The sequence below is a fragment of the Battus philenor genome, unplaced genomic scaffold (assembly GCF_028537555.1).
Source record: "Battus philenor isolate CCGP_79_NKW_IND1 unplaced genomic scaffold, ilBatPhil1.0.hap1 SCAF_17, whole genome shotgun sequence".
Lineage (NCBI taxonomy): Eukaryota > Metazoa > Arthropoda > Insecta > Lepidoptera > Papilionidae > Battus > Battus philenor.
Window position 1 is genome coordinate 8,816,258 of NW_027181679.1, and position 72,089 is coordinate 8,888,346.

Genomic DNA, 72,089 nt, shown 5'->3' on the forward strand with positions numbered 1-72,089 from the left:
ATTTAATTTACAGCTCAAAATTTTCATTTTCTACGACATTTTTACCCATAATAAGCCGGGGGGTAACCGGAGGGTAACCGGTGAAATTTTTTTTTTCAAGAAACCAATGGATATGGTGGACACACCGTAGTACCACCATGACCTCAATTGTTCTGCCGAAACGATTTAAAACTTTTAACGCGCAAAAAAAAATTATGTTATTAGTTTTTATTATAACATTTGAATAGTAATATGTTACTTTTTACAATCCATAAGTAATGTTTGAGGACAGGATAAGGACAGAAAAGGGTTGGATTGGATAGGATAAGATAGGGAAGATATGGAGAGATGGGTAGGAATAGGTATTGGTAAGATAGGAGGGCATGGGATGGGCTCGTAGGGGATCGGAATGGCAGGTATGGGATTAGGATGGACCCGGATTGGATTGGTTAGAAGCGGTTGGGGTAGGTGAGGAGGAAAAATAGGACGAGGATTGGGATAAGTTAGGAAGGGAGAGACTGGAACTCGAGGTGCGGGTATGGGGCGAAAAGGGATAGGTTGGATGGCAGGAATAGGAGCGATGGCAGGGACAGGAGGGATGGCGGGGATAGGAGGTACAGCTGGGATTGGAGGGATAGCAGGGAAAGGAGAAATGGCAGGGATAGGAGGAATGGCAGGAAAAGGGGGATTGGCAGGGATAGGAGGTATGGCAGGGATAGGCGGGATGGCAGGAACAGGAGCGATGGCAGGAAAAGGAGCCATGGCAGAGACAGGAGGGACAAGACGGATTGGAGGAAATGCAGAAAAAGGTTGCAATGGTATAGGCGGTTGAAAAAAAAGAGGGGGCATAGGATAAGATGGGTAAGGATAGGACTTGAAAGGATAGAATGGGTTTAACGAAGACATCACGGGAGAAGAGCTTGAATCAGATGCAGTAGTAGTCGAAGGTACTTTTTTGCTTTGTAAATTGCTGAAGAAGTCGAAAATATTCTTAATTAACCCGCGGTTTTCTATTTCAGGGAGCAATTCATCTTTTTCTGTTTTCGATTCTCTTACAATTTCTTTTTGATTCTTTAAGGAAGACTTATTACGAGACAATTGCGATGAAGATTCTTTCTTGTGAGGCTTAGCGTCTTCTTCTTGTGTATACTCGCTTGAGCAGGAAATCTGTATGAATGTGACAAATAGAGATATAAACTTTGTACAAATTTTAACTATTAAAATGATTTATATTTCTTTATTCTTTCAAAAACACCCAAGTGCATCCGGCAGGTGCTCCGCGCTCTGTTCTAAATACTTACTTTGTAAATATAATGTTAGTAGCCAACATACTTAACGTATTTAGCTGAAATATGTTGAATTATTTTTTCTCCTTTTTAGGTACAGGGTCAGTATTTCTAATGATTCATTGTGAACTTACTTTAGGTTTACGGCGATAGCTACACGGATCAATGCTCATAAGACTTTGATTTGATGATTTATCACTGGTAAATAAAAGTATTGTTTGTATACATTCTGTCAAATCTAGAACAGAGTTATTACCTATTCCTGAAACAGTATTACATTTTTAGAAACTTGGTTATTGTAAGTGAGATTGTCAATCATAATGAGAATTAACTAACTTTGTAAAATAAAAAAAATTGGCTGGGACTATGTATATAAAAATAAGTATTTTCTGAAAGCCTAGTCTATCAACATCAAAATGTTTTTTTTTATTTTTAAAATTTATTTAGTAGATTTGAAATAGTCTATGGAGAAATAAAAATGCAACTAAAGGGAAGTAAAGATATGAAAGGTGGAAATCAGTTAAAAACTAAGAGAACAAGCTAATTTAAATATTTTTTGTCATTATAGCGAAGGAGCCAATGTACTGAAATCTCCTGTAAAATATACTATTCTCGATATAGAAGATTGACTCAGGTAAGTTAGCGATTTCTCACTGGCTAAGTCTTTGTAGCTTGAACTTGAGATCTTAACTTGAGAGGATGTAAACAGCGGAGTGCACCGCGCAACTAGCAACTTCTTCACTGTGTGAATTTTCGATGCTCACATGGATATAACAATATTTTAGAAACTACTGGGCCTGTTTAAATAATACTTTAAAATTTAAAACTTAAAAAAACTAGGCTTTCAGAAAATATACATTTTTACATACAGAGTCCCAACTAATTTTTTAAAAAAAGTGCTTTGTACATTACGCAGGCTTGAGTCGATTTAGTTACAAGCGTATGTAGATGGAGCATGTTATTTGGTTGCAGTTAATTTTAAGCAACTCCATTACACTTTTGGGTACCTTTTACCGAAAACTTTATTCAAAGGCTCGTTCTCGGCGAGGACGCATAACTATCACGTCAATGTGAATTTAAATTTCGTTGTAAACTATAGAGTGTCACTTATTATCTCTTTAAATCTCTTAGTTTATTTTTAATTTAGATAGTCTTGATTCCCGGGGAGGAATGCTAAGATTAGTATTTGATGTTGTCATTCAATCAAACAGACAGCATACATTAGGTAATAATTATTTTGGTGATAATTTCAAGCGGGAAAAAAATTTCAAACGTTTTACCGCATTGTGATAGTGGTGTATCCGAAGCCCGTTATCAATGGGATGTTCGTCTTGTTCTTTTGTGATGTTAATTAATTAAACCGAAGCCAAAAAAATAACAGGACGTTATTATATATAGTTACAAGTGTAAGCGCCTGCCTGGTTCACCCCTGAACACTTAGGTTATATCAGGTAAAGGCCTTCATTATTGTCTCCCTTCAGTGTCGTGTGAATTGAATTAGCTTTCAGTATGACACGTTCTCTGTTGAAGCGCTAGGCCAAAAAAAGACAGAAACTACCGAGGCATGTAGAAGCATACTCGTAGATTTTAAAAATGACGTGAAGTAAAATAGAGTTTTAACTTAAAACGGAGTTTTGACTAGAAGGAGAAAAAAATTGTAAGAAAACCCGTAGGCTCTAAAATATTTATACTTACTTAAACTGTCTGTGTAACCAATAAACAGGACCACAATCATGAAGATAAGAAACATTGTGGATGTTTATTAATATCGTCCGACCTTCACTATTGCAATTGTCAGTTTGCTTTTTAAATAATTTTCATATTGTAATATTAATGTTACTTATTTGGAAATTAAAAAAATTAATGATTTCATAAACATACGAACTTGTTTGCGTGTTCATATCGTTGGAAATACCAAATGTGCGGTAAAACCGATTAATATTTCCTATCGGCCATCATAAACATATTATCTTAATTAACATTAATATAACTTACGATTTGTTATGTTTTGTATGTTTGTTACAAATATTTTAAGAATTCATACTTTATCAAAGTTGTAATAGTATAAAACAGTAATTTCACTATGATAATTTGTTCAAAAGTCGTCATAACTATTTTTTTAAATACTCACATAGTCCATTTATACATTTATTACTTGATATACATATTTGAAATAAGAGCTACGGTACAAGCCGGAACAATTAATATAATTTTTATACTATTATAGTTATAATTGTAAATTAACCATATCTTGTGTTTGGCATGGATCTTCATCGATCAATGTCTTCAATTCAGAGCTTTTCAATGTTTAGGGCTTCCTACACGCGGACAGTTGCCAACATCGAAATCGTGTTTATAGCGTAAGTACCAATACAAAGCGAGTTGTTCACTTAGAACAGCATTTCAGCAACGCAGATATCCATAAGAATATGCGAGCTTTAAACTTGCTTCAGCATTATCATGCTTGAAAATCAATAAACATTTGCACCTAATAAATACTAATACATAATTTTACATATTAATACCTTGTGTCTTCGTTTTAGCCCATAGTTACCCACTGCAAGGCATGGGCCTTTCCGAAAGATAACTATGGAGAGATATACCATGTATTCTTACTATGTTTACTTATACGATGATATTTATGATATACCATGTATACTTATGTGTTCATTTAATTGTATCCTAGATGTGTTCACTCGGTGTTTAGCACTAATCTGTGTAACAACTCCTGAAGATGCCCCGTGGAGGGGTGAAACACGTGTTGAGTGAATTTACGGTGGCGGTTGTGTAGTTTGCATTGTCTGTCGCATGCGCATTTACGAGCGGGCTGGCGGGCGGTGCACTTTCATGCACGACAACCACTGCATGTGCGGAGGTGGCTAGATATTGGTCCTTTCTTATGTATCCTAGATATTGAACCCGCGACCTATGATTGCATGTCTCAGTCGTTTACAGCTGAGCTATCACTTCTCATATATTAATTCGAGACTATACGCAGGACCGATGCTTTTAATTGCTTCTCTTGTAAGTATAAGCATTCCGTGTGGAACCACTATTCGATTTACTCTAAACAAGTTTTATTTCAGTTAGGATATGTACGGTATTCCTAATGTAGAAAAAAAATTCGAAGGCGCGGGCATACTATCTTTTTTAAAAGATTTATAATTAGTGAACAGACTAGTTTCTCATGTTTAGTATATACTCGTAGATTTTCCGGTATAGAGAAATTTAAGAGAAAGCGATTTTCTATCCTAACTATAATGAAAGACTGTTGTGTGTAGTAAACCGCATTGCTGTTCCGGACGAGATGCTTTAAGTGAATACTTGAATTGGCAACAATACAGGGCCATTTATGCACCAGTTGGAATTAAACTGTAAAGGGTTCCTAAAGTCGCGTGGGGTATCAATGGTTCATTGTGGTGACGTCTGTCAGTCTCCTGTTAAACTGTAAAAGTTACTCGAAGTACGTCGTCATTGGTCTAGGTTCGTGGGTCAACAATTCAACGATTGAATGTATCTACAAGCGTGGCAGTTACAAACTGTTATGTGTAATTACGTAAATAAGAAAATTCAGTTTATAAAAAAAACAGTTTATTTTTATCAATTTTATTAAGTCATATTAAATCTAATAAAATATTTACTCAAGGCCTGATTGTGTCTAAAATCCATTTCATGTACCAAGAGACGTCGGTATACACTCCAGGGAAAGAGGAGCCACATTGTGATGGACCGTGGGATACGATGCCATGTTGGATGAAACGACTCGCGCCATTTACGTACTTCCCTTCCAGCATCAGCGGTCCACCGGAGTCGCCTTTGCATGAATCTTTACCTAGTTCCCCAGCGCAAAGTATAGTCTTCGTGAGGTCTTCGTTTGAATAACTGTAAGGTAATTACAGATATAGTAATATGATAGAGTCAAAAGAGTCAAAAACTTAACGGAGAGCATCTTTAATAGCTTTGCGAAAATATTAGCTATTTTATCTACATTTGCACAATAAAAAAAAATATTTGTTAATCATGTCTTTAAAGATTAAAAACCAGTTTTTTTAGTTACTATTTTAATGTAAAGCAACAAAATTGCAATTTTAAAATAAAAAAAACTAAAGCGAAGTACGATGGACATGCTATCTAAAAACATTTACTGGTTTATGGCATGAAATTTCAAACTGTGAATCGAAAATAAATTGCTGATGTAAAATAATCCTGTAACCAATATGGTTGCATGGCATACAGCTTTAGGGAAGTATTAGCGATTTCTATCTTAACATTATTCAAAGACTCTAAAATGGTATAATAGAAATTATTTTAAACGCGCCATGATTTATTATAAACACAGAGATCCACGAAGCAATGAACATAACTGTTAAGGAGGAGGTAAAAGTAGCATGTAATTAATATATACAGCGACTGGAAAATAAACCTAACGACTTAGCTACCACAAGAAACTGTTGTACTAAATGACAGATGGTGAATGTGAATGTGGGATGAGGTATTTCCAGCTGAGTGCGCCTAAAACGTTATAAAGGACAGAAACAAATCTGCTTACAGTTTGACACTGATTGCAAATAAACACAAAAAAAATGAAAATCATGGCTCAATGAATTCACGCATTTTTGATACTTAAAGAACCAAAAGCATTAATTTAATACTGAATTTAAAATGTCTCATGGAAATAAATTATATATGTAAGTTCGACAGAAACAAAAAGTTCCATCAAAATGCTTTTTTAAACACCATAACGCGTTGAAATAAGTATAGCTTTTATTTGCCAGATTGTAATTGCTAAGTTAATACCAGATATAATATACAATTAATTTCACATAATTAGTGACTAAAAATGGTCGCAATTTTGCCCAAGACCGTGAACGCAGGTTTTCCTGGTTTAAGGATTGCGTAAATTCACAAACCACCGGACTAATGAGTCATACGCGGTAGTTTGGCGAACGCAAAAGCGTTCATTACTTTTTTTATTAAATATCTCGGGTGATGGAATATTCTTGTCCGTATTTACTTATATGTTTAAATTGGGGACGCCAATCAAAAAACATTTAAAAGTTTTATGTAACATTATATAAATTTTTATATATGTTTGCCTATGTAAGCAGCCTTGACTATTATTGTGCTATTCTTTAACTATTATAAATTAAGAAACATAGATTTTAATTAAATGAAATAAATCATAAACAATGTAAATCAGTATAGCTTGTTAGCTGTTAAAATATCAATATAATATTGTAGAGGAATAGACTACAAAATTCGTAATATAAACGATCTTTAATAATCTTACTATATTGAATAGACGATATTATATTTTAGTTCCATAAATTGCGAAAAATCGCAAGAATTGTCAAACAACTTCTTGATGCCAAGAAGGTTTTTCACAATCACATTATCTTTGATCAACTATTCCAGTGTCTAGTTCTAGCACTTTTTCCTGCAGATATCTACTGTGCGTATCAAATGTACCACTATTCGAAGCTATTATCATAGAAGTGAAAGTTAGTTAAAAAATTCTTTATAACCTATTGAAAACAATGCTTCAGCTGCAATCTATGCATGTTAAAATGACACGTCTTAAGTTGTACCTTTGGTAATAATGTTTGCAACGTTCCCGGGTGCTGATAGGTATATCTACTTTACGTAGCACCGTTGCCGTGGTATAATTCTCAGTCAATCCCCAACCGGTGACCACCGCCCGTTCTCTCTCCAGGGTTCGTTCCCTCAATCCGCGAGTTATTGGTAAACATACTAAATCGATGTTTCCTGAAAAATAAAAAAAAATTGCAGATGTCAGATTTTATCATACCATGACTAATATATCTATATGTTAAATTAACGCAATCGTTATTAATATAAATGACTAGCTGAATATATTTTGTAGCCACTGATAGCTTTTTTGATTACCTTGGAGTTCATAATTCTAGACATAAAGATGAAAGAAAATATTTTCCATATTATTCCCACTATTAATTCCGTATTTTAATAATATATGTCATTATATTTTTATATAAAGATAAATTAAATAGAAAAAAATGAGGACAGGTAAATACGAAGACTTGCCTTCTTGCTTAGTGCTTTATATAGAAAATATTAATAAAAACGTAAAGTATTCCCTGTGCTCCTAAATATTCTAATGTACGTCGTGAAACGATGTAGAAAAAACCTAAGTTTAGTTATCCTCTTACAATTATTTGTAGTGATTACTTTTTTAAGTAATGAGAATAATGCCAGGAGTATTCGATTTAATATAAAATACACCTTTCAAACTTAAATCAACGAGGATTTCACCTTATCCCTAATACATGAGTAGAGCAACCCATTCGCAAGCTGTATCATTAATTTAAAAGTCCTTCACATTGTAATAGAGTTTTTTAACAATATTTTTGTTAATAAATAACATGACATAACATGGACACACTTCTATATAATATCTCAAAGTAAAGCCATACAAGGTAAGAAACCCTGAAAAAACTTTAACAAGCTATTACCTATTTATATTATTCTAAAATTATTAAAAATATAGCGTTTCATGGAGTTAATTTATTTAATTAAGAGTTTCCAATTAGGGATTAAAATTTATTTATGTTGTAATTATAATGTTTACACATAAAAACTATACCAAGTCATCGAAGGCGCAGTCAAAATGTCATACTTGCAGATTACATAAAAAAGAACAATGCTTATTTGTCGCATATTATATAAAATAGATTATTTTTTTATAATGTATTGTAAACGATTTGTTGTATAGAACTTTAGATCGAATGAAAAACGGATGCCAATTTTCCATAGCGGAGTATGTTTGTTTTACTTACGCAGTGTAATGTCCGCTGGTGTCTTCAATCTGAGAAGAGCGATGTCATTTCGGACAATTGGTGGGCCGGAATAAGTTGGATAAATGATTGTTTCCGCTACACCCACGTCCTGTAAAACAATTAATTATTTTATCAAATATGCCGATGTGTTCAATATCTGATATGTGCAAAACTGTAACTTTGATGTATTAAATAAAAATGTTCTTAAACTTTCTAAATATAGTATACTAATTACCGTGGCATATTTTAACACACTGAAATTTATCATATAATTATTGAATTTGATGTAATTGATGTTGTGCTGCTAGCTTGTCTAGGCTTTGTACAGCTTCATCGAAATTGAGCCCGTGGAATACAGAGGTCCACGGACTAAAAATTTTACGTTGGGGATCGTACCTCAGTTACGACTAAGACGTCTACACGCGGAAAACTACAACCGTATAGATGTATAGTGTAACGAGTGGGGTGTTGAGTATGCAGCACGAAGCGAGGACTACTCGGCGGTCGGGAGAGACACGGGCCTCTCCGGACCGCCCTCGCTTGAACGCGGGTTAGGCGGACGCGGCCGCTGTGTCATGTGTAGATGTGTAGTGCATGACATGTGCATCGAGACCGCCGGGGCTCGATGTAAGGCGTGTGTCCTGACGTTGATAAAGGGGAGCGGATATTATTTAAATTCTGCTTTAAGGGCGACGAGAAGGCCCGAGTGCTCCGCAATACAGAGAAAGCGCTCCGAGGGACCGGAGGCTTTGCGAAGTTTTGCGGCGAGAATGCAGACCTCGTCGAGGTCTACATTGGCGAGGTTTGATTATTGAAAGGGACATCTTTTTATACAAAAACTTAGAGGGCTACAGAAATCGCTGTACTGCGTCTTAGATATCCGCGCGGCGAGACGTAATACACCTTTTTCGTTTCCTCTCTTTTTCCCCGGTGTCCTTTTTTCAGTACTATTATAGTAAATAAGTCAAAAGAGTAATAGCGTCGACATCTACAAATGTGTATTTAATAGATATTCATCGTCATCATGTCAACCAAAAGACGCTCACTGCAAGGCATAGACTTCCTTCCAAGACCGCTCTTGTGCTCCCCATATCCAGTGAATTCCGGTGACCTTGATTACAACATATAGCTCCACCTAGTGAGGGGTCTACTCATGCCGTGTCAACTTGCATGTGGTCGCTACTTGAGAACCTTTAAACTATAAGGATCGACCCTTGCACGAGCGATATGCCGCCACCACTGCCACTTTTGATCAGCAAGTCTTCGAGCAATGTCGTTGACTTTAGCTCGTCTGCAAATCTTCCCATTTCTATTTCTATCACGCAGCGAAGCTTCAAGCATAGACCTTTCAGTTGCTGAGTTGATATTGATCAGTTTAAATGTATTTAACAGTAATTCACCTTATGATTAGATTCACAAATGAACGTGTTTTTCTCGCAGTCCACATTCTCCTCCAAATCGTAATCTCCCAATCTAACTCCAGCAATGTTCTTCTCTTTGACACAATGAGCTGCTGTGAGCACGTATAAAGGAGTAATCAGACTGCCTCCACAAAGAAACTGTAGACCGATACCTGGAAAATAGACAGGAGACATATTATTGATGTTTCTCGTATTACAATAATTCATTTTAACATAACCGTTTATAAGTAAAATGAAAATAGCTGATCATCAATAATGTTTAAGCATATAAGGCATACTACTCGTAAATATAACAGGATTTGACTAAACCAAACTGGATTTAATCAAACAAAAAACGTCGTACCTACTATGTCAGTAAACGAGTTATTTATTTTTCACTGTGCGAAATAGAAAATATATTTTCAAAAGTAATAATTGATAATTATTAAGACATAAATAAATAAAGAAATGAATCGGAAAAGCATTCTACTGATTTATTTTTCTAATAAAACAGGCTTTTAATTTTGCACAGTACGAAGATTGTCGGAGGAGGTAAAACATAATAAAACAATGTGTACATACGTGTGTTGTATGAAATAAGCACCATCCATGGAAATTCGTAAAGCTTGGTTTCTTCTCCTCCAACGATCTGGCTGCCTTCAATGGCGCCACAGTCTTTTGGTAATAGTCGAATATTTGGATGATTTTCGATTTCCTCTGGCGCGGAAGGGAATTCCGAACAGCATACCTGGATGTTAAGTCAATATCTAATTATATCAATACGTTTAAGAGATTTCCTCCTACATAATGACCAGTAATAACATTCCTTTTACCGTCTAGAGGTCAACTAAGAACGAGGTTTACGAAATTCTTTCCGTAAGGGGGCTTCGAGTGGCGTTGCGAAACGGGCACGGAACATCTAATCATCCATATATTTTAAATTATATTATAATTGAAAATAAAAAGTTTTTACCTTTTCTTCTTCAGTAATTTTATAGTGACCTGTACACCGTTAAAACCAGTATCATATGTTTATTCATATAAATATTTATATTTTATTATCACTAGCAAATGGGTATTACTTAACCGAAGAATTTACAATGTGTGGAGCGTCGACAGAGGAAAAGTGCAGAGAATATGAACTTAATATGCTGTCGTCACAGAAAAATTCAAGTATTTTATATAGTAAATTTTTACGTCGAAACGATAGTTTTTTTATGAGATAAGAAGCGTGTTTACTCGAAATTGTACTACTGTACTGCTAGTTTTGAGCACTAATATTTCTAGTGTGAGCGTGTGTATTCCTCAAATCATCTTAGTTACACTTGAAATATTACACCTAATTAATTTAATAATTCAATAACTTCGACGCTACTAAATCGTAAACCATTATTTGCTGTTGGAGAATTTGTAATTGCGGTGGTGCCTGTCCAGAATGTTTTTAAAAGAAATTTATCATCAGTTATTTATAAACAACACTCGTACACATTTAACTACATAATTAAAAACGTGATGCGATGAACTATTAATATATGAGCTGAATTAAAAGTAACATTGATATAAATGGAAACATAAACAACATTAAGTCTTCTGTCCTTGGGGATGGACAGACGATTAGTTTCGGCAAGCGCTGCGTTAGAACTTTACTCCTGAATTAAGGCCCTGGTGGTCATCTGTTCTGTTCTATGTTGCCAACAGACTGCCAATTATGCCTATGTGGGTTATTTTCGTTCGTGTATAGATCTCATTTTTGATTCGATTTCGTAGATTACTAATATTAATAGACGTGCACACCTGCCAGTCTGTGGTCTCCACTTTAAAACTTTAGTGACCATAATTTTGCACGCTATGCGGTCTGCCAATTCCAGACTTGTGTTCGTCTTCGTATGGAAATAAAATATGTGTGCAATACCTTTGGAATTCCGTTCACGCGTTCTTGAGAACATATCGAATCTATGATGAGTTTCTCCGTGAGTGGATTTTTTTTGTTAACGGCTAGATATAATGCACCAGGACAAGTGTCAAGGAGTTTGCAATCCTTGCAGGTTTCTAGAAAAAAAGCGTACTTAATTAGAAGTTAAATTTATAGTTTTTATTACTAGAAGACGGTAAAAGATTTGTTATAATGTAAAACCTTGAAAGAAGTGAATGTGTAGCTGTGTAGCATTTGCTGTCAATTAATAGATAGTATATTAAGAAATTTATGGTTTTATGAAGATAAAAAATTTTCAAAATTTGGACTTTGAATTGGCCAAAGTGGCTTGTCACATGCCAATAGAAAAAAGTTATTAATGTGATGAGTAAATATCTTTCAGAGTGATCACTTTATACAGGGTTGATAAGAGAGAATTGAAGAAAAGAAAGAGATAAGAAGAGATTTTTACACGCCTTACTGTTTTTGTTGACTATTTAGCTATACATTTACCCCTTCAAAGCCCCTTCAAATCCCCATCAGTATTTATAACGATATAATATAAACAAATGTAATTTGCACGGAATGTGAAATACAAAATATATAGAAAAAAAAATGAAAACATAGGTTCCAGTCAGTATAATAATATTGCACTATTTATACATTAAAAAGTGTAAAGTTTTTACTTTTAAAAATACACATTCATAGAAAAGTAATTTCGAAGAAACATTAAAAAACATATCAATGAATTATCAAATAAACGCTGGCGTGGTCTTATAACGAAGAACTGAGAAGTTATTTGACTTAATTTAAATAATCGTAATATAGTTGATAATTGTTAATGTTTCCTTAACGTTTCATTATATGAGATCATAGCATGACGTTTATAAAAACTTGAGGCGGAAAAGATTTGCTTCAGCAAGCTTGGAATTTAAGCGACACAATCAAACATAGTGAATATGATTTGGCAGCCGCTGGCTCCTATACGACCACCACATTTTCATTCATAAGCTCTATTAATAGATCAAAGCCTCTTTCTACTTTTTCCCGATCTGTTAATGATCTAGTTAGATGTCTAAAAAGTTGAAGTATCTGTCCTTCTCACAGCGGTTTGTTTTATGTGAGCTGTAAACAAGTCACTCCGATAAATATCCCTCTAGAGTGACTTTTGCGAATATATTAAAATCTCTCCATAATCTATTGGACATCGCCGTTCTTTAACACTCTGGCAAACCTTAATTTTGAACTTTATTTTTCGGCAAAGATCAATCAATGCTTCGTAAGTTACATCATAGTATCTTCACAACCAATTATACTTTAGCATAACTATTATTAAACGATCATAATAAAGAATAAAAGTTATTCCATGACTGCCTTTTCATCACTATAAACTGATGACAAAGTAGATAGGGCATTATTAATCTTGTAATACAATGGCAAGTCCCCGTGATACACCCGATCGTTTATGTTGATAGAATTTAAGATAATAGCCGTGAAGAATCTCTTATAATAATCAGTGTATCTTCTTATTTTTCAGCTGATAGACGCCTACCGCAAGGCATATGTTTGTCCCAAAGATCGCCACGATGACCGATCTTAGGCTGCCCACATTCAGCGACGTCCACATTCGTCTACCAGCTCTTGGTCGCCACTATAGAACCTTTCGGGTTGCAGGAGCGGTGTGCCCCCTCCACTGCAGACGAGCAATTCTTCGAGTTACGTCGTTGATCTTGGTTCTTCTGTGGATATTCTCATTTCTGATTCGAACTCGTAACGAAAATCCTTGCATAGCCTTCTCCGTTGCTGCCTGGTTGACCTTGAGCTTAATCAGTGTATTTGCATATTTTTGTCAAAAACCATGTGTTTTTACACACATACTAAATAAATTATAATGAATGATAGAATGCAAGAAAGACCGATATTAATGTAATTCCATTTTAAAAGCTTAACTTAGTAATAATGTATAGTTATTAGTTATTTAATAATTATATCTGAACAAATTACGGGTGTATTTATTAAAAGATGTCCAATGTTGGCTTCTAACTTCGTCGTTTATGTATGTATATTTTTGCAAGATTTTCCTGCTTTGCCTTTGTTTATAAAACCGGTGTAGCATGTTGAGAGCACATTATCAATTATTATGTTGTTTTATCAGATTATCTTATGTTTAGTAGTTATCTTTTTTTAAAGGAAATAAGATTTTACGGTTTATATGTTATTTAATTGAAATAAAACAAACATTTACTTCGTACCGATTATCCTATTAAAACTATTTTAATTATAAACTATTTAAAATATTAGAATTAAGGAATCATGTGTTTTAATGAATGTTATAGGTTAGTAAGTATAAATATGTAATAAAATGTTTATAATACATAAAGAATTATTGAGAGAATGCATAAGGAACGCGGAAAAATATGAAAGAAATTGACTTACTTGCAAATATTTCTTGTTCACTTAATACAACCGACAAAAATAGTATAACACTAGGGACTAACATTTTTATTAATTAATATTATTAACTATTATAATCCACACTTGCGATGATCCTCTTCCGAGGCTCGCTGCTTACTAAACATCCACTTTTGGATTTGCCGTGTAATAAACTACGACAGGTATTTTACACACGCGTAAACTATATCTACAAACGCACACATAAATACAAAAGTACAATAAAAACAAGTAAAAATAATGAATGTATCAGGACATCCACAATATCATTCAATATTTTAGTAATTAATAGTAATTGTAGAAATACTTAAACAACAATATGTATTTATGATACTACAGCAAGATTTTTTATTTTTTTCTCGTTAAGAATTTATGAAAAGGTCATAATTCAATGTCAATGATTAAACCCGTAAATTCCGAGTTTCATGCAAGCCAAATTAACCGACTCAGTTATGTGGTTGTCCTTTATATTCTCATTTATATATCTTTTGTTATTGTTTTTGACCGTATTCGATAAAATCAAGGTCAATTTTAGTATGGCGGCTGGGAGAAAATATTAATCGGCACCCTTTCATATAAGAATATATATATTTTGTACAAATCAAAATCTAGAAATCAAAATTACACGTCAAGGAACTGTTTGAAAGATTTTTTAAAGAATATGCAATTGTTATTTCTTTACAAGTCATTCAACATTTGGAATAGCATGAAGTACGGATTCTGTTTATGCAAATTTTATTATAATTAATTTAACAATTATTCAATCTGTTGACAATGATTAACGTTGTTATTGATATTGATATTAACTTTATTCGGTATTATAAAAAAGAAGTATTTATAGCTAAAATTTAATTTAAATTTCTGTCTCGTGAAAAAAATATTTTTTAACATTAATTTATAAAATCAATGAATATCATTTTTTTTAATAATTCGCTTACGCTTTGAACAGCCTTCTCATCCGCCGCAGGATTTGTTGGATAATTGATAAATTTAGCATATCTCATTTTAGATTTAAGATTGATATATAGAGTAACAAGCAAAAGAAGCCATACGTCGATTTCAAATATTTAATTTAGAATTTGGAATGGTTGTGTTAGTAACATTGTAGTCATAATAATTACATCAATAAAACTTGTTATTAACTATTACAGGAGGCTCAAGTCCGAGCGTGGGAACTTTGAATGGACCTTTATTATATATAATTGCTGGCAGAATCTATTCAGAACATACTATAGTCGTAAAAAAGTAAATGCATATTCAAACTCGCTCATACAAAATTTTCAAGACTAAAGAGAACATCGTATATTTTCTGCGTTTATCCTTATATTTTTATGTATAATTTTCCTTATTGTTATTAAATGTCATAGTAATTATTATTTATTTCTCGGGTTAGTCCACCGGCTAAAAGTTCTACCGTGTGCAATAAAGATTTATAATTTACCTTTTTTGAGCGATTGAGTTTGAAACTACGATTTTGTAATCGTAAAGAAACGGCCGTGGTTGCAAGTAAACTGGCAGTGGCTCGATCACATTAGTCGTGTTTTCATACAAATACTGGGTAGGATGACGTTTAAGACTCCCTCCTTCCAGATTAATCAGAGATGGATCATGTTTGCAAATCACCTTGCGGATGTGGTTTAATAAGAAAAGCACATGATCGTATATTTATTTCTTTATACATATTATTATTCATATATGGCTATTTACAGTGACGATTTATGTATATCTTAAAAGAAATTCCAGAAAAGCGCAATTTGATGGACACTAGGATATAAATTAAACACATTAAGAGTCATCGGAGAAGGCCCTTTTAAATACAAATTGTATAAATGTGATTTATGGAGATGAATGTTGTTGAGAAAAATAAAGAAAACTCCAACAATTTCCTCCTTGTCTTAATAAAAAAAAAGATTTATTAACTGGTAGTAGATTGCATTTGAAAAGGGGTGACAGGATACCACCTTGATATTTCATTGAATTTTATCATGTGAATGTTTTAAAATCTACTCCCGAGGGCTAGAATAATTTCTAATATTTGTTAATCAATCAAATTACAATACATAGCCGTTTTGAATATTGTGTTAAGACTCGCCTTAAATACTGTAACAATAAAAAAGATGCGTGAATCGAAATTAAATAAAAACACAAATAAGAAACAAATGCCATTAATAATACGAGCAATACAAAAAAGTGAATACCAATTTACTTTTTTTTAAATACAAAGCATCTAAAATTAGTTAAATGTTATCTTGTACGTGTCTTATAGAGGCCTGCAGTCAATAAGGTACATACAAGTTATTATTTAACTGAAAATTTTAAAATGAACAGGGCGTAAAATCAAAACGACTTAAGCGGTACGCAAAGGGAAGCAACAGAGAAAAATATTTACTAGCGGGAAATTTTTACTTACTGTATTAACAAGCTAAATGAGTAGGTATATGTTAGGAGCTTCATAGATGTGTAACAATTATTCAGTAAAGTACAAATTGAACATGTCCGATATCGGCGATTGCTTAGTAGATTGTTAGCTCGACTTAGCTCCATATTTTTGTAAAACAGGTGTTAAAACTTCCGCACGAGTGTTTCAAGACGAGATTTTTAAGAACGTTATGAAATAAGAAATTGTTAAATCTCTTAACAAAAGATGTTCTATCAACAAGAATAGCTCTTTCGGGAAGATTCATAAGGCTTGATCTACCAAAATGTGGTGGGGAATAAAGTATCGGACTTCATCATATCTGAAGACTAGCCGTCACCTAGTCCCGATCTTAATCCGCTAGATTATGATCTAGAGTTTGTTCTAAACACAATGTTAATTTAAAGTCCCAGAGACAATCCATAACATTTGCAGTGAAGAGAGAGAAAGTTCGTTAGACAATTCTTTAAAACTCTCGTTAAAAAAACTCTTTTTATAACTGATTTCAATGTTTAAAAGAAAATACTTAACCCAATGGATATAATATGATAGTTACATGACTCTCATAAATTTTTAATATTAGTATATAAAAACACATTAAGGTAATAAATGTTTTATGTATTAAGAAATCCTTTTAACAATATTTATGGTTAGAATAAGATAGATTTTCCATTTTGAATGGTACAAAACCCAAGGTGTGACTCATAAAGATACAATTTCCTGTTACTTAGGCTTTTAGTGTTATTTTACCACAGCGTAATGATGAATATGTAATTAAAACTGCAGTGCAGTGTTTGTGATGATACATACTAAATATACGTAGCGATTTATGAAGTGTATGAAGAATTGCTGCTCAAGAAGTAGTTGCCAGTAGATGCTTATTGGGTAGGCCTCTCATTAGAGGGCCGACGACATAATAAAGGTCGTTAAAAGTCGCTGGATGCAGACAGCACAGAACCGGTCACAGTGGCTTTGTAGTGAACTTCTATCGGCTGACATGAAGGAATGAATGAATAGCATGAAGGAATGAAACGATAGCAAAACGAATAAATAATTATTGATACGTAAATAAATATATGAGTATTTTGAGTTCGAAGACAGCAGATTTAAACTTTTAAACGTTATATTATAATCGTTACGAAAAACAAGATTCTGAATAAACTGTACCTGACTTTAATTAATGCGATAATGATGACAGATACAAAAAAATGAACACCGGACTTTGACATAACGTTTGAAAGTACTGTCAAGGACAACGACTAGAGCTGACGACGATATGCCAAACTCCCTCTGGCCTCTAGCTTCTCTTTAACGTCTTCCTTAAATTAATTTAATTAGGTGTACAATAATTATCTATTTATTTCAAAGGAAATCATTATTATCTATTCATTAAATCATATGTAAGCTATGGCAAAATGCAGAGATTTTTCGCATAGATAATCCTTTATAATCATCGTGAAACCGAATAATCTTTTGTATGAATTGCGTTGTATCACTGTTAGTTAGAGTATAACATTCATTTCATTCAACATTCATTTCATCTCATTCAACATCAACATTAATTCATGTTTTTTGTACATTATTTTATTACACAACTTATACACGTAAAATATATAAAAAGGTTAATTTTAGTTTAAGTGCAATTGCTATTTTAATTTGTCAGGCGTTAGCTGACTACATAGTTTTTTTAAAATGGTCCCCGCTTTTTGGGACCACTCATTTTCGTTTTGCAAATCTTCTTCCATACCTTGCCTATCTTCACTCACCTACATTCCCCGTTCACAATTTTGCATTAGAAATAACAGATTTTTAAGACTCATTCTTATATAATATACTTTTTTTCTAGTTTTACAATTAGAGTTAAAAACCATTCTTTTTTTAATTTTTCTTTATTTTGTCTGTGTTCCATTTTTTATGATTTTGATCAACAGTTTTTTTTACTACGAGTCTCACTGACGCTTAATATCTAGGGTTGAGTCTTAATCCTATTTATTGTGACCTGCACCACTTTTTTACAATACTACATATTATACTGTTGCATCACATTTAGATGTCTGAGTAAAGGTTCCTGGGGTATTTTTATTACCATACCATACCATAACCAGCAGTCTATGATATGTACGAATGCTTAAGTGAAAACTTATTCGTCATGAAATGCCAATTCATATTTTATTATTAAGGGTTAATGCACAGATAAAATACAATGAATTTTATGTGGCATCATAAAGTACGGCCTTTGTGTAACTGTATTGTATTTTATTTGTTAGAATCATGAAGCTAAGCTCGATATTACCTATTTATTTGGTAGTTTTTTGTCATTAATTTGTGTATAAGAACAAAATTAGTATTGGTATATTCACTTAGATAAATTGATACTGATGCCTAGACTGAGAAAAACTTGTCTTCATTTAGGTTATGCTAGGCAATTTTTCAACCAATAATTTTGTGATCGAGCTTCAAGTATACTCTAGCGTAGGAATCGAGCCTGTTAGAAATATTTATAAGACATCATTGAGATAATAATAAAGAAGCCAATAAACTTTAGCCATATAAATATTAGCAGTTTATTAAATAAAAAAAAACATAACGATAAATTCTCTTAGGCAGCAATTTATTTATATATATTTTATGTACACAATTTTCACCTATATACTGACTTATTATCATGTCTGTAGAACCATATAACTTAGGTACTTAAAATTTGGTAAAAACAAATTTTATGAAATTCTACCGTATAGATTTTTTCTGTTCACATGTAAGGATGGGGCGTTCATTAAATTTAATGCCTAATTTTCAACTACAGCTCAAGGTATAAAACTTGGCCAGGAAATTTATTTGGTATGTAAAAAATTACATGTAATAAAAATATACAAGAAATTTGTAAATAATTTCCAATCAGAAGAAGTTAAATTTGAACGAACGCAGGCAATTATTTTAATTATAGAACATATTTAACCAGAATTTTACGCTCAATTACTGTCTATACTCTGAAGATAATTTATATTTTTTAAAATCGTCGAGACCGGATTTACTGGTGTCGGTTGTACTAGTTTTCTGTATATTCATTTATTAGTATTGCAGTGACTATTAAGGGATAAGGTTATTTTTAATATTAAAGTAAAAACATTGAAAGAGTTTTAGTTAATGTATAATAAAAGAATATTTTATCATGATGCGAAACATAAAATTTGTAAACAGAAAATGGGTATTTTTTAGCATCTCTTAGAACTTGTTACATATATATACACAGATGCAATAATCAAACGTAGAGAATGGATAATGAATATATCAATCATCGACTCGTGGTATCGACGGTTGTTGCCGAAATGACCCGTTATGCGATCGGTCGTGAGTTATTATCATGATTAAGGGCGAGAGATAATACCTAAAGAATGTAAAACAGGCCGTGATAAATCAAGTCTTTGGTTTGTGGCACGCGCAAACTGATTTCTATGACAATGTTATTAACTGCAATAATTGCATATAGTTTAAATGATTATAACAAAGAATAAGGGAAAATACCATTTGGTAATCGCCGCTTATCGCCTTATCAGGATCAAATACGGATAGATCGACAGATAAAAGGCGTCGTAAATATCGATAGAAGTCCGAATCAGATGCCAGTTCTTACACGCACACACAATACAACACAGTTTGAAAGATTCTTGATATATTCGACTAACATCGTCTTCAAAGATCAACAACAAAAAATAAGAAGACATATCTTTTACCTATTCGCCGTTTATAGAAGGTTGATCGCGAATAATTCTTATTAACATCTATAATATTCTAATATAATAATTTGGTGTATAATACCGTGATACATCCTTAAAGTTTATTTACATTTTACTACAGTAGGTGTCATTTTGTTCGATGATTTTTTATCATCTCATACATAGTGACTTGATGTTGTCGCTGTAGAAATATTAGCACTTGTGATTAAAAACCGCAATAAATAGTTTTGACATTCTTTCCCGGGAATAAAAAAAGCTAAACTCTGTTATTATTCTTCATGTTATATTGTTTTTGTCATCTGCACGTTCTATCGTTCCAAGTTGTTTTCTTTCTAAATTACAAAAGAATATTATAATATTAAACTTTTTTAATCAAAATTTAAATTTTATGTAATTAGATCATGATAGTATATTTCCTTTTAATATAAATCTTCTTAAACAATAAAAAAAAAAACTATATTAATTCACTATTTAAAAATATGTCTAATTATTTTTTTTTGTTCACTAATGACAAAATAAATGTTTCAATTTATTTCTCAGAAAATGTAAATTAGTAGTTGCCTCTTTATACCCGGATATAGCAAATTATTGAAAAAGGATTTTTGCAATCGTAGAAGAATTAAGTTAATTATTTTTGGGTCCTAATCTTGATGAGAAGAATTTCGATGGATTATTTTTTATTTTAGAAACAGTCGTCAGGTAGCGATAAGCGACCCGACCATAAAAACGTTGTGCTACGTAAGACTTTTTTATATCATGTGCAACGAAATAAAAATCTACCGAATGTAACTAAGGTAAAAACACCTAGTAACTTGGTATGGAAATTCCGCGTTCATTATAAAATGAAAGATATTCAAATTCAATAGGAAATAACGAGTCTATACATACGACAGAACTTCCTAAATATATTAACGTAAACCTATTTGTTTTTAACGAGACCAGGAGCCGGTAGACGAGGTGTGGGTAGACCTCCCATCAATCAAGTAATCAAGGTCGCGGGAAGTCGCTGGATATGGTTAGCGCAATATATGGTCATCGTGATGTTCTTTTGTTGAGGCCTATCCCTTGTAGTGGGAATATATCAGCTGTTCTGTTATGATAATTTTGTCTGGTAAAACATATGCTCTTTTGTAACATCTATTATTACCATTAGTCCACTTCAAACGGATTCTGGACTACTTTGGTCACATAGCTCGGAGGCAACCAGAGAAACTTAACAAGGTGATTGTCCTTGGGAACGCAGAGGCAAAGAGACCAAAAAGGCCAACACCAATTCGATGAGAGGACTCTGTGCAGGTGGTGACGAGTTCAGAATGACGGAAGCACTCAGAAAAGTAGATCATAGAAACCTGTGAAGGCAATACGTTGAATCCTCGATCAAGACTTTCCAGGAAAGACACGACCTTCAGCCCATTAAGATTAACGACCAAAAGGAAGAATTTTATTGATACGTAATTCCTTGATAATATTTAAATACTTTAATTATGTATGACTTTCATATTTTACTGTGTCAAGCTAAAGTTTGCCTAAAATGAAAACTTAAAATCTCCGGTAAACAAAAATCTCAAAATTGATGTGTGAAAGAATTACACTAAACTTTCAAGTGTACCACAAACACTCAAGTTGTAAGTCGAAATGTTCAAAAGAAACAAAAAATTTCTGTTTATGAACGACGACTTTTTATATATTTTCGTTATATAGTTACAAAACATACGTTCCGGTGCTGTACGGTTTAATTATGAATAAAAGTCAATACCAAAATCATGTTTCACACTCTCTTCTTTTACTCTTGTCACGAACAAACTTGTTATTTTTGCAAACGTAAGCGTATGTACGCACAGGATGATTCATTATAGGTGTAAAAGCTTTAAAATCGTGAATGTATGAAATATATTACATTAACATGTTTTTTTTTATTTAAATACGACATGCGAATAACTTCTGGCAGTATAACGTATGCAGCGCATGTAAACAATAATTAATTTTAATATATTAGTAATTCGTAAATAAAAGCGCAATAAATAACGTAATGATAATATAATAATTATTATCATTGCGCTATTAATTGTATTTGAAACCATTGATTTTTGCGTATTGTGTAGCATGCATAACTTGACAGCGTAATGAACCAAAATAAAAAAGTTAATTATTAATTTCGCTTCTATCATGTATTTTATACCTGTATACTATAAAGAAAAGTGACTCCATTGAACTTCTGCCCGAACGACTTGCTTGACGGCGTCCTAATCCAGTGAAATAATTGATGTAGCGGCACGGCCAAGGTTTCTCTAGATTAGTTAATGTAAAAAGATTTAGGTAATCATTTAGCTCTTTGTCTATTCAAATTCGGTGTTGCCGTAAAACAGTGTAAAACTGGCAAAAAGAGTACTGTATCTATAATGATTAAACGCCAATTAAGACGTGTATACTCGTCTTACTTGGCAATGTCATTAGTCTGTTACTGTTCATATACGAGTCATATGCGCGTACAGGTAATTGAACATAACTCATATGACAGCAGCTTAAATATGTTACATTATTTTTATTACAGTCAGTTGATTTTTATATATGGTGTAACATATTTAAAAGTTCTATAGCTTTTACTCTTGTACTTAATCATTCTGTGTGTATAACAACATTGGTTTGTTTGTTATATAAAATATACATAAACCAATGTTAAATTCTCTAACGAAGAGAGATTACCGTTTACTTCTGGCGTTAACGTTTAACAGCATATATGTCTGAGTTAATCTTAATCGAGATCAATTCAGCTTACAGAAGACCTAAATAAACCCAGCGTCGTTGCGGCGCCTTTGGCTAATTCAACAATTTATGAGTACAGCCCTATAATATTTAATACTGCACTTGCACTACTTCGAAAGCTCTAATTAATGACCTAGTGTACCGGCCTTTGAGACTCGTTACTATAATTATTTTATTAGAAATAAAAATTACAAATTTATTAAAAAAATCATAATTATCTTAACATAATGTGTAAATTTAAAGTGTTGTTTTTAAGTTACTTTCATGGTTCTTCTTTAATAAATGTAATAAATTGTTCTGTATATTATTGTATAGATTATTCAGCCTTTTTATATAAAATTACTGTAGAATTTCTCGTCTGAAGCTGAAGTGGAGTAAGCAGAGCACTTGTGAAATCAAATATTCTTAAGTGACGACCATAAGCCGGCAGACGCGGATAGGCACCCCACAAGTGGAACCGTGGGCATGATCAAGCTCGCGGGAAGTACGGTAGTCGTTGTGATCCTTGCGGAAGATACATGTGTCGCTGTGGTCTCCTATCGGCTGATGTGGTGTTGATGATGTGTTCGTTTCAATGAAATTTTTTTAATTATTAAGTGTGCCTTTTGGGATAGGCATCTTCCAACAATTTCGAATGGGTTCTCCTTGTGTTTAATATTGCAACCTGCGACAGCGATTAATTGTTAAAACAATTCCCAGGCATTTTCCCATAGGCATTTGTTTGTTTTTATTTTATTTGAACAGAAATAATATATAAAAAGATTATTGTAATTTTACAATTATGATTTAAAATAGTAACTTTTTTGTAATATTAATTTCAAATTCTGTATTTCTGTATTCAACTCTATTGCCGTTTTCTTATGATTATAGTTTTAATTATGTTTGTTGAACTTTGATAATATACTTACAATTTACTTGGATTGACTTGAATTTTAAAAATTCAATTCGTTAAACGCAAACCGGGCACTGTATAAACTGCTGGCTTTAAAACAAAAAATTAAATACAAAAGAAATAAATTTTGATACCTCCGTGTCATGAAACCGAACGTAATAATGTTTCTTTATTAGCTATCTCAGATCGCTTTTCTATTCAACCTTCAATTCACCATTGACATATATAAAATATCGCTACATAAAAATTGCAAATTCGTTGCCATGACCGCCATTATTTGCGGTTAACTGTTCAAATCTGACCTAAAGTTGATTAGCAAAAAGTGTTTGAGGTGACCCAATATTACGTTTAAAATAAACAGATAAACCAAAAGAAAAACGCCCGAAGCATTTCCTGTATTTGTGTTACTTAATGCGGTATGAAACATCTCCATTGTGAAGTCTCGGTGTTGATGTTTAAAAGCTGTAATTTCGTTTTGTTTGATATACGTCCCCGCCTTTGCGCGTCGAGTGTGGCCACTGGATCTAATTGTTTGTATAACTATTTTTAATGCAGGAATTTAAAAAAGTATATGTTAGCAGATCATGACAGGAATGCATAGAGTTCAAATACATAGATATATGTTATAAACAAAGCTGACAAAATTGTATCCAGACTTAAAAGTGATAATATCAAAATAGACGTAGGAGTCAAAAACACCGGATATTAGAAAAACATACCACAATTATGCGCTCAACACTGGCACAAAAAACGGCGAATATAAAAAAGATCAGTAACGGATCTAGTGTTCCATGCTAAAACGCGTCCCCATAAAACATAATTTTCAACAACCGGTTCTGGCTCGAAAATATCGTTGATAGACCTTGCAGGCTTCAGTTCCAAATCGGCTTCGTAAGGAAACGTATCGTGTTTGTTCCTCCGTTAAATAAATTATTTTCGTGTTAGTGTTTCTTTATTGGATTAAAACAAAATAAAATTATAGTGTTTTATATACAGGTTAATATTAATTTGTGGAATATTTATTATTGTGATATTCTAAGTTAATGTGTTTCTAGGTGTAAAAACAAAATTATTTCATTTGTTGCTAAAGCTCGCACTTATAAATTAATCATCTGAGTTACATTTTGATATAAATAAACCATAGCAGAAATATCTTATTTCGACTTACCATGTAAGTAATTACTTAATGAAGTAAACAGCTAAAATTATTACTGTCTTTTTTGTTTTTATTTCAATTTTCAGTTAGTTGTCGATTTTATGAATGATTCTTTTTACCAAATAAATTTTAAAGATACAGTTATTGGTATTTAATTTTTATTTTACTCGTATTATTTCTTAAATAATACAATTGTACAATATTTTATTAACAAATACTTAACACAAAAATAACCGTAGCCACTTATTGAATTGCCGAACAGATTTACTATGAAATAGTTTTTATATTAATAATTTTATTAAATTATTAAATAAGGATTGTGATTTATTTTCCGTAATGACCTATTGATTATATGTCTGGGTTTAATCAGAAACATTATTATATATACATGTGACTTCGTACGATTTGTTGCCTTTTTAAAATAAATATGTTCAGTACGTACTGAATAATATTAAATAATAATTTGAACTTATAAATAACTTTAATTATTCCTTAATATTGTTTATTTAATTTATTTTATCAGGACTAAATGGAAATCTATAGAAGGCTACGTCCAGATATGTAGGTCCTACGGGTGAAATGAAGATGATGATGATAGTTAACTGCCTTGGTTAAAATAAAGCCTTGTGCAGTAGGAAAAGTATATTCAAAGAACACGTGCTAGTCACTTACTGAGGTATACACGGTGAGACGGGGTTAGCGTAGCGTTCTTAGATATCGTGTGCGTCTTGTCGATTGCGCTCTAGCCGTCTCAGCGCCCAAATAACACGCGGTGGATAGCACTTCTGCACACACTGAGTACATATATTAAAATAAAATTGGTATCTCCGACGTGAAAGAGCTTCGAAGCGTAATTACTATGTATAATGATGCTAGAGAAACTACAGTAAGATACAAAATCAAACTAATGGTTATCGGCTGTAAAACCACTACTGACTTGATACTTAAAATTAATATCAAAATAATACTTTCTTAGTCTCTAAAATAGAACCGCACGACAAACATACAATTTAACTCATTTTTATATATATATATGTATTTGTGTATTGTATCTACTTATGATTATATATGTATTACCATCATAGACGGCTACTACTTATAATTCGCAGACCATTCTCTTTCCGCGAACTAATTTCGACGAAGCTGTAACAGCCCGCATGCCTTAGGCCTCCCCCAGAAACAGCCGCCATAACCGATGATGCACAGCACGCAACAAGAGGTTTACCACGGCCTGACCTGTCATCGGTCTGCCTAATGAGGGGCCTACTCAATCTCCATGTTTGTATATATTGCCTATAAATTATTTGTGTAAAAGTTTACGTATATTTTGTAGTAATAATAGTAAATATTCTTCTTGTAGTATCTTTTTGTAATTAACACCCTAATGTAAACCCCATTCGTTATTTCTATCATCTCTATTTATAGATTGACTGAAAAAGATCGCTTCGAGCGATAACGTCCCCTTTTGAATCACCGATAATTAAATTGTATGCCTTTCATTATTATTTTCTGTTATACTTCTTAATGGCTATTTGTAGTGTAAACTAAAATATAAAGAAACAAAATACATTTCTGTTATTACATTGCGTATTTTTTATTAATTCTAATTCGTTAGTGTTTTTGTTTTACAATTTTTATCTTTCGTTTTAACTAAACGCAGACTGTTGGGAGAGGGTTGCCGCTATTTGATACGGATCTTTCTTCTCCCAGCTGCGAGGCACGACAGCGTTTTATAATTTTTTACAATTTTTCTTACACAATTTTCAAAATACACATACAAAATTACAAAACATACAAAATTCTTACAAAATACAGTTAAAATTTATACATATTAACAATACAGTTTGGACTATTCAATTATATATTAGTTGGTGTATAATGTAGTAACATTGCGTATTAGATTGATACAAGGATATATATAATTATCCTTGTACCTATAGGATCAAACATTCAGGTCAGCTAATAGACTAAGCAACAGGCTACCTGCAAAGATTTTATTTTATTTAAGATCAGTTAACTAGAGACTTGATTTCCAGCTGTGGGAACTAAGTTTTCTATTAAGACATTTTAAATCATAGATATATGCTGCTTATTATATTCACGGTAGTAATAAATGGTTTTTTTTAAAGTTTGGTTCATTTAAATATTTTTTCAAACGCCGTCACTAACAACCGTTATGTTCGATAAAAACCGATGCGAACGATCGATTCGTCACACGGCTCGTGATTTACCGGAGTGTGTCAGAGCCCTTCGGTCTGACCACAATATGAACAAAAACTGTAAGCTACAGTTAGTTAGCAAAATCAAAACCTTTTTCTTTATAAAATGTAACAAAATAACGGAAAGTAAACGCTGTTGTTATATTTTATTGATTAGCCATAATTGCATTGCATGGACAAGATATTAAAAAATAACTTGTAACCAAAGAACTATAAAATATATCACAAAAAATATAGCTTCATAATAAAAGGACGATTAATATGTTATCTATAACAGTACTGTATAAAAGTGGTTGTACTAACAAATGATAATATACATTTATGTGCGCAAATATTTAATTATACATATATATATATATATATATATATATTTGTAAATGTGTACATTAGTGTATATTAAAAATTCAGAAGTATATCTAAACTTCTTTTATTCAGTATTCATTGTTAAATCAACCACAGCAATAAAATTTTTAATAACCCACCATTAATCGTATGTACAAAAAATTGAATACCGCACCGTTGAGTCTTGTCATAAAATTTACATATCTCAAGTCATTGTGCGATTTATAGGTACATAGAATAATTAAGTATAGATGTATATATTATTTAATGAAAACGCTTACATTTTTAAGGAAATGAAATTTTGAAATATATTAAATTGAAGTCCTCTAATAATTTAAACGATAATGACGTATAATTTTGTACACATACACAACATACATTTTTAATTAAGAAAATTATTTACCCTGATAAGAATAAACCTCGAGTAGAATAATATAATGAATATTATAACCGGTCAAAAAAAGTGAGTGACATAGTTTGAAGGATTGGCGAATTAAAGTGGTTGCGTAAAGGTAGCATAGCGGTAAGGACACTAGGACCTTTAGTTTCTGGAGCGGATATCACGCAGCGTGGAACGTCCACCCAAAAGATGTATAGACGACCTTTGTTAATATCGTCGGAAGACGCTCGATGCTGGCAACTTCCAACCGGTCTAATTAAAAATAAAACCTTGGAAATCTATGAGGGGCTTTGAGCTAATCTATGACCGCTTATGTATAGCAGTGAACAACCTACGGCTAAAATTATGATTTATTTGTTTAGAAAAGTTCACCAGAATTAGATGGATTAAAAAAATTCTGTTGCACCTGCTAATTTAATGTGTGTGCACAATAAAAATATTTATTGCTATTGTAAATATGATTTCAAATATTTATGATAGACAACATACACATATATATATATATATATATATATATATACATATATATATATATATATACATGTGTGTGTGTGTGTGTGTGTATAAAATAAGGTATAAATATGTGTGTATATATACCATATATATTATAAAACTAAAATAATATCATAATTCAACTTAATCTAACAAATGTGTCTATGCTTGTTTTCGAAACTTGCGAAAATGTATGTATGTATGTAACTATAGGGCAGGGAGAGGGTGGGGGGGGATTTTTACCTTAATTTGATCTAAGTAATTTACGTGGAACCAATCGATGATAATAATAAATCAATTTAGATTAACTTGTTTACGTACATATATTATGGACATTATTTTCGTTAGAACGAAGTTATAGATACATAAGAGATAAGTTGCTTTAATAACCAGTTTTTTTCAGTAAAAATTATGTAAATATAGAAACATATGAAGAGAGAAAGCAAGAGCATGGATGGACCGTAGAATGCGCGTCTCTGAGGCGCTAATATTCTTGATATTTGTCTCCATCCCTGTCGAGGGATTCGTCGCCGGGGCTGATGGTAAGTCTTGAAACTTTTAATAATCAAATGTAACATAAATATTATACTATCTATACGATGTCGAGTAATGTTGGCACAACAATATTTAATGTTTTATATTAAGCGACTAAAGATACGGCATTGCATGGTTTTATTTTACTTTTCTACTTACACTTTATACATACACGGAGCAAAGGGGACTTATACTTTTTAAGCGTTTTGCTTCACTTAAATCAGAATATATAATGCTATTAGTAGTTATTAGTATTAGTATTATAATACTAATTGTAAACTGTTAGCCTTTTTTTTCTGATCGCCAACGTTCTCCCTTTTAGTATGTGGTTTTTCGTTCTTTTTACTTTAGATTTAAATAATTATCAATCATACAGTAATTAAAAAAGATCGGAAACGTAAGTGGTTTTCAATTCCTGTAATTAACTTTTAATATTTCTTAAAAATTATAAAATAATTTGAATATTAAATTAGCAGATATATAATAAACTTAATTGACAATAAAATTATGTTAATCTAAATTTTATTCCAGTTATTATATTTATAGTTACCATAGATTAAAAAAATCTGGTTACGTTGGTAAGATGAATTATGTCTTGATTGCATTTGCAAGGTCCCGTATCGCAAAAAGAGGTTCTGGAAAATGGTATAGCAACACTTTCTTGCGATTCTACACCGGAGGCGATTGACGATGAACTAATGCTTCTTGTGTGGTACAAAGATAATGATTCTATTTACAGGTAAAAACAATTTTTACATTGTAACACTAAAACTATTTCAATTTTAACATCAAAAGTTAAATTATAATTTATGATTTATGGATATTGTTAATTTTTTTTTAAATCAACACAAAATATTTAAAACTGTAAATGTAGGGCCTTCCATGTAATTATAATTTATTATGGATTTATGCTGATTCCGTAAGTGGCGGTAATAAGTGCCTTTGTTATTAGTTTTGTGCCGTAAATAAATAGCTAAAAAATGGCTTTAAGAAAGAATGGTTATATTCACTATTATAGTCACTAGTCTGTTTTTACAATACAGAGTTAATACCAAGAAATGCATAACTTGTGGTTAGTCAAAAGGATGTTAGGGTTTGTTTACATTGGCGAGAAGATGTCTACCGTTATCGAGGGAAAAATATATTTAGCCTATAAAACAATCTTACGAAAAATGCTTCGAGGAATATTGCTCAACATTTAAAAGATTCCTGCTTGAACTGTTAATGAAACTGAAGTCACTAAATATTAATGAAACAGGATTACGACATTATGATAATGCTAAGCGCATTATATATAAAAAAAATATAATTTTGTTATTAAATAATTACTTAATCTGTAAATAAAAAAAAAAGTAAATATGTTGTGTAAATTGTATAACCAAAATGCCTACCACGGATAAAACATGGCCATGAAAACTTTAATCGAAATATAATAAAATAAGAAATTCATACCGCGAATTATTTTTTTAATTTTAATTAAAAATAATGCAATTTGCTCATTTATTTACGAATTTATTTCATACACTGTGACATCTACAAATTGGCGGTTTTCAAATTAAGAATCGGTTTTTCCAACAGTTACGATGCACGCGTGGGAAACGAATGGTGCAATACAGTGTTCAATGCCACCGGTAGAATAATTGTTAATACGACTGCGAATCCTACTACTTTGACCATCACCGCTTTAAGGGCGCATGACGAAGCTTTATATCATTGCAGAGTGGAATTTCTCTTATCACCGACTAGAAACAGCGCCGTGAACTTAACAGTTGTAGGTGAGAACTTAAAATCGCTGAAAACGTAGAAAAGCTTTTATCTAAAGATAAATTACGGACTTTTCTAGACTTTTTCCTTAAAAATAAGTTGACTGACAAGAACATATGAACCCATTCTTATACCACTTCAAATTTATACAGAATGATAGGTTATAGATGTAAAAGCCGTAAAGGGTATATGCTCATTTGTCGGCAAAAAGCTTTGAAGCTTTTGTTCCTATTTTCGATCACTCTGTATAATAAAGTTTTCACTATGGAGCTCTATTAAAATGTAATAGGCCAATAACTTCTGGCAGCACAGATAGTAAACAATTATTAATTTAAATACGTCGCTCTCCGAATTTTACAGCCCCAATTCATAAAGGAATTTTCATATATTAATTGACAACTAATGAACTATATATACACCCCTTTATACACTTATAACCAATCATCCTGTATATGGAAGACAGTAAAGTACATTTGAACTACTAAATTTTATCCATTACTTTAATGAAATAAATTGCATGACATTAAAAAAAAAACTTTTTTGCAGTACTACCAAGTAAGCCGTTTTTTCTTGATGAATTGGGAAACACTGTTACAAATAAAACTAGACCCTACTATGAAGGAGATACGCTAGTACTGAACTGTCTTGTAATTGGAGGTATGTTTAATTGCAATTTTCACAGATGAAGAAGCAAAAACTTTTATTTAATTTTCTTTAAGTGATATATAGCTTAATGCATTGAAATTTAAAGCATAATTTAAAAATATAATTTCCATTAATAAATAGATAAGAAATGAAACATAAACTATTTCAGATATTTATTACTATTTATAAATAAAGATTTGCAGTATATATCTAGAGTTTAATTTGGTTTTGAGTAGTTAACAAAACTAGAATATGTTTCAAGGTCGGCCTCCACCAAAAATTACGTGGTACTCGGGGGAAACGTTAGTCGACGCCACGTCTAGCATTAGCGACATACCAAACGTAAGACAAAATGAACTCTATCTACCACTCACTCGGGACAACGCGGAGACTCTTTCATGTAGAGCTACGAACACACAGTTGGTGCCGCCATTAGAAGCCAGCCTTCAAATTGAAATGTACTGTAAGTATTATACTAATTAAACATCGATCATAATCGAAGCATATACATTCATTTACAAAATCAAATCTCAAACTGTAGACAGAATTACGTAGAAGTCAAGTAATACTTAACACGTGATAAGTAGAGAAGCAAATGGGGATCCCAGATTCAAAGTTTCGACATAAATTTCATCATCATCAACATCATTTCAATTGCAAGACATCCACAGTTGCTAATAAGCCTCCCCAAGAGTTTACCAATAGGACCGTCTTTCAAAGCAACAACTTTAACTTCCACAGAAATTAATAAAATTTATTATCAGTATCATATTTTTTTCTACAAATTGTTTATTGCTTTCTCTTATCGGAAACGCGTACAAACATGTAAACATCATTTAGAGATTAAATAAAAAAATCATTAGAACGTCTAATTAGTATTTTTAGCGTATTTAGTTTAGTATAAATGTACATGGAATCTATATAATAGACGGGCGGTAGCTTTTTTAATTTCCGCAAATGACGTGTTTCAAATAAAAATAATTACATTTATGCTCAGTCGTGGCATTCAATGCTATCAGAGCAAACGACCTTGTGTTAAAAAATAACAAATATTACAGAATATGTTTAGTAAACATTACTAAGCTGTGCGGTGGTAGCTCAGTAGTAGAGGACTGCGACTTGTGATCGTAGGTCGTTGGTTCGATTCTGCAATCTTAAATAATTCACACTTTGTGCATTAATTATATGAATTGCTTTAGCTCACAAACAAGTTTTCAGAGGATGGGCAGCATGCCACTATCGCCAGGCAGATCGCCAAACTGCCTGGCGATAGTGGCGATTATGATATATCCACCCATAGATATCTTTGGGGCAGGCTTATATCTTGCTATCGGCATCTATAAGCTGAAACGACGATGAAATATTATTAATAGAATCATCAGTCATCTGTAATAAACTTAAAAAAAATTAAACTATTTTTAAATAACCAAATAACAAACGACAATAACAGGCAGCCTTCTATCATTGTTTAAGTGCCTGCAACGAAAGTAACTATTGAGTGGATTCAAGGTGTTACTAAAGGTGTTCTCACTGCCGGGGTTCCAGCCATAGCACAGTGTGTTGCGATTGGTTCTTATCCACCGCCGGACTTAACTTGGTCTTTGAACCATGACCGCCTTTCACAGGAGAGTAATCAGGTATTTTCTATGAGTTAGTCTTATCTTAAACTTATCAAATTATTAACTTTAAATTTTTATTTAGACAATCCATGTTAATATATTTTTAGACTTGGGATGAAACTCATCAAAATATGATATCACAGATAAGATTTAATCCCACCATGGAATATAACGAAGCAATTTTGACGTGTGATGCAATCAATGCAATTATGCCACCGGACAGAAATTCAAAAACCGAAAGTGTCGTTTTAAATATTACGTGTAAGTGTACCCAATTTATGACTTGATTAACAAATCTTCGACTCGTCTATCCTAATCATAGAGTTAACATTTGAGTTCTTCATAAAAAATTGGTTACAGTTGTACCCGTAGTAAAAATAATAAAAATTGATGAAGGTAAAAGAAACGAAGTAGTTGAACTGGACACATTGAGATTAAAATGTGAAACTAAAGCCAACCCTCCTGCCTATAAATATATTTGGTATTATAACGTAAGTATGCTCGTTAAAATTGTACTTGTTCATGTATCTGATATTACAATTTACTCATTTACTGTAAGCTAGGACGTAGAAATAAAACGGAGAATTGATGAGAAAAGAATTTCTTCAAATGAATTCACTATTGAAGACGTATTACGAACAAACGCCGGACGGTACTCATGTGCAGCGAGAAATACCCTGGGTGAAACAAGAGCAGATCCTATAAATATAACTGTTTTATGTATGTGAAATGTATTTATTCAAATTTCTTTTAAAATTGTGTACCTAAATTCAATCCTGTCTATAATATTATATGCTTTATAGATCCACCAGAATGCACTTTACCAAGTATAACATTCAATAAAGAAACTTTGACCTGCAATGTAAAGGCCTTACCAATCGCAGACACCTATTTCTGGCACATTCAACAAGCAGAGTACGATGCTCAACACTTGACAACCGGTTCGGCTTCCTTGTCTCTTAATCAAGTGGCTGGACCATTTTCAGAAAGCTTAAACATTAGTTGTGAAGCTGAGAACGGTATAGCATCGCAAGAAAAACCTTGCACTAAAATTATAAGAGTTGGACACCTGAAGCCACCGCAACCAGAACAATGCGATCTTGCCTTTGAATATAAAGAATTTCAAATAAGATGTGTACCTGGTAAGATAGAAAATACTTTTGTGAATTACGTTTTCTTGTGAGATTATATACCTACCATTACTATCTATTATAAGCTTTTAATAACCTATAATATTACTAAATTTTGGAAATTAAAATTCATCCGTTGATATTAATAACGGATCAATGATTAATAAACGATAGAAAATTAGTTTTGATTGATTTCACTATTTAAAACTCAAACAGTGTATAGCAGAGAATTCTTGAATTTTTGTTCTAAAGACTAAGTTTAAATAACAGGACCTCCAGATAAAATTTTGTTATTAGTCTAAAAATAGATACAAATTGTTAAAGAATAATAAAAAAAAGTACGTAACAAAATATTTATGTATCAATTTTAATTTCCGTAATAATATAACTTTACGTTTCGTATAACGGAATACAATGAATGATCTTGGAGAACTCTGTAACTCCATTTGAACTATTCATCTAAAAATATGTGAGAGAGATAAACATTATTCAATTATTTTTGCAGTGGAAAATGCAACGTATTATGAATTATCATTGTGGCGATTATCAACGACAAACACTTCTCTAGTGTTAGACCAAAAAAAGTCGATTGAAGTTGGCAGCAGTCTAGCTCTGATGCAAAATGCAGGTGAGCCTTGGCTGGTGAGGGGAGAACTGGGTCTATTGAACGCGGGCGACGAGGCAGGAGCAGCTGCGTGCAACCGGTATGGTTGCTCAGCGGCGTTGCTCTTGCGGCCCACTGATGTTCTTCTGAGTTCTGCAGCGCCTCCGTGGTGGAAATGTAAGCATTCTTTTCAAATATATCATTTTATTTATAAAGTTCTTACTATAGTCTTCTTTTAACTATAGGTTAGCCCATATCAGGAGACTCCACTCTTCCATAATTAATAAAGATTTATACATGTATATGTGAAATGAAGAGAGAAAGTATTTTCTTGATTGGCTTTATTAATCCATTCATTTATGTAAGCCGATAAACGCCCACAGCAACGTCTCCCACAAAGATCTCGTCATGGATCGATAGTTCGCTTCCCGCGACGTTAATTATGTCGTTACTATTATTATGTTATTATTTATCCAATAATTCAATATTTTTTTCGTTTGTTTTTATTCTCTCGTAGGCAAGTGAACTTTTCATTATAATGTACATATATATGAATACATTTATTTACATGTTACAAGTATATGTAAATAAATTTATTTGTATATAAATAAATGTAACTATGTATGTTTGAATGTAAACACTGACTACTTGCTTCTTATCCTTCTATTTCCATGAAATGATAGAAAGCGCATTGAGAGATGTATTTCATTTCTAACGTGCACAATAAATAGTATTAAATTTGAAAAAATAATAGCTATACAGAGAACAATAGTGTGATGATAGAATCGAATGATCTAACTATATGTATCCCATCTATGAATTTCCTCTTATGTACTCATGACGATATCTCCGAAACAATAAGACTTAAAGATTTGTTAATGGCCCCCATTATTGGGGATTTCTAGTTCTACCCCAACCTTGGAAGGGATAGGATTTTTTTAATTCAATAATTTTTTCACTTCTGTTTATATTTTTTTATTTTCCTTTTTTCTGCCACAATCTCAGTTCTATATTTAATATAAATTATTTAATAATTCCTCTATTTTTCTTCACCATACCTCACATTCCTCTGGCTTACTTTCTCGCTTCTTCTTCGCTCCCAAAATATAGTATAATTTCATTTCTTGTCTTTGGTTATAGACCTCCTAGGCTCAGAGATTGGAAATATGTTAAAATGATTTTTTTCGACGGCTAAGCTTCCCTTAGAACCGTTTTTTCCGAAATTCCATCAGCAAGGGACGTGAATCTTAGAAAATACTTATTTTCAAACTCTATAACTTTAAAACTAATCATAATATTTGTTTTTTCATAAAAATACAGATACTTGGAAATTACACCCATTAGAGGTAGTGCAGACCATTCGGACAGGGTATTTGCCAGATATGATAAAGTTATTGTTAAATTTGTGGTTTTTTTTGTAGTTTTCACCGGTAAAGACATGGGTATATCTGTAGGGGTGGTGTTGTTGGTCGTAATGTTTGTTTGCTCAACGATCCTCGCGGTGCGTTTGGCCAGAAGGTCCCGAGCCAAAACTCCGGCGCCCGTCATACAAGTATTGCAGCTTGATGATGTCACAAGAGACTACCTTAGTCGCACGGGAGGTATGTATATTGAATGTTACCTAAAATAGAATCATTGTTGTGAAACATTTTAAGCTGTTTTAAAAAGAAATGCATTAAAAATTATATATTACAAGTTTAACTATCACATAAACTGTGTTATTGAAAGTTTTAACTAAGGTTTTATCGCTTCCGCAATTGAAAAGCCAATGGCCCGATGACTACATGTATAGTCCTGTGTTGCTACAAATTCTCCCAATGAATTTGGAAATTTAGGAATTGGTGTAAAGCATACTGTCGCTACGACACTTACACAGCACATTCTTTAGTTACTCCGGGAAATTAAGGTATATGTAGATATATAACTCAAGTGTTAGCAAAAACGTTAAAGCTAGTAAAGCGTGCGTGCGTGGGTACGTAGCAAGCTTTTTAAAATAATAGAAGGTGCGAGGGCAGAATGGGAAAACTTGTACTAAAACCAACGTATTTTTGCGAGAAAGTTGAGGGGCCAACGGACATGCGCTCCGCGTCACAATCGTACCGAGACTGGATTCCGCGCCGGCGCAGCCGCTGCACTGCGTGAGCGGGGGTTGCGCGGGCGCGGCGGGCCGTGACCTACATAGCCGGCCGGCAAGCATATGTCGCAGCTAGACTGCTAAAATAAGTGTTGCGTACAATGTCAGTTTGACCCTAGAATATTTATTTATTGAATACATATATACAATTATAAGTAGATACAATTGAAATTAATTTAGGTGTTTAGGTTTATGTAAATAAAATCTTTTTTATTAAAATAAATGTAAATAAAAATTTTGACAAATAACAATTTAAATAAAGTGACTAGTGGTAGTGAGATCACTACACTAGTATATATATTTTTATTATATTGGAATGCGACAGGCCAATAAATTCTGGCAATACAAATTATCTGGAACAGATAGTATATAATAATTAATTTTAATTTGTGGTAATTGGAAGTTTAAAAAACTTTTCTTATTATTTTATCATTACATTATTATTTTGAAAATATCAATAAATACATTATTGACAGCAAATGAGCATATATTAACTAACTCCTATAAAGTTTATGCATCTATAAACAATCACCTTGTATATGTAGCGTGGAAGGACTTTCGACTCATTAGAAACTAGTAGACAAAATCTATTTTTTATAATTATTTTTTTTTGTAGACATCCATGCACATCCATCACGCAGTTTAAGATCCAACAGCAGCGACTATTCGGATGAGGTCGAAGGCCCCTTACCTGATTATCACTACGTCCATACAACGCGTGACTGGATACCACCGCCTGACGTCACATTGACTTTGCAAAGAGAAAGCGCTGTCTAGAACTGAAATGTTTCAAATCAATCGTTATTTATTACCCATTATTACATACGTGAGATTAAAATCAGTATATAAATCTTTTTACATCATTTTTTAATAAGTTAAACAGGAAATTACGTGTGTGTTTAAGTGATGATTCATATAAAGTGTTTTACCATAATTGATATTTTGGTTGATCACTCCCTGATAAACTAGTAATAATTTTAATGATTCAGTATTATATAGGTAACTTTGATTTTGTGATTCATCAAAAAATCCTTATTCATGCATTTATGTGAACTTTAAAAATAAATTATAACAACGGTTATGAACGTGCGTGTTTAAATTAAAAACCTGTATTTTGTATTATTTATTAGTGCATTGTTTAAATCACAAAATTTGACCGATAATAATCTTCGCATTATGTTTGTCTTTATGCATTTCATAGAGCTAAACAAGTTTTTTTTTTAATATTTGCAATTTGTAAGTAAATAGTAACGTTGAAAGATTTACAATTATAAATCGAATAAATGTTTTTTATTCTATGCATATGCGTTTGTTATTCATTATATTAGATTCATTTCAGAAATAATTCGTTACTATCAATATGTAAAACTAGAAAGAGGAGAAACTAGATTTAAGTACATTAACAGCGTTAATAATAAAAATTAACAGACTGGGACATGGTTACTCTAATTAGCAATGTATCCTTTCTCTGAGGCGAGGCTTGAAATAGTGGAACCTCTAAATAATATCTAAATTTCTACCATAACAAATACAGTATTGTAATTGTAGTTCATGATATAAACTAAACGTGGTTTCTCATTTTGGGCCTCATTGGTAAACTCACAATCGCTAAACGAGCTATGGAAAGAGATTATGCTCGGGAATTCCCCACAAGATCGAATCAGGAATAAGGAGATCCGTAGATGAATGAAAGTAATCGACATAGCTACTGAGATTCGGTAAGTTGAAGTGGAGTGAGTAGGCTACTTACCCCACTGTATAGATGATCGACAAGGAACTTAAGGTTGTAGAGTGGAGGATAAAGACTGGCAAGCGCAACGTAGGATATTCGAGAGGTATCTTTAGGAAATTAAAATAGGAATGAGGAGATCTGTAGTCGACTAAAAGTGGAAGTAGGCACAGGCAACGTAGCGCGCAGTGTAGATGGTCGATGAGTGCTTAAGGTTTTTGAGTGGAAACCAGCAAGCGAAGCACTTCGACACAATGAAAACCATGTAAAGATCGTCGAATGAATCTGAATGTCTATTGGAAATCAATAATTTGGGAGATTTCTATTCTTCAGCTGGCTCAAGCTGGATATATGCCAGTTAACAAAAATATAAATCTCTACCATTACCTATACAATATATTACATTACGGAATAGAAGGAAAGACAGAAAGTTTAAATACTATTATTCAAATTAGAGTCAACAATTTGAACTCACTGAAAAATTATTCTTTTAGAACTACAAACACAACATCGTAATATCAAAACACGGTATTTTGCAACAATTTTCTTCCCAAAAGAAGAAAACGTTTGCTACAAACTGCATTTATTTAAACAAAAATGCTTATACAATGTCAGCAGCATAAATATGTTAAATAATAATATTCAAAAGCGATCCTGTTATCGCTTATCGTCTTAGTATGTTTAAAATTTCTACTACTATTAATTACATAACTGCAAGGAAACTAGTAACAGAAACAGGCTTAGCCAGTGTTTCCGCTTGTATATTTTCTTGGAGAAAAATACAAGAATCTATGAAGTAATAATTATCTAGTTATAAATCAATCATAATAAAATCCAGCATATCTTTACGGTCTCATAAAACACACCATTAGTAACGAAACTTTGCGACCGGTTTAACGTAATCTTTGCAACCGTACTCGGCTGTAAATGCATAATGTATTAAGTAGAAATTCAAGACTAAGATCATACGCGTGTTAACCTCGCGTGACATGTTTGCGAACCATTTAAAAGATCAAACAATGTTTCACTGCTTTACGCTAGTAATAGGTAATCATTATTTATATAACGACGTAAAACAATTCAAATTTCACTGTACGCTTATGTTCATGTGTTTTATAATTTTTAATTAAATATTTGAATTTTATACTTGTATAATACGAATATTTTTATTATCATTTTAACCGTTGAATGTCTCTTTTTTGGTTCTCTTTATTACTCTACTCCATTTTCAAATTGTAAATTTATTTATACTTATATTCCAGATTACCGCGTAAGTAAGAAAACATAATAATTAGTTATATAACAATAATAATGAGAATACAATGTAAAACTCTGTAGAATTTATTTTTGTCTATGAATAGTTAGTAGCGAAAACAATTTAAAAATAATACTTTTTATTGACCAAAAGTATCTGTTTTTGAACAATAAAATGTAATTTTTAGGAAAAAAACACCATTAGGCTATTTAATCTGTGACTTACTACTAAAACAATTATGCAATTATATGGATGATAAAACATCGTTGAAACTACGGAGAGAAAACTTTCAATATCAAAAAATTAGAGTAAAGGGTAATGCCCGGAAAAAAATTATTCATTTTTTTATCAGACACTAAAACACGTTATTCTAGGGAATCGAATGGCCAGTAAACTATTTAGGGGACAAATGTTTTTGCCATCTAAGTGTATCCTACCTGGAAAATTCACGAAGAATTTGAAATAATTTTTTAGTCTCCTGTAGAGACTAAATAAACGGTGAACAATGGAACAGTGAAACAAATATTTATTATTACTAATAGGTTTTTGCTTACACCATGAAGGTGAAAAGTGAATATATTGATACATAATTAAAAGTATTCACTTTTTATTGTTTATATATTTATTTATATATATTTATATATATATATATATATATAAACTCGATAGTTACTGTTTAAAAGACAGTTTTAGAATTTTTTAATGTTATAAATTTAAAAAAAAAATATTTGTCCTGTTAAAATCAGTGTTATATTTAGCTCGCACATGTATCTTTGTTATTAAAATACGATACGATTAGGTTTTGAACTCCAAAGTTTTAGTGACTGCTAACACTGTTTATTTTATGACAATGAAATACAACGTTTCAACTTATACGACTTAGTAGTCCACAGAAACAAAGGTATTCAAAATAATACTTAGACACTTTAGTCTGGTATATATTAAAGTCGTGTGTAAATCACGTAGTAAATTGTACGAAAATTGACATCAATATTGTGCAAGAATTCCAACATTCCTAACACAAGTTGCTGTTATTCATAGAGATTGTTTAGTTCGGAGTGAAACCAAATTGCGGATAATTTATGACTTGCAGACCATTCACATTCTAACTTTAGGACGGCTGGGCGCGCACTCTGCACTGAAGCTGTAAAACCCATTTTGCAATATAATACAATTCAAGACAATACACAATAATTACATTTAAATTAAATGAGAAACTCAAATTCATATTTAATTTACTTTATTTGATAAAAAAATATTACTATTATAATTACAATTTACTATTGTTTTAACCCTTAAATGCATGACTTTTATTTATACTTTGAAAAAAAAAGAAAAAAAGAAAAATATATATATATATATATATAAATTGCAGATAAGTACATTGAAAGGAAAAGTAGGAAAAAATATAATATTACATTTTTATACTTATTTATTATAAAAATCTTACGTTGCAGATATATATACTATGCATTTACTATACACTATTGTATTCAAGTGGTATGTTTCAATTCTTAATCATTATGCATTTAAGGGTTAATGATATTGCGTAAGTAATCACACAATAAAAACACGTCTGAGTTTGTAGCAGACCTTTTTTTAGATCAGGGCCTGTTGGGAACCCTCGTAGTTTTAATTTGAAGGGTGTCATTATCTAATTCTAGTTTCTAATTTGATTCTTCTAGCATTCCTTTCATGACGTTTTCTATTTTCAAAATCAGTGCAATATGATGGACTATAATCTCAAATTAATTCAAATTAAAAATATTGTTTTAAAATTTACAATTCAAGCAAAAAAAACCAAGAATGAATAAAAATTAATCACTAAATATGTTGCTGTCAAAAACGCTCGGACATTTCGACCATTATTTTTCCTTCATATCTTCGTTAAGGGACGTGTAAATCTTAATTTTATTTAGAAAGGAAAAATTGTTACATAGCGAGGCAAACAGTAATATAAAAGTTGATTTTCCAATACAAGCTACAGCGTGAATAAAATCATCTGTCCCTAGCTGTCAAAGATTTGACGTCAATCACAACACAAAAAGGCATGACAGGTACACAATCAAATTAAAAAAAATCGTAAACACTACAATGAAACTATAATGATAGTATTAATAAAATCTTACAATCTAATAAAGACAGTGCTTATTTTTAAAAGCAATTATTGTTTATTATTAATACATAAAATCAATAAATGGAGTGATCGTTGAAGTACGTCTTTGTGGCAATTTTTTTCGAGCAGAGCTCAGATTTGCGATCGCAGGTCGCGGGTTCAGTTTTCGTGATTTAATTTATATTAATTCACACTTTGTACATTAGTTACAAAGGATTTCCAATGCTCAAAAACAATACCACATAATATCAACATGCTTGCCAATCTTTGGGGATTTTTAAAGGATAATAAAGCCAGAGATTGAATTGCTCTACCTCAGTATTAAGGATATTTTGGAAATTATCACAAAATATAACTCGTCTGTTTCTGTTTTGGGCTCTTCTCAAAATAGAGCGCGTTAGGAACTCTAGTAGATTTAAATTAAAGAATGTTTTTATAAGGGTTATCCACAGCTGGACCTTGACCTCTGCCATGGATTTCATAATTATATAAGTATTTATTTAAGTGAACTCTTCTAGCTTGTGTTCATGATCGTAGGTGAATAATAATGCGAAGAAATGAATCTTATGGAAGCTTTAAATGTAATTATGAACAAATTTCTTTTTAAGTAAGAAACTTGGAAGTAAACATAGTTAATGCTCTACTTTATTTGATAATAACAATCAACAACGAACGATAACTGTTTATCTAATTCAATTCGAGTTCGCATTCGGGTTTATTTAGTTAACCGAATAGTAGCGGTTCGCTTATTTGAACGCTGTATTTACGTCGTAGCGTGAGCTCAGTTTTAATTAATGACCTCATCAATTTATTTCCGTAGTGTTTTTATTGAGGAATGTCATAAACTCCGTACATTTTTATGATGTTTTTGTCTCGTTTTATACTTTCACACATCCATAAAATGAATGAATCTAATCATATTGCATGCTACAAGCCGATATTACCAGTAATTGAAATATATTTAGATATTTTCGTAAATCGTTATAGGCGTGTGTTTTATGTGGGTCTTGGATTGAATTAAATTTTATCCTTTTGTATTATATAACTAGAAAATAACTCTAAGTTAAAAAGATCTGCTTTTAAGAACAAAAAATTATATATCCATCCGCATTTTTTTCTGTTTTCTTTTCGGAATTTTTGGTTCAAAAATATGCCGATATATGGATTACATCACCATATGTTTAAAATGGCAATAATATTTAAAATTAATTCACGACGTATGTTTGTATATTAGAGTCCTCTGAAACCCAACGAATTACCTGTGACCTATCTTAGACTAAAAATATATACATTTGTCCATCACTCGCAATTCCTTAGCACTAGGTTAATACAGCTCTTTTGTAAATTATCACTACTAGAGTTAATTAAAGCAAGATATCAAATTGTGGCAGTGTAACACTAATATGTGTTTCACCTATGTGGCGAAATTTCGAGTCAAACATACGTAATGTAACTGAGTTTACGTCTCTATTGTCAAAATAAAAAAGTTCAAAAATGTTCTATTTCTAACTGTCCAGCTCTAAGATCAAATAATAATAAATATTTCTACCAAAGTAATTAAGCTTTAGGCGTAACATTTGGTAATAAATAATCTGATATGGCATTTTATGGCTATCTATGACGTTAATAATAATTAAAAGTAAACGTTTAGCGTTATATGCGTGTGGCCTTAACATCTATACAAATAATATGAAAATGGAGAATCTTTAATTTTTTTAATTATTTTAAAGCCATGACATATTCTTTCCTCCAATCAAACTAGTTCCCGTCTTAAATGGTGCTTAGAGCCGTTGCTTGGCCACCTCCGTTGAAGCTATGAGTAACCTACATGGCAACCATAGTTCAGGCAGAATTACGGAGGGACAAGAGTGTTGATATTGCGATAGTCCGCTCTCCGCGTCCTCGCGCACTTCTAATGCTGTAGAATTAAGGCTGTGGGGGATAATAATCTTGCAAGGTTGGGCCTTGCGGATGGTGACGGTGTCATTGATCAGGTTTACTGCAAGGATACAAAAAATGATCGCCACCGCGCATCTGCGTCTACCGGCACGTGGTGGTCACTCGGGAACCCTTTGATTCTAACGGCTGTTGGCAGTATCATAATTGAACATTATTTCAAAGATTTAGGTAAATTAGTATACAGTAAAGACAGTAGTAGGTCAACAAACTCCAGTATGGTGTATGTTTCTTGTGTTATATGCATCTTTTCCTCTTAAGAAGACAATAGAAAATGTCTGACGTAAAGCAAATAAACGCGTTCGAAGAAACTGGTAATTAAAAAGTGAGTTTTACCACTTGTTATATCTAGTGAAGTGTAAGATAAACACAACGTTGCCTTTATTGTTTAACTTTAGTGTTCTAAAATTTCGTAATGTAGCGTTTTAAAGTTATAATTCTTTTTAATTGTGGATGGTGATCTATTTAAACTATTAAACAATATGGAATAACTGTTAACGTTTCACTTGAAGGTGATTGTAGTGAACGTTAGCATATTTTATCAAAGTTACAGGAAAAATATCCGTACTAATACCAATGAGAAGAGTGGTATTATCGAGTAATGTTCCGTAACTGTAAAGGATGATTGTTTAAAGATGTATAAACTTTGAAGCGGTAAATGTATAACTAATTTGCTATCAATTAATGCATGGTAATTTATTTTTAGAAATACACAGTAATTGTAATACAACGAGAAATTTTCAAAATTTGGATCATTACATATTAAAATTAATTTTAGTTTACTATCTGTCACTGCATAGTTTGTATCGCCAGAAGTTATTGACCTTTCGTATTTTAATAATAAATATATATATATATATATATATATATATATATATATACATATATATATATATAACGTAATTCAACATGATCTTTTAAAGCTTTTTGTTGACAAATGCGTTTAATGCTTTTATACCTATAACTAATCACTCTGATAAGTTTTAAAAAAGGGCTTAAAACAGATCTGACGTCTATTGACTTCTGACTTTTTACTATACATTTCTGAATAAACGAGCGCTAATTTTCTCGTCGACCTTATGACTCGATCACAATCAGCTGAATGCTTTCTTATGAGCTTACAAGAATCCTATTGTATCCAAATTATTATCGTGACTTCTACCGTCTATTCAATCGACATATCTTATTGTATAGCTCGATCTTGCTTAAGAAATAGTCTTTTCAAAGGTCAAATATATTTCTATAGTTAATATCTAAAATCGTATTAAAATAAAATAGGAAATGAGCTATGCAAGAATTGAAGAATTTTGCTACCGATTAAAATTATAAGAATCAAAGTGTAAGAATTACATAAGTGGATCATCTAGACATCGTCTCGTTTCAAACCATAGGCATAGGTTAACCTCTAAGATATCTATAGGTGGATATACCATAATCTCTATGTAGGCGGGTTGACGATCTAAGTGTGGTATTATGGTACACTAAAGACGCTGTTGCGTATCCTTTGTGGCCATGTTTTAGAGCAGTGACAATCCTATATAATTAATATATAGGATAGTCACTGCTATATAATAAGAGTAACATTTAAAAAATTTATCGCGGGAATCGAATTTGCGTTCTGCGATCGCACATCTCAGTCCTCTACCATTGCGCTACGATTGCTCACTACATACGTGGATACCACACAATAAAAAATATACATAATAATAATAATAAATAATATACACAATACAAGTGCATTGCGTCATACGATTAGAATATATAATACAAAACGCACACACAAACATTTACAAACACACTCATACAGCCGCACTATTATTACTGTTTATTTTAGTTTATAAGTACAATTTTAAATATGTATTTATTAAGGGAAAAGCAAATTGTCCATTTAAGAGAATGTTATACGAGTATTCACTTAAAATCTTGTTCTACTACATAGTAGATACATACATATATAGTACTACATAACGTCTATATAATATATATTTAATGCTGAAGTGTTGATTAATTTACGAAGTTTGAAATAATTAATTAAAAACTGTTATGCAACATAATATAACTTTTATTATATTATATTTAAAGTGTATGGTAGTATAAAAATAATATTTTATAAAAAAATTCAGTCGATGTATCCAGTGCCTGCAATAAAGCAAAGAATGCAGGGATTAATGCGAACAAACGAATTTAATTTCGGGTTACTGAGATGCTATGATTCATACAAATGATCGATTAATCTGTCTATAGTTTAAAAATAAGTCGTTCCCAGCCTGAACCTGCTGGATCCGAACCTATAACGCCGAAACATAAATAACTTCTAACGGCCCAAGTAAATTGCTTCGTTTTACATTTAAATGCATACAAATGACTCTAGATTGAGTCATTTGAAACCGCCATAAACTTGTGCTTTGATTTCACTCAACAACTGTTAACAGTATCTCTGTAATGATCAATGAAAAGTGTGATTTAGAAAGAAGTTTACCTTAAACGTGTTCGGAGAAGCCGTAATCAAAATAGTTTAGTATATTACGAAGCTTTTTTCTATAAGAAAAAAACCTTTCCATCTGCTACTTTGTAAATTAATGAATAGTTTTATTTCAACGCCGTTTATTTAATCGTAATAGTTCTATGTAATGAAATTTAATAACACTCGTATCCAATGACAGTTTACTATTTTTTGTTAAATGAAGACAAATTAAAAAATAAATACCGCGTTCTTCTTCCTATGGTACTTTTTTATATATCTCCATCTTGATATATTCAATCGTATCGTCAGCGTCGTCTCTGCATAAACACATTCAATAGTATGGCGGTAAACGAGACAACAGCTTGCTGAACTTTACCATGTAACATACTTCATTCCTTCTTTGTTTTTAATTATCATTACCGTGATTTCAATCGCAGGATGTACACTAATGGACGTAGCCTCCCTCCATAGATTTTCGATAAGACCGCCTTTCGACTACTTTAATATGATCGTCGCTTCATCTTCGTATCCTACAGTGTTTGTTCTTAATCATCTTTTGTTGTTCGTTCTGCATCCATCATATCCCGAAAGAGCATTCACCTTGGCTTGTTTTTACTAATCAAACATAATTGTACGTCTATCGTTGCGCCTCGTGAACGGCTTATGATATCTACTCTCGCCGGAGGTTGGCTCTCTTAATGTTGGCGCTATCTTAATCCTTGATACTGGTTTTTCAAACGAAACAGCTCTCCTTCTGGTTTTCGCCATCCTGGGATTTACCCCATGTGATTAAAGGCAAAGGATGGTATTATTACGTACGACTACAAATTAAGGCAGCTTTTTAAAATTTCTGTTCATCGTAATAAAACACGGAATGATTGGCCATAGATGTAAAAGCTTTAAAAGTGAATGTATGCTTTTTAATAATAGTTCCAGTGATAATAAATGACTTAATTATAAAATAGTAAGAAAAGGAGTTTTCATAGATCGAGTTCTAAATATTAAAATTAATTATCGTTTATTATCTGTCACTGCAGACTTAGTACTGGCAGAAATGTTTTCGTCTATTGCATTACAAAAGTAAAGCTAAATTAATGTAACTTTATTCGACCACGTTATACAGGATGATTAGAAATAGATGTAAAAAAAAGAGCTATACATTCATGTTGAAAGATTTTGCACCAATTACTAGCCATCCTGTACATAAAAATTTTCTTCTATTGAGAGCAGTTAGCCGTAAATAGTATTAAAATTATTATAGAAATTAACATTTGAAAATCGTATGCTTTAATTATATTGAACAACATACATTTACGATGTTTGATGTCATTAATATATTTGCATGACGATTTTTATGTGCCTCGTTAGTCACCCGGGCCTAAACACACAAAAACCGGTGATGAGCGTCAGTGACACATCAAATAAACGCGCTGAGTGCTGAGCGGATAAGTAGTTACGTCAAACTTACGTTTTGCGGACGTAAATAAGAAATACTTATTAATATTGAATTGGGAGATTTTTTTTTGGGAAATTACTGAATGCCTGTTGACGTTTTTAGCTTTTTTCCGACTAGAGGTAGTAAACCGGTAAATCCTTTATTAACGTCTTTAATAGTAGTAAAGGCTTACAATGTTTCGGGACCATAAGTTTTAAGCCCTTACCTTACATTTTTAACGTGCATCTATTGTCACACTTTTTTCTTTTATGTGATCGCTCCATAGTATGAGTGCAGAAAAATTTACCGTAACTGAACCTTGGCATGGACTACCATACTATACACGTTAGTCATTTCCATTAAAAGTGCCAGAGAGCACAGACACTCTCCTCGATCTGTTGCTATTCGTATAGTTGCATGCTTTAATATCCACAATAATGTAGTACCAGTAAAGGTAAGCTTTACGGCTTAGTAATTACTTAAATAAGTAATATTATGACACTCGTTAAAATATTTTGTTAAAGACTAATTGATTTAATAATAGTGAATGTGAAAAGCAAATTTATGTTGTAGATGCGGTGAAAGCTTATGAAAGAAATCATAATGCCAGTTAGTTTACATAATACTGATACACACTGGATGTAGATAGATTCCAACAGGTTCTATTGGTTGTATATGGTAGAGACCTTTGCCCAACAGTGGACATCCTACGGCTGAAATGATCATAATTATTACCTATGGTTAGGATGCATAACTCATCTGTTCTTCTCCCTTTTATTTTATCAATTATGTTGTAGCAAAATAATCACAGTTGTCAAAATGCTTTCGATACGCAAAATGTAAGAACGAGCGGCGTATGATTTGTAGTCGGTAGTTTTTGACTACCGCGTCTCACGCCGAAAAATATTAGGAAATATAAGAATGGCAAATGACGTCAAGTTACATATGTGTTGTTGTTCGTTAATTTGTATTAAATCTTTAGTGCTATGATGGAATATGGACTAAAAGACTGTCTGATGGAATAAAAGACTGTCTTATATCAATTTTGAATCAATGTTTAACATCTACAAATTAGTGGTGAAAGTTTTATGTAAAAATTATTTCATTCGCATGACAAATAATTTATTACGGCGTTGGTGTATCTGAAGTTGTAGGCGGATGACTTTTAAATAAACTGTGACTATCTTTCATCCAAGCGTTTTAATTTTTTGCTCCAACTCGCTAGTTGTTGTCTCTAACATTGCCTACCTAATCTGTTAAACTCCACTACAATTTTATAAAATTGGCCGTCTTGTGATAACACTTTCTGTCATGTTTAAATTATAACTAATAAAGTTATTCTTATAGAGTTTTCTATAAATGTATTATGGCTGTACAATTCTCATTCACACTTTACCCACGATACACACAATGTTGCAAACTTGCGAACCAAATGAAATAAAAACGATATTTCAAAATGGAATCCTATTTTTAGCAAATGCCACATTTTATGTATACTGCCGTCACGAAAAAACGTCAGCTGCATTGGTATAACAGGGAAGAAAATAGCATTACATTTGGTAAACACGAACCGAGCTCGCCAAGTGCGATTATTGTTCGGAGCGGCGACAATGCGGCGCAAAGGGTTTTAGCACTTGCTGAGGCAAGGCTGTAAACTTCATATGGATTGTTTCCTCAAAGCGGCTAGCGCCCGCCGCCTTGCGCTGAACAGGCGGGCCCGCGTTGTAATAAATCAAATTTTAGTTACGCTTTGTAACATTGAAATAAGTGTAAACGTTATTTCGCTTGTTACGATTAAAATTTAAATTACGTAAGTATATATATATACATATCCCACATAATAGTTATAAATTAATACACAATAATGTATAATTATACGTTATGTATGATTACAGATATAGTATTTAAAAATATTTTATTAAGACGTGAATACATAAAGATATTATTCACAATTTTCTAAAGAATCACATTTAATTCATAATTAATTACATCACAACATTTGTTTATCTCTGATGCTAACAAAATCATAAAGGTCCGCTCCGAATGTTTACCCAGAGCCGCTCTCGCTTACGAAAGCTAAATGCCGTGTAAATGCGGTCGCTGCCACTTATTTCGCCCGAAAATATTGACATTTGATTAAGAGCGTATGCAAAATTAAGAAGCATATTCATCTTACGTACATATTATATACTTACTTCAGTCTCGTTCACTGCAACGAAACTTTCACTTAAAGGAATAATTACTCAATACTGTGCATTTAGTTTCAATTATTAATAAAATTAGTAAAGTAGATATTTTTGTTATTTAATCACTAAATAAGACGTCCTCTAAGAAAATAACATACCTATTTTACAATTTTAGAGCGATGGTCATACATATTCTTTTTATTTCAAGAGTTAGAAATGCATCCGTCGCTGTAAAGAAAAAGTTTTCATTTTATTTAAATTTTACATAAAATTCTGAGTGCTACTCAAAGTAATGGATTGTGACGTTAACAAATATATACGCGTTGCAAAATTGCATGATGAAAAATAAATAAAATTGAAGAATTTTTCTAAAAATCGCCGGCACTTTGTTATGATCTCGGAATAAAGATCTCCATTGAATGTGCGGAATGAAATGTGTATTTAAACTGTTTCGACAAAGTATTTACAGTTCCCAAGACGAAAACATTACATTTGGCTTTAGGTGTAAATTTTGCTAATACAATGCAAATGCGGCTCGGTCAAAGTGCTGGGCAATGTACCGCCCACATACAATTAAATTAGTTAACTCTTTACAATTTTGCTATATAAATGGAGCTTCCTTCACCAGGCACATTCAACTGGGATTGAGACAATACAAATCATTACTTTTAAATACTTGGATTTCAAGTCTGCTATAAAAATAAATTGTAAAAGCTAGAATTAGAGCCTTAATTTGGAAATATTAAAAATAAGAATTCACCTCGTAGGAGTTCTAGACAAAATTAATTAACTATTAATAATCATATTGACTCACTCCCTCTTTCAAATAAATTGTTCTAAAGGTACCATATTTCAATACGAGATTAAGGAACACGTTCCGAGTTAAATTTTGTAGAATAATTTGCAAGGATTCATTGTTCCACCGTGCTTATATTTGATTATTACTGCTATTGATTTCTCAGTGAGATGGACATGTATTTGTATAATTTGATAACATATAAACAGAAATTCGAGATCCGCGGTAGCCTGCGGGAGGCTACGACTGTGAAGTGAGATATGCAATCGAACAATCTTATGAAATTCACACTTTGTGCATAAATTATATAGGATGGCTAATGCTCACAAGCTAGTTTCCAAAGGATGGACAGCAACATCCTTTGATTACTATAATACCACACTGCAATCGCCAACCCGCCAACCAGCATAACAATTATGGTATATCCCCCATAGAAATTTTCAAGGAAGGCCTACACCTTGCATAATATACACCTTAATAAAGTAATATATAAATCATATATACTCTAATGTAAGGACAGACTATGATAAAAAATATGTAAAAAATGTATAGGCATAGTCATCAATGAATGTCTACAGAGCCATATTTAAATTGATCAGTCGCAAAAACCTGAAAGTCATCGAATTGTATAGTATTTTTATAAAATCACCAAACCATCCCAAAACGCTTACCGAACCTCTAATGAGTAATAAAAATGAAACGTGTTCTAAGTAATAAATCGAATAAAGAATGTTAGCAAACCATTACGTATATTGCGTGTAAGTATAAAAAAGCAGATGTCCATACTTACGCGTATATAAGACGGTGGACAAAACTCCTTTAAATTATACTCATAAAATCAATGTTAACTAAAAGAAAGGGTGCTGATAAGTCGTCATGTTTGTTGTATGAATAGGTTACCCCCCACGTTATTTCTGCCGCATTACGTGCGCACAACGCTATACTTCTATTTGAATACAGTAAGTAATGATGTTTAAGCCAAACAAACTTAAAATAATGAGTCTAAAATTCCAAACGTAATAGTACGTTGCATTGTATTGCTTTTCTTAATATTAGTTGTTGCATATTATTAGCGGGACAAGTTACTTATTAATGTTATATTATTGACAAAGTGATTTTCGATGTCAAACGGTCTTACTAGAAATCTATGGGGAAAGCCTATGAAGAGGAGAGGAAAATCTATGGAGAAAGTCCGGCAGTGGACGTAATGAAGTGATCAACAAAATTGTGTACGTAATAATTTTTACGATATAATGATCCGAATCACCCAAAAGTTTCTTTTCTCACAAATACACTTTATCTTATGACAGAGCGGCTACAGATATCTATATGCCAGAGGGCTTACAACGAGTGAAATGCACGCTCGCTGATATAACATATTATTCATTCTGTCCACACAGACTGCGCATAACACAATCCAAACCAGCAAAAAAAAAAGCATATCCCATCTCTCTTTTTCTTATCGAATTCAAAAAAAAATTAAAACCATTTCTCAAAGTAACAATCATTCATAAACGCCAACAAACAAATGTGTTACGTTTTTACATATGACAGCCATTGTTCTTTTTACCTCAATATAACACGATGCAAGAATTTCTGCCTTTCTTTTTCTTTCAATTTTTGATGGAAGGAAAATAACAGATCAAAATTAAAATATTGCTGTCAAATTTGCAATATGTTTATAATATTTTATTTTCGCGTCATGTATCAATTAATATTTTTGCACGGTAACTTATTGAAACCATGCTACGTACCCTGATGGTGGAATATCTTATATTTTTTTGCTAAACTTTCATTTGAATTAATTACTGTTTAAAATAATTGGTGATAGGTGTAACAGCTTCAAAGATATTAAATAGTTTTCTAAATTAGGATTATTGCACTTTAAAATAATAATTTTTTACTGTATTGTCAATTAATGTATGGTATCTCTAACCAAAAATTAATAGTTCCAGAAATAAAATTAAGTAGTGATGAAATAATAAGAAAAAGCATTTTGTTTGATTTTTCAATATCGTTCTTTACTATCCGCAATTTAAAATAATATAAATTGAAGTATCTAATACTTCAATTATTAATAAGTGATTGGATATAGATATAAAAACTTTTAAGTTTTTTGTTAACAAATTAGTTATACACTTATACCTTTAAAGCTTCTACACCTATAACCAATGATACGTATTCTGTACGTGTATAGGTCGACGTGACAATCAAAGTCATTATAAAACACAAGTAGCTAACGACAAATGATTCTGTGCCGTATATTGTAATTTATTTTTTACGTTTCCGTTCTCGACAAAGATACGACTTCGTGATATTCGAGGTGCCTATTATCTCAGCTGCAGGTTTTTAACCACGCCTTAATACAGTATCTGAGAACGTAACAAAGATTCGCAATAACGGGTTATATTCACATCTCTTTTGATGGTTAATTATGCTACTTTTCTCGTTGTTTCCTGTATCTTTAAGCGACGTGACTTGTATGGCGTTTATTCACCATACCTCGTGATCTAACTATAATTATTCGAAACCTGTGTAGGTCTCTGACATACGATCTGAATGTGTAACGTTGCTGGTCGTTAGCTCGACTGCGATGAACACTTTTGCATTCGTTATTTAAACAGTGCACTAGTTATAAGAAATTATATGATGTAATTGCTTTAAACTATTACTCTCATACATTTTCTAGTACAGCAAAGAAAACAGAGCGGTTAATAAAAAACGCCAATTTTGCAACTCACTTGAAATATATTATTGCAGCGAAAACATCACAAAAAGCCCACAAAAAGTATAAGAGTTTAATTTTAACAAAAAATGCTTTAACATTGGCTATCTATATTTAATCAGATTTAGATGAAAGAGTGAGACTACTGATGACTAATGACATTGAAACGTGGTCTCTTACTTTGGGCCTCATTGGCAAAGAACAAGGTCGCTTAACGAGACATGGGCTATGCCCGAGATTAATCTACGATATTGTGTCAAAAATGAAGAAATCAGCAGGAAAATCAAGGTCACTGACATAGCTCGAAGAATTGCTCCTCTAAAGTAGCAGTGTCACTCGTGCAACCATTGCACGTTGGGTCCGAAAATTTCTCGACTAGCGACCACGAACTGGTAGACGCGACGTGGGTAGGCCCCCCACCGGGTGAATCGACAACATAGTTAAGGTTGTGAGGAGTCGATGGGTGCGGGCCGCGCAAAACCGGTCATCTTAACGATCTCAGGAAGCAGCTATCTGCTTTTAAGGAGAAAATACAATACATTTACTTATGTCGGCTTATCCGCGTTATAATAAACCACACGAGGGCGGTTAATACCATCTCCAAGTGGACCCCGTAATAAAAAATACCCAGAGGAAGACCGAGGTAGAGGTAGCTGGAATGTGTGAAGGAAGATCTCAGAAGTATCGGCAGAAAGCCTTCCTGGCAAACAACGGATAGATTGATAGAGCGAGATGGAAAAGGATCGTCAAGGAGGTCAAGACTCTTAAAGGGTTGTAGCGCCACAAGAAGAAGAACACCGCGTTATAAAATAGAGAAATTTAAAAAAAAGTATCATTGTGAGGCAGACACATGTTTTGCATGCACTTTAATATTAAAAATGTAACTCTTGATGTTGAATGAATACAAATAACTACCTTGTTGTTGGGTATAATAACGACGCGCATAATAATAGGGTTGTCCCGTTTATCTTTGATGACGGACGTTTTTACGCTGATAGTTGAATAGACTAAGATTATTAGAATTCTCATGTGTTGTACAGGAAATATATTGTTACAAAAAAATTGCATTAGTAATATCGCCAAAGCTGACATCGTACATTTAAAAAACTACTGAAGGCTTACAAAAAAACTTTTAAGCATATTTATAATGTTGTTATCTCATTAACGTTATACACAACAAAATACTTATTGTATCTTCTATAGCTACAATTTTATGAATTACTATCTAATTAAATAATTAAATGAAATATTTAGTATGGTTTAGAATTAAGCCGCTCTAATTGGCGGTAAAACGAGTAGCCGACATATTAGATTCTTCGAGATTGGTATCACGAAAGATTTATTACTCTCATCAGGCTTTTTAGATCAGATGATATAATATTAACTAAAAGCGGAAGTGTGGTATGCACCTGGATTTTTATTATATACTTTAAAATTCATTATGATACATATTTAACAACTATAAAAACTCTTAAAAAATTATCGTAAAAAAAACTAAAAGAATAGGCCTTCTCATATATATATATATATTTATTAAACACAAAAAGAACGTAAATGAAAACACATATTGAAAGAACTATTTTACAAATAAACACATACTGTACTGTGATGCGTGGCCATTAAAACAATTGTCAGTAAATTGTTCGTGGTACGCGGAGCTAAAGCAGATTGGCAAAGTAGTGCAGGTAAAGGCCTACCTTTTTTACACCTCTAGTGACACTTACATATATTCTTCTAACAATTGGATGCCTATCAGTGGCGTACCTATTGCGGTCCGCACCGGGCGGCACTTACCTTGGGGCGGCATTTTTTATATTTACTTATAGTTGTAAAAAGCAACTTTTTCATTTCAAATTTATTTTCTTTCTTGAATAATAAATGATTATTATAAGTTTAATATTTGATTTATATAAATTATGATTTCGAATATTATTCCTCGGTGTATATAAATGCATTTTAGTGTAAATTTTGGATTCTAATTCAAAAACAAGATAATAATTTTATTTTATTGTATTCATTAAAATTCGTTGTATTCGTAAAAGGATCTTTACGACTTTCTTCGGCAATTTTTCCTAACATTTTTTGATGTCAGTTTATAAATGTCATTTCTTTTGAAAAGTTTATATGATTACTTTGAAGGGATATATCAATATATTTTTAAATCAAAAACCACTATTTGATTGACATATAATAGAAAGGGCGGCAAACTGGAGATCGCCCCGGGCGGCAAAAGTTCTAGGTACGCCACTGATGCCTATATTTCCCACATCTGGTGGCTTACCATGCATCCGACAAATGTGAAATGTGTGTGCTAATTCTTCTTTGAAAGAGATCGTCTGGCCGCCATTTCAAAGGTTTTACAAGTTACAATATGTATTCGCTGTATAAAGCTAATACCACTGAATAACTGGTAATAGCGTACTAATGATGCGCTTAAACGGGTGCAAATTATCAGTCTACATCTGTTTGCAAGGTGTGGACGCATTCTCTTGGTTATTATATCGATTGTTACTGCCTAATATTAACAAGAATTATCCAGGAAGTGCTCTGTGTGGGCGAACTGAGGTTGTATCCGGATCTCTCCTTGGCTCCCCTGTGGTCCTCCCTGCCGTACCAAGCCGTATATACACAACATCAACACTACACAGCTCTACTCGGATAGATCGCTTTACTACGTGCAACGGGCACGCGTTTGTCCAGCTTTTGTATTATTTTGTAGTTCACGGACCCTTCCGCTCCGTAAATTCAGTTCCGATAAAGCTGTAAAAGTCCTCGGGCTAACAGCATCAATATCAACCGAGAAGAAGTAAGGATTTTTCAACAAAATATTCATATGTAAACCCACCTTTAAATTTCCTTAACACTTAGAGCACAGTACAATAATTTTCATGACCATGATTTTTATTTTTTCACATCTATCATACATTATGCTCGGTGTTTGTAATTTATTTTACTTCCCTCACGTAGCTCCCCTATCAAACACGAGATAAAATGTACACATTAATAAAATTAATTTAAACATCTACATCTCCATGCATCATTTCTTTTGACCTGTTTCTAGGAGACCTACTTATCGACAGACAAATGTATCAGCTTGCTAAGAGACAGATGTAGAATGTTAACTTTTACTGGCGAACGCTTATCTTTAGATTTGAATATAAACTTGGACACCGGATAGCGTGATCCGACTGTTTCAAATGAGAGATAATACAGCAACAAAATAAGGGATTTAGTGTCGACGTATCAATTTGCTGCTATGATTAATGACCTTGTAGTAATGTAATTCAAGATTGAGATTAAAAATAAGTTTTTAATTTGGAGGAATATATTACAACGTATAAGATCCATTTAATTCATTTCTATTGAACTTTAGCTTGTGTACTACAAGTATTGTAACCAAATTAGTTAGTTTTACTGATTGTAATGTCTGTCTGTGTGTCAGTGTGTCTTAACCATCATGATCATCATCATTATTTCAGCCATAGAACGTTCAGCCTTCGCCATAGATTTCCAATAGGAGCGGTTGGAAGTAGCTTGCATCTAGATGCTCTGATCTGGACGCTGGCGTCTTCTAAGGAAATCCAGGTAGCATCCTCCTTGTGGGACAGCCTTCACTTTGTTTGTGTGTGGTCTCAATTCCAGAACTTGAAAGCACCAGCGGTCACCTATCCTGGACACTAGATGATCATATTTATTCTCGATCTTTCATTTAATCGATGAAAGGCATATTTATTTTATACTTCAAACCTGTCAACTTTATGGTTCCAGAGAAATCGTGATTTAAAAATAAACATTTCTTTTCTCAGGTCACTCCAACTTGAGAACTACTATTCCGATTTAATTTATCTTTTTTTAATTATCGGTTTCACAATAATTTTAAAAAAAGTTTCTAAAGAGAAAAAAAATTCAGAAAATGTAATTAATAGCTTCTGAATGTGTGAATTTATTTTTCTATTAAAAAAGAAGTAACTCCTGGCAGTAATGTCAGTCTTTAGGGGCAGAAGGAAAAAGTATTTTAATTTGAATGTTTATATTTATATAATAGTAGAAATGACGATATGTGAAACTATTATAAAATTTCTTTTCATTCGCAATATGTAAACACTAGTTCCGCAAACTTATAACACATGGTTATGTTATTTATTTAACACTTCTCAATCGAATCATTGTGTGTATATTGGCATCTCGTAATTGTTGGTACACACGCTCGTACATAGTTGTACACAAGAATTGATATTTGTTCTCACGGTCCACTGATTGTCAAGAATTGGCCACCATGCCTTATTTGTTGAGACCGATTTAATAAGAACCAGATACCAGGTCAAACGTCAATTGTGAATAGCTGGCCCAGACGCGTAGTGGTCAACATCCCTCCTGTTGTCGTATTCCATATATGAAGGGATTTAATTTTTTTTATATTGAATTTCCTACCATTACAAATGTTTAAAACTTCAAGTCTAATACCAGATGAATGGAAAAAGTTGTAAACATTTTTAGATATTTTGATGACAAAAGAGCAATATATGTTGCAAATTTACTATTTTACACCTATAGCCTATCACCCTGTTAATGTCTGTAAGTAAAATTTAATATTTTCACATATTATGTATTAACTAAGTGAATTATAAAAATATCCTCATATGTATATATATATTTATATATATATACATATATATATGTGTATATATATATATATATCTATATATATATAAATAGTTATATAAATAATACAAAATACAATGACTAAAAAAGATGTTTGTTACTTGCAAGGGAAATATTCGGCACGTAGAGCTTATTGAAACCAAGTAAGGTCATTCACCTTTTTAATGGACCCTTCTCGGAGCAGCGCCGCACTTTGGTTCCTTCGGTTACCTGCATTCGACAGATTTACACAGTTACACGTCATTGAGACGTGTACAAAGGTAATTATTGTTTGCCGAAGCAACCTTACTTTTTATAATTTTTTTTTCCTAATTTTTTCATTCGATCATTAATGTGATTTATAACCAAATATCCTTAAATATTATTTACTATCCAATACAAATTTTGTTAAGAAATATTCACACTCGTATCACAATTTTTTATACAATATCAGTCAAAATATGCCAACATTATTTTATTCAACATTAGCAATTTTTTATGACAATAACACTTTTTATAGATTCAAAATGTTTGAGCGTAAATCATGCTAAGCTTTAACCACTAATGATAAATATGTTCGAACTAAGAAAGGGACTAATATATAGCTACTTCCGCTAGTAGTCGTGCAATGAAGTGCACCGCCCACCAGCCCGCCGATAAATGCGCGAGCGGTAAACAATTCGAAACAACTACCACCGTTAATCTACTCTACACGTGTTTCACCTGTCCACGGGGTATCCTCAGGAGATGTTAGACCGGTCTAATATCAGATTAACGGTGCAACTACTGCTGCATAGCGGAAGTAGCTATATATTAGTCCCTTTATTAGCTAGGATGGGCTTCCGCGACGTAACGCCTGAATCTATTAGAGTTAAATATGTTCGAGATCTCACTTGTAATCCTTGCTGGAGCCGTCACATCACATCTTCATCATCATTTAGCTGAAGAATGTTCACTGTTCATTTCGAACTGGACCGGTAGAAAGCGGTCTCTAGCGTCTTTCGTCGACCTTAAGAAGGCCGTTTGTCCCCGCCTTATGGATGATCATCCTATGCTGCACTTGCCGAATCAAGGTCTCCATTCCAGAACCTTAAGGTTCAAGCGAACATCTGTTCTGCGCGCAATATAGGCCATATTGCGCGCAGAACAGATGTTCGCGTCATTGCCCCTTAAATTTTTTAATCCAATTATATTAGATATTTCACTAGATTAAGAGGTCGTCAAACTTTTAGTAACTTTGGGACGCACCGGGGAGTAATTAGGTGCAAAGGCTTTCTGTCGGCTTTCGTTACGCATATATTTTGATTCAAGCGGTTCCTGGAGAGCTGAGCCTCCATTCTATTGATTGATATAGCCGGCGATAAACTATATTTTGATATCATTGATGTGATAATTTTATAAGAGGTAGTTTTATTTTTCTTAAATAGCAACACTACTCCACCCCTTCCTTCACTCTTTTGTGACAACTTTCAGTAAGGGGATTGAGAGTGGTGGGGTTGAAACAGCGTTTTGATACTGAGTCGGGAGCATCGAAGTGATAAGTTGTCTAGTGGAAACTATGCTAGTTGGCCTATAAAAGTTGGATAAAAGTATCTACTGTGCTGTGAATTGGAGTTCTTCTCATATTTATAAATCAGAACCTAAAAATTTTTGCATTCTTTATTCCAACAGTTCTTCACTGTGTACAAACTCACTTATACAGTTTCCTGTGAGTGGGTTTCATTTTCATCATCATTTCAACATTAGAATATCCACTGCTAGACCTAGGTTCCGCATAGCTGTCCTATAGAGCCGGTCAGATGCGACCAGCATCCAGCTGCTTCCATTTTGTGGACAGATATTCTACACCGCGCTCGCCGGTTCGTGACCTCCACTCCAGACCCTTAAGCAATAAATACAAATTAAGAAATGAATTTACTACCAGTATATTTAAAATATAATGCAGATTATGCGATTCCTATAACGCTTTCATCTCATATACGTATTGTCGACTCTGTAAGGGCATTTTATAACCTAAATCTGTAAGGTCTAAACTAGTTATCGAATTTAGACATTACTTCACAGAAGCCTCGTACTTAAAATAAAGATTACTCCACGTTTAAAGCTGTTTACTATGCCGTTGTAACACATCGGCAAGTAAAGTGACCTTAAACTTGTTTATTAAGCTCGGTAATTATGCCTTCAAGGCACACTTTACTATAATGTTGTTTTGTCTAACAATTCCGCCTCAGTCTCTATATAATCTAAATAGCTGTCAAATTTGAATTTCTTTCTACTCGTTGCTATGTTTTGTTTAAGTTTGACATAGAAAAACTAAGTTACACATACGTAAAGACATACATAAAATTCAAGCAATTGCCTATGGCGCTTCATAAACATCAATATTATCAACGTTTTATTGACAACTACGGTTTATAAACTTGTTTTCAAGAAAAAAATTGTAACATATTTAATACGTGGTTTTTTATGTTAAAATCTACATAATATATCGATTATCTGCGTACATGGTTTTCGCACTAAAAACATGTTTTAAATATGGTTATATAAAGACATTAGAATTTGTTTTTCTTACGAGTCTATCTCCATAAAAAATCACGGTGTGGTGAGCAAAAAAGATCGGTAACGTATTGCATCTGATCCGTAAAATACACCAGTGTAAGGGGTAAAGGCACAAATGTGAATTTGTTAACGAGAATCGGCCCGACGTCAGGGAGTCACAAAAGATTCTTTAAAAAAAGTTATTTACAGTATACCGTTTCATTATTTTAGACATGTTATCAAAGAACAGCGTCAGAACCCAAAATACATGTTAAATTGAATATAATCTAAATATTCGGCTAAATAGTTATGCCCAATAAAGCTAAACAAAAACCGACCTGAACTAAAAAAAAATGATCAATTGAAAGGCGCTCTTTATTTATCTACTCAATTAAGGGCACCGCCCATTTGTGGGGCGCTATTTCATTTAAGATGTGGTGAGAAAATTGTATTATTTATAGGCTCATTAATTTACCGCCCGGAGTCTTGGGAGGTCCTGTACAGTTTCCTGTTTTTGTTGGTCCTTTTGCTGTCAATGTGAAAGACAACGTCACGTGAAATTAATTATGACCGGATTGTACTAGACACTGATTATGCTTGCCAAGTAATTAGAAATTAAATCCTACATAATCGTACTGTTTATTTGTTTTTATTTTCATATGATAATTATTTTACCAACAATTTTTCCTTTTCCTATTACTTAAATAAATAAAACTACAAACTTAAGCGATCGATAGTCCTAAGTCGTTTTAAAATTAGTGCCCTTATAATGTTTACAAATAAAAACATCAATTATTTTTAATAAATTAAAGTCAAGTTGAGAGTATCTTTTTGAGCGGAGATTTTTTGTGCCACAGTTAAAATTGAACAACTCCCATCCATTCAAGGGGCGTGTAGATTTTGTATGGAGCGATGTTGTTAGACAAATTGCTTCATTCACGAGCTCGTCTATTTTATTACTTCCCACAACCGTGGACAGATATCCTTGTTTCATCGTAAAAAGTTTATGTTCCTTGAGGTAGTTTATACCTGGCTTAATAATTTCTATTGAGATAATAATCGATTTACTCACAGGATTGGCCCTTGTTAATTAAACGGACGCGGTACACATGCTGCAAGCTATTGCCACAGGCAAAAAAGAAAGTAATTGTCTAGAAATAAATGAGACATTGATGAGGAACTACGTTACAGCTTCCTTCTTATTCATCTATTTTAACAATACACACTGTTTTAAATAAAGTAAAAATTAATATGAAATTGCTATTCGAAACTCCCGTGCATAAGAAAGCAGGTATTTGTTTTCCTAGGTTCCTATTTGCCGCAGACATATCGCTTTGTCGAAAGGTTTAAATATCTCCGAGTGGCACGTGTTTTTATCAAACGTTTCATTTTTATCGAATCTAGTTTCAATTGGTGCCAAAATCGCTCAATTTTTTGGAAAAATAGGTCAGAAACTTAACTCATATCGTGCAATCACAGTAGGCGCTTGATGTGGAGACGCCTTTTTGATACGTTCGAGGAAATAAAAGCCGCATCGAAAAAGATCTTTAAGGCTTTACCAAAATCCTTGACAAAATTGTGTTTTATCGGACGAAGATTACTTTAAAGCGGATAAAATTAATTTGGAAGAATAAAAAAAAATACATTTTATTAACGAATTTATCTTACTATTTGATCACAGTATTAGCATCTTATTAATCAGAGCTGAAACGGGCTAAAAATTCTAGAATCAGTAATTGCAAATAGGTTTTGACAGAACACTTCGAATGGGGTGATGTATGTACATTTAATTAACTGCTCTGTTAAACATTGTAAACATCCTATCCACAATCCAAATCCGTAAAACATAACATAATAACCCGAACCGAGGCTTTATTTTAAGAGGTCACTCATTTTGATGAAACGGAACAAAACTAATGCAACATTGTGTACATCATATTTTCAACCATAGGACGCCCACTACTGGACATAGGCTTCGCCATAGATTTTTTCAACGGGACGCTGAAAAGCGTCTTTCGACGATCTTACGAACGAACGAGTTCGTTTGTCCACCTTATGAGAAGACGTCCTGTGTTGCGCTTGCCAGTCTGTGGTCACTAAAACCTGAAGGCCTCGATGTGCATTTATTTGGCGTGCCGTGTGGACTGCCCGATTAAGCGGGCTATATCGGATACTTTAGTTCGTCTTCGCACTCCACAATTACAGATTCGATCTCTTAAAAAAATCGAGATCAGCCCTTTCTATGGCTCGTTGAATAAACTTAAGCTAGAAACGAGACTTGACGATCAATTATAAAATCGCTATTGATCCTAAACTGTGAAACACAAGATTATTGAAACCAACACGTCTTAGAAGCTAATTGGAGAACCATATTTATTATCAACTAATCTATCGGCTGTGTTTTCTGGAGGATTGCTCGTGTCTTTTATGAATTTCTATAACAAATCTTTAGTTTTCTTAACCGCAATATTATAGTCCTTTTCCCCAGTGATAACTGAATTCGAGGTCCCCTTGTGGGGTCCTTGAAACTAGTTACTCCATGGAGCGTCGATAGAAACGATTTACGAGCACGAAGACCTCCCAATACGGTGAACCAGTAGTATGTAGCTGCCCGACCCGAGGGTCTTCCGAATCCCTACCGCCCCGAACCCACGAAAGCTGCAAACGCTATTAGGGAAGCAGTGAAATTCTTGTCCAAATGAAAACAAACCTTTACCACCAGTTACTTTCGTTTCCAAAAAAAAAACCTCCAAATCTATACTTATAATAAAATCACAAAATCATTTATGAGAATGCTTGAAGTCTTTTAAAATTTACTGTTTGTGTTAGCACGATCATTAAAGTCATTAAAATTTACCAATACGAAGGGGTCTCAGAATAAATATTACAGCAGTATATACAGGGTGATTGGTTATAGGTGTAAATGATTATTGTCATAGCGAATGTATAACTCATCTGTCAGACGAATCTTTAAATCTTCCTGTATAAAATAATCACTCTGAAATATACATTTTTTTTATATTTGATTGCGACAAGTCAATAATTTATAGCAGTGCAAAGTCTGCGGGGATAGTAAACAATAATTAAGTGTATCATGTAGCAATTTTTTTTATATCATTACGTTAAAACAGTATTAGTTTTTGAATCCATTGATTTTTGGATACGGATAGCTCTTTAAAGGTTTTATATCTTCAACCAATCAACCTGTATAATCGGCGACGATATAAAATTATTGTCAATAAACGTGCACAGCGCCGAGAGGTAGTTTAATTGCCGCGTAAACTGTTGGACCGTGTGCGCAATTACCTTAATGCTCTATTAAAGGTCCGTTTAATAATAAATTGTAAATAGCATCTAGCTGGCGTCTAGCGATTTCCGAGATATATGCGCATACTTAAGTTACACTTTCCGAGAGAAGTAATGGCGTTAAAATTATATACATTTTATAACCTTGTTGGCTATATTCGAAAGTGGATGGGTGCTGTTAGCCGTTTTGCGTACATTATTCTTTATTTATAAACGATAAAGAGAAACATTGTGGTAAAACCAACATGTTGTTGGAGAAAAGTTCGAAAAATACGCTCGCTGTATATTTTCGTTATGCGTTATTCGCTTTAAAATTTAAAAATACTTTATTATAAATAGGAGGGATTACAGTTCTTATTGACGTCAATGATAAATGCCTCGGACCTGAGAAAAACCAATAACCGTTAAACTAACACGTTATTATCAAGGTGAACTATCTTTTATGATGGAAAACTTTCTTTTACATATTTTAACAGCTGAGTTATGAACATTATTTGGGATCCTATCGTAAAAGCTTATACATAACCCATTAAAAAATTAAGTTAATCGAAGCCTCAGATGTAAAATTCGTTTTTGCTTCTAATATTTCTTTTTCTTTTCAACCGATTGACGTATACAGCAAGGTACAAGCCTTTTCCAAAGGTCGCCAAGATGATCGGTCTTCGCGTTGCCCGCATGTAGGAACTTCCCCTATGAACTAAAACCCTATGTCGTCGGTCTACTAAATGGGGGACCTACTGCCCCACGCTGCGTCTACCAGTTCGTGGTCGCCACTCCAGAACCCTGTGGGTCCAACGGCCATCGGTTTTACGAGCGACCTACCTACTGCCATTAAAGATGAACAATTCTTCGAGCTGCCTCGTTTATCTTGGTTTTTCTGCAGATCTCATTTCTGAATCAAGATACTTAAAGCATAGCCTCTCCATTGTTCTCTGGGTTAACTTGAACTTTATTATAATATTTACATTGTATATATTACGCATTTCCCGGAAAAAAATCGGAAATTTATTTTTTAAATACGTGTAAACAAACAACATAAAATATTTTAATTTCCTTTTTTTTTGATTTTACCAATCAGCTTCCGCAATGGACAACAAACTAGCACAATGTCTCTATGAAGCTTGTATCCAAATATTCAAATAGTTTCTAACATTACTCTATTGGTGACGTGACAGAATATCTTCAATATCCTGAATGTCAAGTTTTATGTTCATGTCACATTCTTATAGAAATGAAATAATTAAAATCGAGTACACTATTTACTCCTTTGAAATACTTGTTTTTACGAGTTTACGTCCAGTGTTCACGATTATAATGCTCTCAAAGTGTTATAAAGTACAGTTTGTTTTGGTTCAGACTATTAAATCTATATTTTATTACCGCAACACACAATCAAATCAAAATAACCCGTGAGACTAAGCGGCCTCAATATATCACGACATGTAACTTTTTAAAATTTATATTAAGAAATATGCACTTTAGCAATAAAATGTGTCAGCTTCGCAAATAGCTTTTTATAGTGCTCGAGTTGAACGACCTAAGCTGTCACAATTACGCGCCATTATAAATCAATCAGCGAAAGTGTGCCAAGATACCAAATAATATACTTGTGCTGAAATCTGTTATATTATTGAATATTGCATTATTCCTCTAAACCATGGATGCATAGACCGCGGCCTGCGGGCCGCATGTGGCCTGCCGACAGCAATAATAATACTCTCGTACATTCGAAAAATATTAAATTCAATTCTAAAAATCCAAAAAAAAATTAATTACCTGTACTTCTGGCGGCCGGCCCACCATCAGTTCATGATTTGCCCGAGTGGCCCCTAGTCTTAAAATGTCTGTGCAACCATGCTCTAAACCCTGCAATTATAATGCTACTGGAACCGCTATAAAGTATAGTGGTTTCAGTAGCATTATAATTGCAGGATAGCGTTAGGTGTGCTCGCAGCGAGATGGAAACAGTGTCGGCAGCTCTTATCCATCATTGCTCTGTCAACGCTCGTGACGGCGGCGCTTATGCTCAAAAGAGGACAAAGCTCCTCGCTGCACTTTCCTACAATGCAGTACAGTGGTTACGGTAGCAGTGCATAGGATGCATACTTCCTTTTTACTCCAATGACATAGCGGAACGAACCTATTGGTGGAACTTACGAACTTAGTTACTGTTAAAAATTCTTTATGTCATAATTCGACTTATTTGAACTCTTTATATCATAATAATGTTCGACGTTCCTAAAATGTCACCAATTCAGGTACGTCAAACAGACAGGGAAGGGCGGAATTGATAAGACGCATACGAGATATATTTTTTCTATTTGTTCCCCTCTCGCGTGTGGGGCAGGGACGTTACATTTCGGATGGAAATAATTTTTCAGATTTTTTTTCTCTTGCTCTTTTCCACACAAATACTTTCTCTCTTTCTCCACTTTTTTCACAAAATCTTTCATTCTTCACGTTCTGATCTTCTTTCATACATTGCCCTATTTCCCTCATCTGCATTCCTGATTACATTTGCTTCTTATAATATACCGTATTTATTTAAATTTTGTATCTTTTATTTTTTCCATAATCATCGATAGTTGAACTTACTTTTTTATTACATTTAACTTTTGTTTTCTTGTTGTCGCCACTTAATTTTAATCCTTAGATTTGTTTTTATTAATTGTCTGTTGTACCACAACCTTGCATACGAGATATTTTTTTTTATTTATTTAATATTCTTTATTGTACACGATAAGACACATTTAATAAATTTTACAATAATATACAGAAAATTACAATGGGCGGTCTTATCACACAAGGCAATCTCTTACAGACAACCATAGTAAGGAAAAGATAAAAGTACTTATAAAGGGTAGGGATATTTGAGAATTGATGGTTTGACATTTATATAATTCCCTCGTCTTACCGTATACATACCTTAAGAGGTTACTAACACTTCCGAACACACTATATGTTAAGCGCCTAGTGCTTTGCCACCTTAAACAAAATAAAGTAGCTTTAAATAAATGATACAGCATTTAAATCACTCCCTTAAAATTCTAATGTCTGTATAATCCCATAAAAGGTTCGGGTTAACACAATGACAGCTGCATAGGTACTCAATTAACACGATGTTTAATCAGACATTTCAATCAATGCTTCTCATGTGTAATCAAAGCACATGGCGGACTGTTTTATCTAAACATTAACCAAGGTTGAAACCCACACGTGTTGAAGCGTTAACCGACGCTACCGACTGGTTTTCTATTTCAAATCAATCTATAAATGACCCTTTTAACATAATGTCACTGAGTTTTAAGCGATTCTTATTTTAAAACTACTAAGCTGTATAATAAAACAACAAAATATTTAAGAAGACATTACCTATTTGCGTGATTAACTTGCTGTAAAAGTTAAATTAGATGCCAAAATAAAATCATAAACTTATCAATTCTTAGTTATCATCGACATCATTTCAGCCGTAGAACCTCTACTGCTTGAAATAAGCCTCCCCCCCCCCCCGATATCCGATAAGACCGCTAAGAAGCAGCCTACATCTAACGTTTTCTGCGAACTGAATAAGGCTAAGTCGTTTACCGGTCTGTAGTCTCCACTCCGGAATCTTTCAATGATTTTCAGTAATGATGAACTAGTCGTAGCATTATGTTAATCATCCGTTAACCTATCGTTAATCTGTCCTGACTTTGTAAAACTACTGTAAATGCAAAATTAGCAAATCACTGCTTAACTCATGATTACATATTTTGGTCTCATTTTACGGTAAATAATTTCATTTGTCAAATATCTACCTTTGATATTTTTAAAAATGACAAACACTACCCTGTCTGAAACAATGGAAAATTCACAATGAGGGTTAAGAATTCAAAAAACTTTAAAAATGACAAATCTGAAACCTCCTTGAAAAATTTCAAAATGCTTTAAAAAAGTAAACTTTGATCCTTAAAACTTATTTTATCGATATTAATTAAAAAGATCGAGTTTTGTATAATGCGAGCTTTTAAATTATTTTATTCAGGTAGTTATAAACTAACTTACGGTGTATTTTTTTAACAAGAATTGAGATAATTATTAAAAGTAAATATATTTCTTGTTCTGATGCTATGTAATAAAAGTTTGACAATTTGTCGATCAAGGAAAAATTTTTTCAAGCAAACGCCTTTTAATCACTGATCAATTTTAAATTACTGTCAACCTTTGCGTTCTTTATGCAACACGTTCTAGAAATCCAAGTCATGTTAAACATCTATCAACAAAGAATTAATCATAAACGAAAACTTAAAAGTTATGGTATACCATTAAAACAATGTTTCGTGTACACTTCGTTTCATATCTGCATTAATTCATAAACACCACGCTGCGCATATTAGCTTTAGTAAACCTTTTGTCGCTTCTTGTTAACGTAAATAATAAACGCCTGTGGATACTCAGAGGTCCGTCGACTGCGGCAGCAAATAAACATAAACATGGAAATTAAATCACGCTGTAAATCATACGTGTTGTGGATATATACAGAGTGTTTGGTTATAGGTCTAAAAGCTTTGAAGGACTCACTCTTTGTTGAATATGACTCATTTTCAATTGTTCTATGGTTCACATTATCAAAAATTAAAGATTTCAGAAATAGCAGACAAACGTAATGCTTAAAAAGCGTTTTATTAACACGAATTACTAGATATTAATATTATTTACTTTTTACTGTCTGTTCCTGCAGATTTTGTACTGCCATACGCTGTTCACCTGTGGTATTCCAATGTTGTTAATGTGTCATGTTTCAGAGCAAACACATCATATAGGTTGTGTTTTTGCTGACAAATTGACAATATTTTACATTCACTTCCTTCAAGTTTTTAAATCTATAATCAATCATTCTTTAGTATATAGATAACAAAAGATAATGTATTTTAATGATAAATAATGTGCTTAGGTACATTATTAAAATTATTAATTTGACTATAATTCCAAATATTGAGTTTTTGTAGACTGAACTAAAAATAGAAACGCTTTGAATCAGGTCATTGGTAGATTTAATAACTGCTAAGCCTGACATCAATCAGAATCGAATGATTGGTGTATTAAGAACGACATCCATCCTTAGAACAATAGATATGTAAAAGTATATTATAATTTTTGGGGATGGAGATAATAAGCAAAGTGTCACGTTGGAATTATTTATTTCAAACAGGGCGCCGCCATTCTATAGACAGTCCTGATCTTGATTGACTATAGGCTATAGACAGTTAATCCTGACGATAAATCATCGCATTCTGTTACTTACCTTACTTCCAACAATGTTTTTTAATTTATTTTTTATCTATGCTATTATAGATTTGACATTGGATTCAGGCCGCTTCCAATCGGTTATTAGAAGTCTTTAGATGAAGCCTATTTCGAGCAGGGGATGTATTCCGACATAAATGATTCGTTATAATTTTTTTGTCAATGTTCATACCTAATAACACGTGGACATTAAAAATATGTTCCGTTATTTTTGAACCCTGTAGTTGTACTTAACCATGACATTAAATAAAAAGTTTCACATAATTTCATTTGAAAGTAATCGCATAATTTATGCTGGTTCATTCGTATTGATTGATCTGACGAATGTCTATTTATTTAGCATTTTCGATCAAAGCTACCTGAAAAGGTAACGTTTAAATGATTGCCTTTATGCTTACCTACAGGCAAAGCGACTGCCTTACTTTTAGTGTTTACATAAAATACTCGATTTAGGAGCTTACAATATTTTAAAGAAGCCTCAGAGATTATTTCTTTGTTCGTTTGAAAGTTTTTTGGAAGTCAATCTATAACGTGTTTGCTTGTAATAAAGAAACTAACACGTACTTACACTTAACGCCTTTGCTATGAGGTCCATTTCACTGGCCGTTTTCGGTGAAAAATATGCTGGTAGGGTATACGCTGTTCTCCGCCTGCTTAGTGAACTAAATTAATGCCTTCTTAACCCTTCTCGCGATTGGAACTTTGTTAAATCCGTTTTTAGCTTTCCTCTAATCAGCGAATTAAATCTACCAATTTCAAGTATGTATTGCATATACCTTATAGTTACTGAGATATAGCATGTAGATTAAGCAACAGATGTAAGTATTTATAATGATTGTAAAAAAAAATACTTAAACTAAAACAACAAACTGCTAGTACAAGACGCTGCCGATTTTTATGCCAGCTTTATGATTTAACAATACCGAAGACATTATAACGTCACATAGAACGAAAAACAAATGCCTCTGATGAGTAAATTGGTCTCCCTTGCATTCTTCATAATCACGAAATAATAAGATGCTCGTTCATAAGTCTTCTGACAATTTGACGACTGTAATTTATATATGATTTTAGTGTGACAAGGAAACTAGTTTAAAAAATATCGTTGCTACTGGCTGTCATATACTGCTGGTTGTCATATACTTTTTTTAACCACTTCATCTTCTTCATAACAACTTTGAGAGAATACATTTTGATAACTCAATCAAAATCATCTAATGAGTTAGATGCAAATATATCTTCTTAACAGATATACGTGTAGACACCTAAGATACGTACAAGCCTTAAGTTTAAGCTACATGCTACATGTATTTCTCAACTACTTTTAACCTTTTTGATAATCATCGAAAGACAACGAGACAGGAGACGTACGTTATTTTTTGCAATTTTGCATCGTACGTGCCGAGTCTTGTGAAGATGTTATCGCACTGTGGTTGACATTATTGTACCCTTGGCAGCAATTTAATCGGAGCTTTAAAGATTTATTTTGTTTTTACATACCGGTGTCAAAATTTTGTAGTAAAAACTTTGTAATGCATCATTAATTTCAATAATAACTTATTATATATTACTAGCTGTCCGCCATCCGCTTCTTGAACTTAAGGAATGTCACCTTAACCATTGCGGATGGAATTTCATAAAATTCATAGATGGCTTCTACTCGCCGAAATGTTTATTCCTACCAAATTTCAAGTCTCTGAGCCTTTTGGTTCCACAGATAGCGTTATTAGTTAGTACATAGTTGTAAAACTTATAAATGTATTCTATTTATACATTAATAAGTTGTAAAAAGTGTTTATTTTTTGTATAAGAAATTCACTATTTGTTTTAACGTGGTTTACATATTGGACTGAAGGTAACGGAACATTGGGAGTACTTAGCTTCAACCCCGTTTTTTATTTAGTAACTTGGTTGGAGGATTCGAAAGTCTTATTTACTTAAGATTATTTATAAGATACGTCAGGGGAAGAATACTAATAAAGTCCAATTTGATAGAAACCAGAATTAGATTAAACCTTCCTGTAACGGCATACTCAAATAAAACTACGTGGGTTCCTAACCCATCCTGAAGTAGAACCCATCTAATATATATAGAATCTATAGTAGAAACTCAAATGGGCTTTTTTATGATCACTTACAATATCCTTATAATAGTTGAAGAGCAATTTATTCCCAAGCTTTATTATCACAAAAATCAAACATAAATTTATTACAAAATTATATAGTATTGTTTTCGTACATAGACACTCACGAAAGATAAACTATTTTTTATGCAGTGACATCCGGGCTTCGATTTCATTCATTATGCGTCTCAGACTCAAGTGTGTTCGAAAGGGCCGAATCTGGCTTTGATCGATTGCCGTTATTGGACTAACAAGGAGTGGCTAACTGCTCCTTATCATGGTAATTTAGGTTTCGTCTCATTTACGAGAAGTAAATGTATTAATATGAAACTGAAAATAAAATCGTCGTATGTAGGTATAACACAATATAACATGTACATGTTTTTCTAATTCTCTTAAATAAAAAAAAATACGTTTAGTGATGTCAAAACAATATGAACCGTAGTAAATGATATTAAAAAAGCTAAACTGCACTTGAATAGAATTGACCAATCATAATTATGATATATAACGTTTCATTTTATATCGCGGTATTTAATATAAAAATTCTTTACTTATAAGAAAAACAACATATTTCTTACATCCGGGTATTAACCGTAGGTGACGTCATCTTTTCCAATCATTGGCTTCTTCCATATTTAGACGCTTTTTTGTTTAGTGTTTATTGTATGGTATGTGGTGCTAATCCTCCATTAAATGCTATATATGTAAAAAGGAATTATCTAAACGTAGTTGGTAATAAAACGGTCAATTTCCTATCGAAGAATATATTAAACAAAAATCTGTTCTCAATTTTTTCAATTTTAAATAAGCTTTTTGAGAAGATATTCTTTAGGTCAGCGAAGG

General features: G+C 32.7%; 2 protein-coding genes across 2 annotated transcripts; one reads left to right on the top strand and one right to left on the bottom strand.

The window, feature by feature from the left end:
* Window positions 1–4,834: 4,834 nt before the first annotated feature.
* LOC137919838 (CLIP domain-containing serine protease HP8-like) lies at window positions 4,835–13,963 on the bottom strand. Its single transcript, XM_068763045.1, has 7 exons — window positions 13,829–13,963; window positions 11,393–11,529; window positions 10,063–10,228; window positions 9,481–9,653; window positions 8,081–8,189; window positions 6,854–7,031; window positions 4,835–5,147 (listed from the first exon to the last, which is right to left on the bottom strand). Exons 1-7 carry the CDS (start codon window positions 13,890–13,892, stop codon window positions 4,907–4,909), a joined length of 1,068 nt encoding a protein of 355 aa, XP_068619146.1. The 5' UTR covers window positions 13,893–13,963; the 3' UTR covers window positions 4,835–4,906.
* Window positions 13,964–28,658: 14,695 nt separating this feature from the next.
* On the top strand, window positions 28,659–37,704 carry LOC137919847 (B-cell receptor CD22-like). Its single transcript, XM_068763058.1, has 13 exons — window positions 28,659–28,799; window positions 29,404–29,530; window positions 30,370–30,566; window positions 31,102–31,212; window positions 31,463–31,663; window positions 32,674–32,837; window positions 32,927–33,080; window positions 33,180–33,310; window positions 33,383–33,539; window positions 33,623–33,961; window positions 34,455–34,730; window positions 35,975–36,154; window positions 37,304–37,704. Exons 1-13 carry the CDS (start codon window positions 28,712–28,714, stop codon window positions 37,462–37,464), a joined length of 2,286 nt encoding a protein of 761 aa, XP_068619159.1. The 5' UTR covers window positions 28,659–28,711; the 3' UTR covers window positions 37,465–37,704.
* Window positions 37,705–72,089: the final 34,385 nt, after the last annotated feature.

Coding starts and splice junctions, on each gene's coding strand:
- LOC137919838 (XM_068763045.1), bottom strand. CDS start 13,892: ATGTTAGTCCCTAGTGTTATACTATTTTTGTCGGTTGTATTAAGTGAA. Junction 11,530..13,828: donor TGAACAAGAAATATTTGCAA/GTAAGTCAATTT, acceptor CTTTTTTTCTAG/AAACCTGCAAGGATTGCAAA. Junction 7,032..8,080: donor ACCAGCGGACATTACACTGC/GTAAGTAAAACA, acceptor TTTATTTTTCAG/GAAACATCGATTTAGTATGT.
- LOC137919847 (XM_068763058.1), top strand. CDS start 28,712: ATGGACCGTAGAATGCGCGTCTCTGAGGCGCTAATATTCTTGATATTT. Junction 30,567..31,101: donor CGTGAACTTAACAGTTGTAG/GTGAGAACTTAA, acceptor ACTTTTTTGCAG/TACTACCAAGTAAGCCGTTT. Junction 33,540..33,622: donor TATAAATATAACTGTTTTAT/GTATGTGAAATG, acceptor TATGCTTTATAG/ATCCACCAGAATGCACTTTA.